This window comes from Coptis chinensis, chromosome 2, assembly GCF_015680905.1.
Source record: "Coptis chinensis isolate HL-2020 chromosome 2, ASM1568090v1, whole genome shotgun sequence".
Lineage (NCBI taxonomy): Eukaryota > Viridiplantae > Streptophyta > Magnoliopsida > Ranunculales > Ranunculaceae > Coptis > Coptis chinensis.
In genome coordinates this window covers 9,118,152-9,171,446 of record NC_141457.1, presented here as the reverse complement: position 1 = coordinate 9,171,446, position 53,295 = coordinate 9,118,152, and the positions used below count along the sequence as shown (strand labels likewise).

Genomic DNA, 53,295 nt, shown 5'->3' with positions numbered 1-53,295 from the left:
CGTTGTCATGGAGGATCCCGTTTCTTGAGGATGCCCTAATGCCATATCTATAGCACGAGTTCAACTGGGTTCAATGAAGGGTTAGTAAATTGGTTTCTTTTCATCTGTTTAAGATAATGTTTTCATTTTTATTAGATAGTTCATAGATATGCGCCTTAAATGGTTCGACAGTTAGGGAACCGTATAACAAAACAAAATCAATAAATAAATTAAAGTACCACCATCCATTCTCATCCCCTTCATTTATCATCATCCTCCCCCATCTTTCACTTCACTATTTTTGCAAGGTGAGTATTGAATTTAGGAATTTAGCAAATCAACATAATTTGCAATAACAATAAAAACATTAGGAGTTTACCAAATGGTTTTCCAACTCTGCCCACTACTGCTTGAACTCCTTTTAGCACTTTAGTGGCTTTAATATTTGGTTTACCTTATGGAACATGTTATAGCATTGTTAGCCTGCCAAAAAATTTTGTTCTTTCCTTATAGAAGTGATCATCAGACTCTGGACTGTAGTAGTCATAGCTCCATGAGGATTTTTATCCTTTATCAATAGGAAATCCTCGATATAGGAACATCCTAACTGACACTACATCTCAACTTTCTCCTCAATTATCTTTATATGTTTGCTTCCCTCTATCTTGGAGACAACACTGTTGATTAGCCAAATAATCCAAGTTTTTTCCTCCACTGTTTGTATGTTAATCGCTCAATAAAAGGTCTTATCATGTGGCAGGTGCTTCTATTGAATTGATTCTATACAATATTAGATGATTATTAGCTATATTCGAATTTTACTTCTAATTACTTTTGAACTATTGTAATATGTTGTGTAGTCCATACACACATTTTAGATTGTACCAAATGAATCACTATTGAAGAAGAAGTCTTCAAATGTAAGTTTTAAATAACAGAGCATATACTTTGAATTGAATTTGAGATGTTTTTAGAATATAACACTTTTGAGTCGTCACCACTCTCTCACAATTTCCATGACTTCGTGTGAACAATCCATGATGATGGAAAAGCAACAAACCAATAAGAGAGGGGGAAAATGTAACAAACGATGCTCAACTTTTTTGAGATGCTATTAAGTCCCCCCATCTTTAGAATTCCTAGATGTGATTTGTCATTTGGTTTTACAGTTCTTTTATTTGTGTTTTCATTGTTCATCCCGTTTTGTATTAAACCCACTCAGAATTCTTTGTTCAACTCTTTTTTGTATTTATTCGAGCTAATTTCTTTCTACTAGGTAGTTGGGTGGGTGTTGCGCATCTCCATAGCTTTCTTTCATTTAAGTGGAATTCATGTGGGGTATTTGGTATTTGGCATATAAATGCTTATTGTACGTTTATTTACTATTTTAGTGATTTACTTTTATGTCCATGACTAAAACAAGTTCACTGACCCCAATTTTTTATGGGTGTATGTTTTCAGTTGCAATGACTAAACTCATGTGATTCTTAGGCCAACTCTCATTTGGGTAATTGTTGTGAATCCCCTTGCTAGATTTTTCAACATAGGTAGCCAATCTAACAATAACTGTTATATAAATGATGAGTTGGGGTATCAAAGATTCAAAAATTAGGTCCTTTTTCCTATTACTTTGTGGCCTTCCTTTTGGTTTCCTTTGGCTGTGAGTTTGCCGATTAGCTTTATTGAGAACTCAAGAAGTTCAAAATGTTACCATAAAGATTAGCGACCTAGATTTGATACCCTCTATGTGCTGCACTCTTCCTTCCTCTATAACATTTTTTAAGTGTTTATAGTGTTAGCCCGGCCGATAAGTGCCATTATCATTATTTATTAGGGTTTCGTTTGCGTGAATTGCAGGAACAGTGCTCCTTTGATTTCTTAGTGTAGCAAAAATTCTGAAAATTTGTTGGTTATGAAATGAGATGTTTATCTGTTAACAATAATTTATAAGATTTGCTTTAATGAGATATTTACTATACTAACAAATTTAAATCCATTAGTATTTTTGCTACTGAATTTGTCTGTTGGTGGCAGTCATTGGTGTATATAGGGAACAAAATTCATTGCTAAGGATTTTATAGCAGTCGAATACTTCAAGGATAATATTGACTGGAATCAGTTACTTCTTTCACTTAGTGTGGTGCAGAATGTTATTTGCATGTGCCGGTGGGCATTGAATGACACTTATCAAACCACTAAGTTTTTATATACCATGAAAAGAGTTTCTCTGTTGGGCATGTAGCCACATAGTAATGCCATTTTATAGATTGCATATGGATAAATGTATATCTTTAGTTTTTTCCTTTTGTGATGTCTAATATTTGAAAACAAAATTCATTTAGGGTTTTTTGCAGATAGTCTTGCAAAATATATGATTAGAGTCTTCTTTAACATAGTTCATATCAAAATCACTTGCGTTCTAAAAGGTATTTTGAGCCTTATATATAAGAATCGTTTCGATACAGTCTTTACATCTTCATTGGATGCTATGATATAAAAAAGAGCTCAAATAAAAAGGATGACTCCATTTCACCTTCAAATTTATACTAGAATCACTAAATTAGTGTTACATAAAAAGGGCACAAGGCAAGATCAAGTGAAGCACCCATCATAGCAAATGCTTCTACAGCATCGCAAGCCAACTTTTCCCATTGGAAGGGGTATGTAGCCTTTTGTACGTTTGCACAAGTTTTTCAACATGTTGTCTTTTGTTATTTGCAGTCAATACGGTTCAGAAGTACTCTGTTGATCTTTCAAGTTGTGTGCATCGCTATAAAGATAAGTTTATCTTCGTCCAGTTTGAAATTTAGGTGAGATGGTTTCACTCTTGAACATCTTCTTCTTTCTCGAAACCAGTATTATTCGAATAAAAAATGTCTATTGGGATATTTTGGATCTACTTTTGATTATGTTCCTCTCTTCAATCAAATGAAATACACTTTCGTATTTACCAGCTTTTCATGCATCAAATTTGGATAACAAATTTGTCAGCATGCACTTCAAGGTAAACTATAACTACATTCCGCAACTTCTTTAATTTAAATATTACTTTAGTGCCTGACCAAATATGATGATGTTATTTTAATTTTCTGGAGCATCAACAACTATATATTTAATTCTTTTTGCTTATGAGCCTTAAGTGCTTGGAGGTATGTTTAACTTATTTGTGTCTTCTATTCAAGTGTAGAATATTTTATTATTATTATTATTAAGTTTTAAGTTTTTGTTGTTTGTGCTGGTTTCGTAAATTTATGAGAAATTTAGATCGTAAGATGGCCTATGTAGTGGAACACAACTAATATGTAAAGGGTTCGATAAACATGTAATTGATGCATAAATTGTTACTGGAAATTCTGCTGGTGCTAGAGTTTTCTTGCCCCACATTCCGCCGCACCCTTTTCAAGATGCAAGGTTACCTTTCGAGCTGACTAGGGAACAATTCCCTATAAAGCTAACTTTTGCTCTTCCAGTAAACAAATCACAAGGTCAAACAATACCAAATGTTAAAATATTGACCCGATCATGTTTTCTCCCACGACCAACTCTATGTTGCTTTATCAAGAGGAGTATCACAATCTTCGACTAAAGTTTTAGTAAAGAAATGAACATTACGGGGTCTTTTTGAAACTTACACTAAAAATGTTATCTGCAACGACATCCTCCGTTCTTGCAATGCACAATAGCCATTGGTGTGTTTTGTTCTTTGCTGCCTAATTATTGGCTTAGACATCTATATGTTATTTTAATCTTGCTTAATTCATACGTTGATTGTGTCTCTTTGGTATACAATGTAGAACTACAGTTTCCTCTACAATTTCCTTGCGCTGTGTAGAGTTTAATCCATCGAACGATGTTTAATGATGTGTAATCATTTGGTGTGCAATTTCACAAGTCAATTGCACTAATTTTAGTTATAGACAGAAATTTATATAGATTTTTTTTGAGAAAAAAAGTTAATTTATATGTTGTTCCCTTAAGTTCATTTTTGTTAAGAAGAAATTTGGATTTTTACCTGTACATGTCCATTCACATGTGTAACCAAAGGAATTGATAGTGTACTGTGTTCCTGCATCAATATTAAATACACCAATTAGGTTTTCCTGAAATCACTACATCAATATTATGTTTGACGTGTTTATGTTTGTTGGGAAGTTCTTGCATTTAAAACTGCGTAATGGATAATGTATTGTTGCAGTTTGTGATCGTTTCTTCAACTGGATGAAGATTACTTAACTTTGGAGGCTACAAGTTTTTCACCAGCAACAAGGAAGAGGAGATAATTATAACTACCTTAAATTCTACTGTATGCGTTGTACACTGTTGTTTGCAATGGTATGTGTGCGGAAAACTTACTTCCCATATTGTTGAGTGTTGGCTACACTGGTGTAAGTGTGAAGAGCCTACTACTACCCTTATTGCTTCCAATATATGTTGAAGCCTTTGCCAAGTCCTAATTTTGTTGAAGCCTTCACTTGCTACCAAGTCCTAATTTTGTTGAAACCTTTACCTGCTACCAAGTCCTAATTTAGAGCTTATGTGCCATTCAGATGATAATTGTTATAGTGGGCATAACAGCCAAGTACAGTAGAGTAGTAACTGGATCAACAATCAGTTATTCAGCTGATTATTAGTTAAATGTAACAAAAGTTAGTTATTGAGTTTGTCTATGGATAGCAACAGGTTATTCCATAGCAACATTACCTCAAATCTTAAAGGTCTATATATGAAGCTTTTGTATGACAGACTGGTGGGTGGACAAAAAAAGGAACACATTTTGGGCCATTATAACAACACCCAGCATTAGCTTAGTTAGGCGTGGGAACTGGTATTCAATGTTAAGTGGGTTGCGAACTTGCAATTGATGGCCCATGATCATCAATTGGGTTGTTATTTTCCTGTGTCACAGGTATCATACACTCAAAGTTATGTGACGGTTCCACATTGGGTTAAGGTGACTTGATTTCCACGATCAGCCTGGGGTCCCTGTTCCACCGAAAATAGTTACTCTGTTTTTGTGTTTTGTAATTTTTTTTTAGCCTTTTCCTCTGTCAACTAATCCTACTTTCAGAGCTGTTTATTTTGTTGCATTTTCCAAACTAACCCACAATTTGTTTACATCGTTCCTAGGAACCTAGGGTGTTAGGTTTATTAGAAATCTTATGAACATGTAAAGTAGCATCTTCTCTGGTAGAAAAGGCATTTATAATAGTATATTGTCTTTGTGAGCAAACTTTCCAATTTAAGATATCGTATCTGTCTTCCTATATGTTACTTCGTTCCTTTTGCTTTCAGTTTGTTGTGTCTATGTGGATCGCACAATTGTTACTCTATGCAGCCTTAACATTTTTCTTTGAAATGCAGATGACCATCAAGTTCGAGTACTAACATGGTCTAGGTCAAAAGCTCAGTTAGCTTTTTGAAACTTAATCATCAAACCTCTTTATGAAATTATGCCTAACCCTGCAAATATTGAAAAAAAAAATACTGTCTCAGAAATTTAACTTACCTATTTATATGTAAACTTATATAAACAAAATTTTTGTTTCAACTAAAGTGATAATTAAATCCTTTCATCGCGATGGGTAGGTTATACTTTGTCCTTGGTTAGGTTATACTTTGACCTTACTTTAGATTTCTCATACTTGATAGACGCCCATTAGCTGTTAATATCTGTCAGAAACTATTAAGCAAATCATTTGAACATTTCTTGTAGGAACTCTGTTTTCCCTATCTTATATGAAAAATACATGTGCTTTTGTTGTTCCTCTAGCGAGCATGAAAGTATATACGTTCTATTTCTACTATGTTTCGGTATTGGTTGTATGTGATATTTTGGTGGTGATAGAAAATGTAATAATTTGCATGATATCTAAACGATACGATTACTCATTACCGATTTGTTTTTCCCTTGCAGAAAGTGACTGAACCATTGCAATAGGATGTCAGGGCTTACTGGTTGGTTCGACATTTCTGTTTGCACCTAGAAGGCTAGAAATGAGTGTTTGTTAGGACTCCATGATCTCCACTTTGAGACGATCTTTTGCGCATTCTTGCTTCATAAATAACACCTTCTTTTACATACGCTGCACTGATGTTATACTGTTGAGGTCCCGTTGGTATCGTATTTGATTTTCATATTGTTGTTTTTGCTTTCATGTATGGAACTATGTCAACTTAAGCAGCCACCTTGAATTGATGCTACTGCAACATGCTTTAAAGGACTGCTGGTGAAAAAACATACTGATCTACAAAAGCACATGCAAGTTCTCCTGATGTATAATAACAATCAAGGATGCCTCCTCATGTGAGAGCCTATCTTTCTATTGTGTGATGCGGTGGTGTGATTACATCTCTTCAGTTTTCTTTTAGCCTTTTTTAAAAATTATTATTGCTTCTTTATTTTATTTTTAACGTCAGGTTGATTCAGTAGACAATATGTGAGCAATTTTCCAGCAACCACTTTTAGTACGACTCTGTATTTGGAAGTGGATGGGCTCACAAACAACACACAGTCTTAGTTGAAGTGTAGGAAGCTATGGAAAAAGTAGAAAACTTGTCGTCACTGATACGTGATCATTTCTTGCAAATATCTATGTACGTTTTTTTTGGTTTAAGGGTTCATGGGAATTATTTTGGATGCAGTGATAACTTTGAATGGTCCAATTCAATATATCTCTGTAAATATGATTGCTACCAATGCAATTTTGGAAACAGAAAAAGCATTGTAGATGATAATGTACTTTTGTTTCTCTGCGAATATGATTTTATTTTTTTGGCTCAAGTAAAGTGAAATTCCATCAATAAGGGATACGAGAAAGTCCGCATTACAAGTGAAAAACAAATATTTACTACTGAGTATATTTACAACTGAGTCAACATTAAAAAAAAATGCATCATCACCCTGATTTAATTTGATGCCCAGAGGGCGTGCACTATACTAGTATACATAACTGATACATAGCATACCTCATGCCCTCATTGCAATTAAAAGCGATCTAGTGATTTGTTTGTATGCGTGGAGGTTTAGAAGACATATAAAAGTTGAGCACAACTTCAAGCACTCGAGGCCCACAACTAAGACAAATTAACTATTTAACTGGTGATGTTATAGACAATTTAAATAACACTACCATAGCTGCCTATGTTAACACTGTAAGCATTGCATACCTACTCACGTTAGAAGGGTTGGATAGCAAAAGCTAAAAACAACCAATGCCAATACCCTAGCCTAACATCTAAGCATCTAAACACTCATTTTTTGGTTTTACTGTAATTGTTATTGTTTCTAGCATAAGTTTGAAAGATATAAATGGAGTGTTTCTAGCATTTGATATTAACCGCTTGAGTTGGGAGAAAGTCATATTTTATTCCGTTAACTAAATCCATTTAATCCATGTGAAAGTGATACTGTAATAGTAGGCCTGCAATTTGATGAAAAAGAGTAACTAGTTAAATAACAAGTTGGCAGAAGTGGATAACTGTTTTTGTTTGCATCCAATTTTGTGTACTTTCTAGTTATTAAGCTTATGTGATTGTGTATAAACATGATATTTGGTTATGTAAATTTTCAGGTTAGATCGCACGATTCTTTTCAATTTTAATTATGCCCCAAATTATTGTCTTGTTTTTTTACGTGGTTTTCCAAAATCAGTTTTACTGAGAATCCGAAGTGGTTTAGTTTCGTAACACCTTAAGTCTTTGCTTATTATTAAAGAGTTGCACGAATCTGATTTTATTCAATTTGTTTGTTTTTTTTTGGTTAATCATCATATATTATATATTTATAAGGCAAAATGTATAGAAAATCTCTCATTGCTCGGGGGTTCCTGAACTAACGTGCTGATCTCCTCGGGTTGTACTGCGTTCACCTACTCGTGTGCTACAAACTGCTTTGAATACCCTCTTTCAATAAGATCATGTAGTTTATTTTTCAGGGTCCTACAGGCTCTGGTATTGTGACCCTTATTTTTATGGAACTTGCAGTAGATCATCTGGTCTCTGGTACCCAGGAAGCCTGGTTTGAGTGGAGCTGGCCACTTAAGATAACTCTGGTTATTGATCGAGTCTAGGACCTCGTATAACATTTTGTTTAGAGGGGCAAAGTTTCTATCCACTAAGGGAAGAGCTTCTTCAACTCCTTCCATCCGTGGCTTCTTTTGTGGTTTTCCATCTACATTACTGGCCATATTTTAGTACTGCCCTCTGGATATTCATCCATTGGATGTGAATTCAGCCCGTTGGGGACCACGATGACGGTCTCTCTTTGGCTTTTGAGGTGAAGAGTTGTCGTTCGCCTCACGTAGGCCCATAGGGGTTGTCCGATTAGTCTTTTTTGCTTCCTAACATCTGTTCAGGACATCCTCTTCCCACCCTGCATGAGTTTCAACCATGTCTAGGAGTTCCTCCAAATTACGAGGTGGTTTTCGGGAGAGGGACCCGAATAAGGCGCTGTTTTCATCCAACCCTTGTTTGAAAGCTATTATAGCAGTCTGTTCATCACAAGACTCTATCTGGATTGAAATTTCCATGAATCGTTGCATGTAAGACCTTAATGCCTCTCCGTATTTTTTCTTAATGTTGAACAATGCATCGATCCGTTTTGGTTGGTGCTTGTTGCACGAGTATATGTCTATGAAGGTCCTGAATAGTTCTTCTGAGGACATGATATGTCTCTCAGGTAACCTGTGGTACCACTGGAGCGTAGATCCAGACAAGGAAGCTTTGAACTCTTGACATATGACATGGTCATACCTTTCATATTGTCCCATAGTGGCACGATATCTGAATATGTGATCCACCGGATCTGACTTGCCACTGAAGACAGTGAACTTCGGTTGTCTGTAACCGTGGGGATATGGCTTTCTCATTACTCGTGATGCAAAAGGAGATCTACCTGCCCCCATTATGGCGGATTGAACAAGAGAGTCTTGTATTTTTCTCCCCTTGCCTATCATCCGATGCATCTGACGGATTAGGTCATTCTTCTCAGTTTTCCATGCACTTTCTTTGGTAGAAAGTTTCTTGTTCTGGGTTCTTTTTCGGTGTCGGGGGTCGACATCACGATCCTGGTCAGTTGACTCTGGGTCTAATGTTGTATCATCATCCTCATCCGAGTTACTGTATTCTGACTCTGTTGGTTTGCATCGAACTGGTTCCCCACGCCTTGGGTTCCTAACACGACCGCCTTCTGGAAGGCCATCATCATCGAGATTGATGAGTGGCTCCTTCCTTGTGTCAAATTGATACAAATGCCTCAGCAGTTGTAACTCTCGCTCAAGGTTGCTTCTTTCTTCTTTGTTCGATTCTGCATCACCGACTCGCTGAACGCACTCGGGTAACGACATTCTCACCATTTTAACGTTCCTCTTGAGCATTATTCCTAAGGACTACACCGGAAGCAACTGGTCCGTCGGTGCTGGTCACTGGTCCTTAGAGGGGATTATTCGCATCATGGTGACCGACATTCTCCCTCCCCCGGGCATCTGCGGTGCTCTTCTTCTCGACAAATGACAATCGTGTGTGGTAGAACCACCCTTTGTTTTTTTTGCTCCTGCCATCACAATGGTAAGAGTTTTTAAACTAAATCAGTCGTTCAAAATGAATGTTTACTTGCTTTCGTTCCCCACAGACGGCGCCACAAGATGTACGGGATTTCCTGAGTATCCCCTGATCCTCATCTATGCCTTGTGATTGAGGAGCCATGTTCTTGAAAGAGAAGGGAAGAGATGATACAGAGTTCAGGGTTGAACCGCCTGGTGGCTGCCTACGTATCTCCTTGTTTATTTGGGAGAATCAAAACCTATTTTGCATAGTTCCTAAGAGCGAATTCATATGGTTTATATAAGAAGAGCTTTGAGAGTCCTAGGGTTAGGGCTGTCCTCACCGCTTGTGAGTTCCCTTCCATCTTTGGACTCTACCTTCTTATTAGGAATCATCTCCTTATGTAAGTCTAAATCTAGACCATATCTTATTAGAGGTAGGTTTCCAGCTTGTTGATCATAATGTCCCATCATACATGGGAAGATTATATCTAAAAGGTAACTCTTAAAGATATGCCATCACGATTCCTTCCTTATCATCAAATATAGCCCTCTTCAGTTTTCTTATGTTCAGGAACTGTCTATATCAGTTTCTAATGACTTGGATAACTATTATGCTTAGAGGTGGTTAGTCACGTGCCTGACACATACCTACTAAACACTCGTGCTAAACACGAGATCACTTATTCACAGAACTGATCTGGTGGTACGGTCCTCGTCTCATTCTGGACATCTATAGTCCTGGGTTATTTCCCATACACGTGTCATCTATCCAATGACGAGAAATCCCCCTTACACCGTCCTTGAGGTAAGACTTGTATGTATCCATCCAGTTTGGTGTGGTGGTTTGAATAACACAAACTGTTGTAACAGTGGGTGCTTGGATGCTAGGTTTGTCCTGGAACTCTATAGGGATGAAACGAGACTCATTGTTGCCCAACATTGAGGCAACATATGCCAAAGCATCTACGTGTCGATTTTCCAATTGAGGCAACTGATAAAACTGAATATTCTCGAACTTGCTCTGAAAACCCCTTACCAGTTCCAGGTATTTAGCCATTCGTTCATCCTTGGCCTTGTAACCCCCCTCAACTTGAAACACAATCAGCTGTGAGTCACTAAAGACTGTGAAGTTAGTTAAGCCCAGGTCGAGAGCCATTGTGAGGCTAGCAAGTGTCGCCTCATACTCTGCTTCATTGTTAGAGGCAATCCAACCTAACCGGATGGATTTCTCCAGTCGCATGTTGTCAGGAGTAACTAACATAGCTCCAACTCCTGCGCCTCTGTCATTTGAAGATCCATCCACAAACAATCGCCATCCAGAGCACGACTCACAAGGGTCTGGACAGGTATTTGGGGATTCATATTGTTGGTGATCATCTGAACTGGGGATTGTTGAGTCGTACCCAATGTAGGTCATTGGGAAATCTCCCAAGAATTCTGCTAGTGCCTGACCCTTCTCTTAGATTCGTGGAACGTAGATAATATCATACTCTGATAGTTGCACGGACCATTTAGCTAACCTTCCTAACCTGTTCGGCCTTTCCAGAACTTATCGTAACTGGTATTCTGTGATTACCCTGATAGTGTGGGACTGGAAGTATGGTCGTTTTCTCTGTCGCAAAAACAAGGGCCAAAGCGACTCTTTCGAGTTTAAGGTACCTTGTTTCTGCCGGTAGGAGCGATCAACTCAAGAAATAGATAGGCTTTTCAACCTTCTTTTTGTCCACACGTATCAGTATAGAACTGATACCGTAGTTAGATGAAGAGAGATAAAGACCCAACATTTCTCCCTCAGCTAGTTTGGAAAGGATTGGTGGTTCTCCCAGGTACATTTTAAGTTGATCAAATTCTTTTTGCCATTCTGTTGTCCATGCAAATGAGGTATTTTTTCACAGTAATTGAAATAGAGGTTTGCACTTGTCTGAACTCTTGGAGATGAACCTGTTCAGAGCTACTAACTTGACTGTAACTTTTTGAACCTCTTTCATGTTTTTAGGTGAAGGAATTTCTATGAGCGCCTGGATCTGATCTGGGTTTGCCTCGATTTCTCGCTTAGTAACCAGATACCCTAAAAACTTCCCTGATGAGACAGCGAAAGCACATTTCGCCGAATTGAGTTTCATGCGGTACTTTTGGAGAATGTCAAATGCACTTTTTAGGTGGGAGAGATGATCTCCTCGTCTTAGGATTTTGATTAATAGATCGTCTACATATACCTCCACAATGTCGCCTATCAATCCCTCAAACATCTTATTTACCAAACGTTAGTGCGTGGCTCCCGCATTTTTCAATCTGAACGGCATGACCTGATAATAGTATATATCATCCTCGGTTGTGAAACTAGCATGCTTGTGGTCTTCCTCATGCAATGGGATCTGGTTGTAGCCAGACGACCCATCTGTGAAAGATAACAATTCATGTCCAGCCGTTGCATCCACCAATTTGTCAATCCGTGGCAGAAGGTAACTGTCTTTTGGACATGCACGGTTCAAATCTGTGAAGTCGATACAGATTCTCCATGACCCATTCTTCTTACGTACTGGCACAATATTAGAAATCCAGGTGGGGAAATTGAATTCCCTGACAAAATTAGCTGCCTTTAGCTTTTCAACTTCGGCTTTTACTGCTTTGGATCTATCAACACCTATTTTTCTCGGTTTCTGTTTGACTACTATTACATCACTGCGGACAATGAGCCGGTGGCATGCCACATGGGGGTCAATTCCTGACATTTCTTCGAATGACCAAGCAAACACGTCTTTGTGTTCTCGGAGGAAGTGTATTAGAGCCTAGTGTTCTTCAGAACTCAATAAGGTGCCGATGAAAGTGGTTTTGGGCGAGCTCCCTCCCACAATTTCCACTTCCTCTAACGGCTCCAGTGAGGGGGGATCCTCCCTCTCTCTTGGGACTAGGTCCAGGAGAGGGGGATCCAACTGTAATTGTTATTTGGCAGGTTGCCCCACCTCCATTGGTTTAAAAGGGAGTGGAGACTGCTTTGTCGCCAGAGCGTAGCATATTTTGGTAGCTACCTGATCTCCTTTGACTGTCTCAATTTTCCCATTATGTGGGAATTTCAGACATTGGTGATAGGTGCTAGGAACAACGCGAAGTCTGTGTAGCCAGGTCCTGCCCAAAATCATATGATAGGGTGTGTTAGCTTTTACCACAACAAAATTTATGATGAGGGTTACCGGACCAGTAGATACGGGCAGCTGGACCTCCCCAACTGTTAGAGCTTTGTCTCCGCTGAATCCATACAGGTTGGAGTTGGTGGCGACCATCTCAGAGTCAGGAATCTGCAGTTTTTTTAATGCGTCATAGTATAACACATCTGTTGAACTTCCTGGATAAACTAATATGCGATGCAAATCGTAATCTCCAAAAGGAAGTGTAAGAACCAATGCATCCTCATGTGGACTCTGGATGCTGAGACAGTCGACCTCATTGAAAAGGATGAGTAGATCTTTGTGGGGTAACGCATTGACTTGAGCACAATCCGTAGTCAATTCGTTATTCATGATCCTCATTTGCTTGGCGATGTGCATTTGGTATCGCGCACTTTTTTCTGTGACTTGCCCACTTCGCTTGCTTGCCTTTCTTGAAATCATGTTTATTTGAAGTCGGCCATTGAGTGGTCCAGTACCTAGGGGATCCTAAACTGACGTGATGATCTCCTCAGGTTGCACTGCGTTCGCCTGCTCATGTGCTATGAACTGCTTCAAATACCCCTTTTCAATCAGATCTTGTAGTTCAATTTTCAGGATCTTACAGGCCTTGGTACTGTGACCCTTACTATTATGGAACTTGCAGTAGGTCTTCTGGTCTCTGGTACCCAGGGAGCCTAGCTTGAGTGGAGCTGGCCATTTGAGGTAGCTCTAGTTCTTGATCAAGTCCATGACCTCGTCTGACATTTTGTTCAGAGAGGCGAAGTTTCTGTCCATCGAGGGAAGAACTTCTTCAACTTCTTCCATCCGTGGCTTCTTTTGTGGTTTTATATCTCCATTGCTGGCTACATTTGGGTACTGCCCTATGGGCATTCAGCCCTTTGATGGGGATTCAGCCATTTGGCAACCACAATGACGATCTCTCTTTGACTTTTGAGGTGAAGAGTTCCCGTTCCCCTTTCGTGGGACAACAGGGCTTGTCCGATTAGTTTTCTTTGCTTCTTGATGTTTGTTCATGACATCCTCCTCCCACCCTGCATGAGTTTTGACCCTGTCTAGGAGTTCCTCCAAATCCCGGGGTGGTTTCCTGGAAAGAGACCAGAATAAGGCGTTGTTTTCATTCAACCCTTGTTTGGAAGCTATTATAACAGTCTGTTCATCACAGGACTCTATCTGGATTGAAATTTCCATAAACCGTTACATGTAGGACCTCAATGCCTCTCCGTACTTCTTCTTGATGTTGAACAGTGCATCGATCCATTTTGGTTGGTGATTGTTGCACGAGTACCTGTCTATGAAGGTCCTAAACAGTTCCTCTGAGGACTTGATCTACCGCTCAGGTAACCTGTGATACCACTGGAGCGTGGATCCAGACAGGGAAGCATTAAACTCTTGACACATGACGTCGTCATACCTTTCATATTGTCCCATGGTGGCACGATACCTGAATACGTGATCCACCAAATTTGACTTGCCACTGAAGATACTGAACTTCGGTTGTCTATAACCGCTAGGATAGGGCTTTTTCATTACTCGTGATGCGAAAGGAGATCTGCCTGCCCCCATTATAGCAGATTGAACAAGGGAGTCTTGCATTTTTCTTCCTTTACCGGTCATCCTATGCATCTGACGGATCAGGTCATTTTTTTCAGTCTCCTAAGCGCTTTCTTTGGTAGTAAGTCTCTTATTCTGGATTCTTTTTCGGTGTCGGGGGTTGACATCACGTTCCTGGTTAATTGACTCTAATTCTGATGCCATATCAAAGTTCTCATCCAAATTACTATACTCTGATTCTGATGGTTCGCACCGAACTAGATCCTCACGCCTTGGGTTCCTAGCTCGACCGCCCTCTAGAAGGTCGTCTCCATCGAGATCGATGAGCGGCTCCTTCCCTGTATGAGATTGATATAAATGCCTTAGCAGCTGTACCTCTCGCTCAAGGTTGCTTTTTTGTTATTCCAGAGCCTGTACCGCCTGGCTTGCCTGAACAGACTCTAGGTTGGTAAGAAAAGCATTCTCACCATTTTGGTGCTCTCCTTGAGCGTCATTTCCAGGTCCTACACTGGGAGCAACTAGCCCATCGGTGCTAGTTACCTATCCTTGAAAGGGATTACTCACATCATGGTGAATTAGTGATCGACATTCTCCCCACAACAGTAAGAGTTTTTAAACTAAATCAGTCGTTCGAAATGAATATTTACCTGCTATCGTCCCCACAGGCGGCGCCAAAAGATGTAAGAGATTTTCTGAGTATCCTTTGATCTTTCTATGTGTCTTGTGATTAGGAACCTCTTTCTTAACAAAGAATGGATGAGATGATTTAGAGTTCAGGGTTGAACTGCCTGGCGGTTGCTTACGTATCTCCTTATTTATTTAGAAGAATCAAACCCTATTTTGCATAGTTCCTAAGAGTGAATTCCTGTGGTTTATATAGGAAGAGATTTCAAAGTCCTAGGGTTAGTGTTAATCTCACCGCTTACGAGTTCCCTTCCATCTTTGGACTCTGCCTTCTTATTAGGAATCCTCTCCTTATGGAAGTCTGAATCTAGATCATATCTTATTAGAGGTAGGTTTCCTTGTTGACCATAATATCCCATTGTATATGGAAAGATTATATCTAAAAGATAACTCTTAAAGATATGTCATTATAATTCCTTCCTTATCATCAAAGATTGCCCTCTTCAGTTTCCTTCTGTTAAGGAACTGTCTGAATCAATTCCTAACGACTTGGAGAACTGTTATGCTTAGAGGTGATTAGTTACGTGCCTGGCACATGCTTATGAAACACTCGTGATAACACACGAGATCACTTATTCATAGAACTAATCCGATGGCTCTCTTCTCATTCTAGATATCTATAGTCCTAGGTCATTTCCCTCCCACATGTCATTTAGTTAGTGACGGGAAATCCCCCCTGCACCTACCATACGTGACCGTAAACCTTTTGGGCCACCACCCAAGCCAAACCAGTTTAAGTTTGTATCCGATCTTATTGATCCCAGGGTATGGAACTTGGATATTATAAACGTGTTATTCATCTCCGCAGTGGCAGACGAAATTCTTAAGATCCCATTCAGTCAGACTGTTCATGACGATACTATTAGATGGTTAGGAGAGAAGAATGGTGAACTCACAGTAAAATTCACATTTTTCTTAGTAGTGATTACCAAGAAAATTCACATTTTTCTTGGAATTACATTCGGCACCTCGACACTGCTCAACGGGTAAAGCTCTTCTTATGGAAAGCAGTAAAAAATGCCTTGTCGACAAAGGAAAATTTGAGTTACCGGAATATAGTCTAGTCATCTACCTGTCCAAGATGTAATAACCAGGTGGAGTCAACCTCCCATGCTCTCTCCATTGTACTATGCGCAAGCGTATTTGGTATGATTCTAGCCTTGGCCTATGAACTGAAAATTGGAACCCGAGTGATAATCTCAGCTCCGTCTTGAGTAGTAGTCTTATCAATTGCCGTAATAATAAGCACGATATCATTGACATGCTTAGCTCTGTAGCTACAACCATGTACTCTATATGGATTGATCGGAATGACCTTACCTTCAACAACAAGCAAACTCCTATCATCACTATTCTCTTCAGGGCAAACACTTACATCACCAAGAACAACCAACCACTTATCAAGAGTACCAATTGGCCCAGCATAGGCTCAGATTGGTGTTACATATCTACATATGCATCTTAGGTGGACAATTATACCGAAACAGGCCTTGGTTTTGCTTTATGGAACTGTATTGGTATATGCATTGGTGCAGGACATGATAAGGTTGGAGATGGGGACGCAGTAGAGGCTGAAGCCAGAGCTATCCTTGAAGGACTACAATTAGCACAACGGTTGCAAATCAAGAAAGTAGCAATATTGTCAGACTGTCAAACCCTTGTTGCTGTCTTGGAGAGAGGAACAATGCTTTCTTGGGGAGCAACGTCTATAGCTCATGATATATATTTCTTATGTTGTGTATAGGGCAATGTGGAGACAACGTTACCTACAACAAATAGATCAATCCTACACAAGGATCGATCCTTCTCAATAGACAAGACTTTAACACCCTCCAAGTAATATCCCAACACTTCTCAATATCAAATAACAAGCATATAAAGTAAAACAATTAATATAAAAGAAGAACAAACCACAAGACGAGATATATCGTGGTTCGGCAATTTGCCTACGTCCACACTGCGAGTTCCAAGCTTTACTAGATGTCCGGAGTAATATATTACAAGTCTCTCAATTCACTCATAAAGAATGAACACTCAACTCACAAAGAATTGCTCACTTATAATCTCTCTCTTTCTTGGTTTTGGAAAAGTTAGGTTTCTACAGAAAAAACCTATATTTATACTATTTCATAAAACTTTCGAAATAAGTCAAATTCGTGCTGAAATACGGTGGGGCGCGACCCGCGCTCTCGGCAAGGCAAAGTCGAGCGCAGGGTGCGCTGAAGAGCCTGGAGTTCGACCAAGACATGAGCACGACTCGCGCCCTTGTCCAGGCAAAAAGGAGCGCAGGGTGCGCTCAAGCCTAAATAGAGAAAACTTTGTCTTTTTCTCTACATCTTATTATCTAAATTAGTTGAGTGTAAACTTTACTACGTTAGTACGACCCTGAACTTTGACGCCTATAGTTTAGCTTTTAGAGGTAGACGGGCCCCTCCGTACTTTTATTTGGACCCTGTTTCAGCACGGTTCTTAGTTGAGTTATCATTGAGTCTCTAATTTTGTAATCGTAGGGAGTCGGCCCTTTTTTGGGGCTAACTCCCTTTTGCTCACAAAAACAAAAACAAAGCTACAATGACTGTAAAATTTTACACAGAAGTACTCATGAGTCATGAGTAATTCTACGCTGACACATTATTTTGACACAATCAACCAACACACTGAGGTGGCTGGTGACGTGTCATGTCCACCTAAGAAAAGTCAAACTTAACAATTTTGGATTTCTTATTTTTTCTATTTTCTTTGTTTTAATCCAAAAACCCTTCGTATCTTCTTCTCTTTTTATTTCTCAAACACAACTCAGACCCCACGCACTCTCTCTAACTATTAATTTGCACCAATCAAAAAACGCACTTTCTCCTTATTTGCAATTGTTTACTTCTTGTTTTTAGGAATGGAGTCAAGAATTTCTGAATTTGATGATATAAGTATGAGAATGTATGAGAAGGGCATCAGTGATAGAGAATTGGAAGAAACAATTGGTGTTGATGTGGGTATGGAGAATGAATTTGTTCAAGACGAAAAAGTGGGAGATCCGGAAATAGGAATGGTGTTTGATACTGTCGAAGGATTGTTTGAATATTACACTAAATATGGTTCTGAGAATGGGTTTCCAGTAAAGAAAAGGTCTTCGTCGAAGGGAGATAATGGGGTGGTTAGATGGGTGCTTTTTGCATGTTCTCGATCAGGCAAGATAGAGAGCACTTCAAGAAATGCTTTTAAATTGCATCCAGTTACCAAAACTCAATGCAATGCAAAGCTTAGAGCTGCTTTAGATTCTAATGGAAAGTGGAAGGTGACATCTGTAGTACTTGATCATAATCATGGTTTGAGTCCAGGAAAATCACGATATTTCATAAGAAATCGTAAATTGAACCGACGTGTTAAAAGAAAACTTGAGATAAATGATCAAGCGTGTATTCGGCCAAACAAAAGCTATTCTTCTTTGGTGGTGGAAGCGGGTGGACTTGATAAACTGTCGTATTTAGGTAAAGATTGTCGCAATTATGTCAAGAAATCCAGATGGTTAAGGCTTGGCAATGGGGATGCTGCAGCTGTTCAGAACTACTTCGCAAAAATGCAAGCAGATAATTCTAATTTCTACTTCCTAATGGATTTAGATGACGATGGTAGAATAAGGAATTTATTTTGGGCAGATGCAAGGAGCAGAGCAGCATATGAGGAGTTCGGTGATGTGATCACGTTCGACACAACTTACTTAACTAATAAGTATGACATGCCGTTTGCTCCTTTTGTGGGTGTGAATCATCACGGTCAGTCAATCTTGTTGGGTTGTGCTTTAATATCTCGTGAAGACACCAATACTTTTTCTTGGGTTTTTCAGACTTGGCTTGGTTGTATGGGTGGTCGTGCTCCTAATGCAATAATTACAGACCAGGACAAAGCCATGCAAAACGCTATAGAAATTGTGTTTCCGAATGCACGACATAGGTGGTGTATATGGCACATCATGAAAAAGTTACCTCAAAAATTACAAGCTCATAAGAAGTACGAGTCAATTAAGTTTGAGATACAACAAGCTGTTTATAATTCCTTAACAACCACTGAATTCGAAGGAAGATGGAATAAGTTTATTGAGAAGTATGATCTTAAGGAAAATAAATGGTTAGATGGTTTGTATAAGGAGAGTCGTCGTTGGGTTCCTGCGTTTGTAAAAGATATTTTTTGGGCGGGAATGTCAAGTACTCAAAGAAGTGAGAGCATGAATGCATTTTTTGACGGGTACATCAATTCGAAGACTACATTGAAGCAATTTGTTGAGCAATATGAGAATGCATTACGGAGCAAGGCAAAGAAAGAAAACCAAGAAGATTTTAATTCCTTCAACTCCCGAGTCCCATGTATTACTCACTATAAAATTGAGAAACAATTTCAGGATGCTTATACAACTGCAAAATTCAAGGAATTTCAGAAGGAGTTAACCGGCAAGCTCTACTGTGACGTGTCTTCAGTTAAAAAGGAATGTGGCATTGAGTCGTATGAAATTTCCGAAGATGTTATGGTTGGAGAGGTAAATCTACAACTTACTTTTACAGTTTGCTTTAACCCAGATGACAGTGACATCAAGTGCAATTGTCGTTTGTTTGAGTTTAGAGGAATCTTATGTAAACACATTATTGTCGTATTGATTCAAAAAAATATTCAAAATATATACCTGAAAAGTACATTCTTCATCGATGGAGGAAAGATGTAAAGAGGTGTCATACAAAGGTTAAAATCAGTTACTTTGATTGGATGCAAAACCCTGAGAATGAACGTTTTGATAGGATGTGTAATGCCTTCTATGAAATAGCAGACTTGGCAACCGACAATGAAGATAAGACAAATATTGTTATGAAGTGGATTAAGGGCTTGAATAATGAACTAAAGAAAGGCGAAGGAGCATGTGCGAGTAGTCAGCCTACTACATGTGGAAGTGATCAGCTTATTGCATATGGAAGTGATCAGCCTACTGCATGTGAAACTAGTGGTAATGTTCATACTACAACTAAGGATAATGGCCTTATTCGTAGTCCTCAATCAGTTCATGGTGCAGGCCGTCCACCTTTCAAGCGGAAGACAAGCAAGGTAGAACAAGCTGTTAAAAAGTTGCAAGAAAAGAAGAAGAAAGAGGGGAAGCGGGAACAAGTCACTAAAATGAACCAAGGAAAGAAGAAGAAAGGGACGAGCGCAATTGAAAAAATAATTAATGATTTAGATTTGGAGAAGGTTAGCAAACAACCTTAATGATTTTACTTTTTTTTTTAGCTATTTGCGCATTTGTATGAATTTTACGTTATATGTAGGACCCAATTGGTGGATCGGAAGTTATGGAGTCTGGCGAGACACAAGAAAGCATTCCATTAAAGGTTTCTATTTATCATAGTTTATTGTTGTTGTTGTTTTTTTTTTAAAAGTTGTTTCAATGAATTGGATTTATATTCTTGGTACGTAGGATACGATTGGTGGAGCAGAACTTATGGAGTTTGGTGGAAGCATTTAGTAGGCATGAATGAAGAATGAGAGTTAGTCGAGTAAACTGTATGGAAGACGTACGTGTGATAGGGAAAGAACGAGAGCAGTTTGTCTCTTTGCACTTGAGTTTGTCTATTTGCACTTGAGTTTTGTCTCTTAGCATGGCAGAGAATTTTAAGTATCAGTTTCAGAAGATAGACACAGTTTCTTTGGCCGCGGTCGTAGGCTGTTTTGTGTTTCACTGAACTCGTGTGTGAATTGTGAATCATGTTAGAGACCTTTGGTTATTTGGAAAAAGATTGTTGTTGATTCTTAACATATTTCATTCTAGGTAACCTTAGTGTTTATTCTCTTAGTCCGTCATTTCTGTTTTTACATTTGTTGCTTCCTAATCAAGGATATTGCAATGTCAGAAATTAAAATTAAAACCACACTGTCAGAAACCGTCCAAACTATATTGTACTGCAGCTTGTAATTTGTAATGTCAATAACCATGATTTCAAATTTGTATTGTACAACTTCCGAAAGGGGCAATGATAGCTCTAGCCTGTAACTTTCTATGCACTACAGTCTGTAACAACTGATCAATTTCACCAAATACAAGCATATTACGTTACTGTTCTATAACAAACCAACTTCGCCGAAAAAACAATTAGCATTACAAGTCTGGCTCGAAATTGGCAATTGAAAATTGCCTTTGAATTTTATTATATAAATGAATATTCTAATGAGAACAAAAAAACAGAAAACTAAATAACCATTGCTTCTAAATAATGGATACAAATTACAGAGAGAACTAGAACTATACATTTGAATGAAGAGGAGCACAAAGGACGATGTTTTGAAATGATTACCAACTCCCACAATACAACGGGTAGCTGTAACATAAATAGAATAATCATTTCAAAACAAAATGGCTGGGTCAATTAGCAACATCCCTGCAGCCTGTCACAAACAAGACGGGTCATCTGTCCCACATGGCCTGAAATATTGGAGGTCTATTCTTCAACCAAAGCACCATTTCCTTGTCCAGGGAAGATTTATTCACAACGTCATCTAGCATCGGACTACCAAAAACTTGAGGGGCACTCTTAAAAGACCATATTCTGTCTTTCAGCCACGGTCTTTGGGACTGCTTCTCCTGCCAGAAAAGGGTATTGTGAGCACACAGATACAGACACACACACACACACAAAAGACAACCATACTTCTGACGCTCTAAACATAAATCTGCATGTTCATAATCACAATTACAAACAAGAGTGTTATACAATGAGTGCAACAAGAAAAGGAGCTTATGCTACTTACCACAATAAAGAATTTTGAAGTTCTCCCATAAGATCATTAGAGCCTGATGGGTCGTGACCATGTATTTTGGACCTAAGGTCATTTAACAAGGATTCCTCTGTATGAGAAACCATGCACTCAAGAAGTTCCTCAACAAGTGAAATATACCTCTTCAGGATTCAGTTTCTTCAGTGGGGGTGGAGCTTTTTTTGGGTTATGGTATATACATCTCATTACGTATCTCACCTGAAATATACAAATACAAATCAGATCATGGATCCAATAAGAATGAAACTACCGCTCTGTTGCATCATTATCTATCAATATAGTCAATTAATGGTTTCTGGAACACCATTTAACAAGAATATTGGTGCGTGAAAAGTATTCACAATTAATAGCTGTGCCTCCTTATCCAGCGATTACGGTTGGAAAGAGAACTTGCACAACCTATCCAAAAATTTAAAAGGTAAAAAAGATACCAGTTTATGGCTAAGAAACCTTTTCTACCAAAGGTTGAGGAGATGATGGCTGGCTGAACTTGATGTTTTAATTAAAGAAGATATATACTCATTATAATTTCTGTTAAGCTAAGTGAATATAGGGTAAATATACCCAAATCAAAATAATCTTCTTCAGATACATAGTTCAACTCACAAGATTCTAGCATCAGCCAATGCCGGTCCATCATTCCATGACACTCCATAAGGACCTGGTGGGAAAAAAATAAGTGGCTATTACACTCAGAATTCACTTGACCATTTTGAAAACAGAATACTTTTCGAGCTCCTTCAGTGCAGAATGGTGATTAAAGAAAAAATAAATAAAAATGAATAAGCTAAAACATAGTATTATCCTTTCAATTAAGCAAATTATACAAACTCAGTATCCACAACACCATATGGGAAATTTTGATGAAAACCACTCATATTGTACCTTTTGATAAGCCCCTTCTCCAGTCAAATTCAAATAGCTACCGCAACAGATTTGACTTCCACATAAACAAACAGAAGCTTCATACTCTTCCTTACTCTGCAATAAAAAAAATAGTGATATCATCAAATGGGGAGACCATATTCTTCAGACATGATGAGTCATGACGAGATACAAACGGGATGTTCTTTGTCGACACTACATCAACCTATTTGGGTTTGATTTTGGGGTGGAAATTTTGGGAGAATGAATTTGGGTTATTCCAATTTTTTATTTCCAATAGTAGCGGAGGAGAGAGAGAGAGGCGAGAAGGTAAGGGTTTTTTTATCGCAGAAACGAAAAGAAAAATGGTATGTTTGACTTTTGCTACGTGGACATGACACGTCACCAGCCACCTCAGTGTGTTGGTTGACTGTGTCGATATCCTCTGTAAGTGTAGTATTACTGCATGAGGCATTGGGAATTTTCTAATAAAACTGTCACAACTCATATCGTAAGCAAGGACACCGATCAAAATATATTTCGACATACCGTCCGAGAAATTATCGCCGATATATATATACGTGATTTAAATAGTCTGCTCCAATAAAAATAGACTTGTCCAAATTCTCCATTAATAATAAGATCGATTCATTATTATAAAAAATAAAAATTTGTGAAATGATAACAAGGTCTATGCTAGTTGAACAACTGAGAGATTATCAAGTCCGGTCTCAGCATAAGTGGGCTAAACTTATTTTCTTCTCCCCCAAACCTCATATCACGTCCAGGTGCTTTATTACTAATCTGTCTCTATTCATTTATCCATTTATTACTTATGTTTTTAAGGATCAGTATTTGCACCATGTTGCATGGGAAAAGAGTTTATAATAGACTCACAGGTGGAACTTATTTGTATTGATGAAAACAAGGTGCTCTCTAAAGAAACCGTTATGGTTGATTGGTGCAAACAAATGGTTAGCCTGAACAAGAGTATGGAATTTTAAAAAGGAAATTGGAGTAAACTCCTGTGAATATAATCTTTGTACCATTTTACTGTAACTCAATGGCTTCATACAGGGTTCATCTGTACCAAAATAATAATTTTAATCCTACTGAGACTTGTTAGGACTACTCCTTAAATAAACAAATAAAAAACACCTTAAGACTCAGACATTACTACTGATCCCTTGTCGAAATTAAGAGTTTATTGATATTTATATCACCAAATAAACCATATTACTCCTCCTCGTGTTCAACTTCCTTCACTCTGAGAAATTCGTTTGAAATTTTATACCCTGCATGTACACTGCTGATCCCTTTTCTTTTATGTTATGTATAAGACAGATTACTTTCTTCTTTTTCCGGTCATAAAACTCATACTGATAAAATGCATATGGACATTGTGCAGCGGTGATGCTGTTGTGGCATTCTCATGGGCATTGCTGTTTTTGGTGCTTGTAATTTCGTCATTGCCTGCACTCTACTTCACTCACTTTTGGCTCTCTGCCCTTGTCCTATGCCTCGGGATTCTTGTCCTTATATGCCTGAGAAACTCTAGACAAAAATGGCTAGCAAGGAAAAGGCTGGTGTTACCTCTGTCCATGTGAACATCTAGAATCTTGACATATACTTTCAGTTTCATTCACTGACTAACTTTGGGCAAAACAGTATTTATACTTTTCATCAATTCAGAGCTTACATGAGAATGCCTAGAAGCAAAGAACTGAAGGCTACACATGATCAAAAAGGGCGGTACGTATTTTTTTGTTATTTGGAGCTGATTCTCATATGTAATTTCAAATGCTGTGTGCATCCACCAAGTACCTTTTTATTTGATGTAAATGTCACTACATTTAAACTAGTTCTATCTCCACTAACCGCATGGAGGAAAACAGTCATTGTAACTTTGCATAGCAAAATGATAATCATGTATCTGACCCCAGTATTGTGGAATATGGTAGCGGTGATGATCACATTGATTAATTGGACAGGGACAGTGAGTCGGTGATCAGAAATTCGAATCTGATTTTTCAGTTTGCAAATATCCTAGGTTCTTTTAATGTTTGTAGTTGTGTTAAGTGAATGTGAAAGTATATGATGCCTTCTTACTGCTCTTAGTATAACAATGCGTATCTAGAGACATTTGTCGTATTGAGAACTGAGATAATAGCCTCCCTTTTTTCGCTCTTAAAAATTAGGGAGGCGTATGATTTATCATGTTGCATTCTCACAATGGTCTGTGCATACTTCTGAGTGGTTTGATCTAGGCATCTAGTATATATTGTTGTACACTTGTACCTATCATTGTCTTTTTTTCTTTCTTTTGTTCGATGAATCAGTATATATTGTTGTCTGATATAAGGAGTTCCATTTGTGTAACTTAACTTTTTATACCCTTGAATAATTTACCTTTTTGTGTGTGAACATATATAGTAAGATTTTCTGCACGCACATTTTTAAACTTTTTTGCACCTGTTGTAGTGCGGAGCCATATATTTTCATACGTGAAACACTCCTTAGCACGGCTGAAGAGGTATTATGGATCTAGGTGTAGTTGCAAAACCTTGAAGAAAATTTCAGATATAGGAGATGAACGAATAATGGATCCCATTTACACAGTCTGGTATCTGAAATAGATTACAATTAGGAGATAAGGATATGGAAATTCGAATAATTATTGATTTCGCCGTCGTTAAGGAGTGTTTCCTTTCTTCAGCACTTGAAGTGGACTGACTTATGACAACTTTTTGTTCCTATGAAATAAAAAACAATCACACTCCATTTTTTAAAAATAGTTTAGGAGTTTGTCTACAATTCTACAACATAAGAGTTGTTATATGTACAATGTCTCTGGTAAACTCATCAAGGAGTCCGTTGAGCAGATGCTTCTCTACATCCTTTATGACTTCCTCTTTTTCAAGATATGCAAACATTGGTTCACCCCATCCCAAGTCCCACATACAGTTCACATCTGGTTTACCATTCTGAATATCTTTCTGGAGCATGTCATGTAGGCTGTTAGCACCCTCATCTTCGTTGCTTTCATGGTCAGTGCAGAACTTCAGTGTTTCCAGGTCTTCATGCAACTCCTTGACCAAGTCATCCAAGGACCTTATCCTTACAGAACAAAGAGAAATGTTAGTCCAAGGGCGGAAGGTGAATTCTTGCCTTCTGCCTTTTTTCTTCATCATTTCGTATCCACTGTCTAAAATTAGATTAGTGCCTTCCTGTGGGTATATGCTACCACTGGAATGGAGGATTCCTTCAGGAATGTCAAATCCAAAGAGTGTCTCGGCTGCATTAAGGAATAATTGACTATTAACTAGTATTTCCTTGAGGTGTTTTTCTTTTTGACTAAGTTTCGCCGAGGCTTCAAATTTCATAATTCCGTGCTGATCCTGTTGTAAGGATTTAGAGATGCCTACTGCTCTACCTTCATCGAAGCCTGTACACATAGTGGACACAAATTATTAAGTCCTTGCATGTTTTTTGGTGTCTGTGTTTCCTCAATATAAAATATAGTATTGCTGTGCCAAAACCTGAGTGCTGAATACTGTTATGTTGTGTGTTGAAAAATAAATAAAATTGGTGTTGAGATGTTTAGGATAGTCCCACCTGAAATATTTGATGCCTTGCAGTATAGTGTAAAATTTCTTGGGCCTCTCCACTCACCACCAATTGGCTTTGAGTTGGATGCTCCTAAAGCTTACGATGGGTTTTGAGTTGTTGGGTGCCCCAATTTTAACATGGTATCGGAGCAGGCCATTGTATTTGGACCAAAGGGTCCTTGTACTCCATGTCACCCAAGTATGCCACACCAGGGGGGGGGGTGTGTTGTTAGTCCCACTTGAGATGTTTAAAGCCTTGTAGTATTGTATTAAAGTTCTTGGGCCTCTCTACGCATCACCAATTGGTTTTGAGTTGGATGCCCATATGTATAAGTGTTTAATGATTAGTAAAGTGATAATAATCTAGGTTTTTAGCGTGGCCATAGGGTTTCAATGTTATTTGGAGCTGATAACAAGAAAGAGTGTTTGTCTTCCACTTTTTTTTTTGGAGAGACCCAGTTGTGTGGTTTTGTGGCCGGAGATTGTTGGATTGCAAAATATGAACCATACTGTATGGCTTAGTGTGAGATAAGATTTTGATGAACAATGTCTGCAGAATAGGAGGTTGTGTTTACCTTTGATTGGAGTTGTTATGATGTTAGATGACATTTGATCCTCATTGTGAGGAGTTGTTGAGGGCCCCAGAGAATAAGAAATGTTTGTGATGTTGTCTTCAATCTGCATAATGGATGCAGAATATTAGAAATGGAAATCGAGCACCACTTGTGATCTAAAAGTTTCAGGATGCATATCTATAAATTTATGCTTCTATGATATTCGTGCTTTATTGATATGAAAGGAAAGGGACTTACAGTGGCATTAGGGGAGTAAGTTTCCAATTCATTCATCCTTGGTTGTTCTTCTTGAGTGAGGGTGCTCAAAATTGGAGCGTATCCGACATCTTTCTGCAAGTCTCGTGCTGATTTGAACACTTGGATACTTTCTTGTGCTTCTTTGGATCTATTCATGCTCACCTCTACTTCTTCTGAACTTTTGCTTCTACTGTGTCTGCTCTCTTTTGGTTCTTCCTCATCGGTAATCTGATCCTTTGGGGGCTTAGCCATGTAGCACGGAGAGTTATTAGCTCTGATCACGACTTCCTCTATTTCTATAGGGTTCAGACTTTTATGCACTTCCAAATTGCCTACTTTCTGTGCTAATGGAACATGCACAGGATTTTTAGACAAAACTGGTATAATAAGAGCTGTAATGATCTGTACATTAGTTGCTGTTTCTCTTGTAGAGGGCCTCAGTTCTGCTGGATCTTCATTTGGTGCTATTTTGATTTTGGATTTGCCACCAGTAGAATTTTCTATTCTGGTAAGATCTTCTTGATGGCTGCCCTCTTGAGATATCCTGGATCGCATTGCAGTTAATGCTTCTGTCACATATTTTTCATGGGGAATGACATGATTCATAAGTGGCAGCTTCTTTTCTAAACTTTTAGAATCATTGGAAGGTATTGAGGAATGGTTTGGCATCATGCTACTTCTCTGTGTCTTTTTCATCTGCAGTTTGTTTTGCAGTTTTTGCTGTTCTCTTTCCTTTTTCTGAAGCTTTGCATCTTGAGATTTAGATTTTTGAAACATATTTTCTGGATGAGAAGAATTTTCTTGAATATGTTGCCGTGCTTTTACCTTTTTCTTCTGAAGTGTGTCTTTCTTTCTTCCTGCATTTTCTTGTTTAGCATTTGCAGTTTCTGGGCGTTTATATGTTTGTGACTGTGGTGCCAGTGATGCCTTCTGCATTTCATCCTTCAAAACCACTTTGTTGGCTTCTGATCGTACTTTGTTCATTTGTTCCTTGGGAGTTGGATTCTCTTGCCTTCTCTTATTTTCCTGTTTGTCCATCAGAATTCCAGTGTTTGGATGCAGCTGAGCCATGCATATCTCCTGCGTACTGATTTTGATGACCGACTTCTTTGAACTTGACAAGAGGTTGGTGCCTTCTTTATTTTTGTGGTCCTTCAGATGTACTTTTCCTTGTGGACTGAAGGGATCTTGAGTTAACCTGATTTGATCTGCATACACCACAAGACTAGTTTCCGGAGTTAAAGATAATTTGTCAGCTTGCATCATCTTCTTTTGTGTTGCGGTTATGCTAAGCTGTTTATTGTCCTTGGTACTCCCTTGCCATCTATTTTGTAAGTCGTTTCTTGGTCTTGCTCCTTGCTTGACATGCTGTTCTTTCTGTACTCCAATGTTCGAGTGTTTGTTTGCTGGGAGCTCTTCAAGTCCCATCAGTTTGGCTATAATATTTGGAATTCTACCCCTTTCTGGCTGAGAGTCTGAAGAACTTGAGTGGTTCTTGGAGTTAGAAAATGTAGTGACAGTCCTCGAATCTGCACCACAACTAGCAGAACGGCTGTGCGAAATTAACTTTGTGGCAGATGAAGCTTGTTGTTCAGAACTGAGGTGAGTAGTTTCTGTATGGTATAGAGCCAGCTGTCTCTGGTTTACGCTATTTTTGGTTACCCCTCCCACAAACTCAAGGGAGTTTCTCGAGGGTCTATCGAAAGAGAACCTGGGCCGGTCCATCTGCCTCTGATAGCTTTCTTCAATTTCATCCTCATCGTCTTCAACCTCAAGTAACTTAATCTTCTGCTTTCTTTGAGGGCCAACCATAAACTCTGAAGCTTCTTGCAGGTCCACAAGCATTTTTAGGGACTCTTCCAAATCCATTGCTCCTCTTAAAAGTTCTTTCCCAATATCAGTCGAGTATAGATCAAAATTAATTCCGTTATAGCAGGCCTTGAGGATTTGGTTCAACTTTTGAGCACCTTTGGAGATCTCCTTAATGTGGAGATTTGAGAGAGTGGGAACTCGAGCATTTGGATGCAGATGCCGACTAGTCTCTATATTGAGTCTATTATCTATCAGTCCAAAATCCATCGATCTCCTACCAAAATGATTTGGGAAATCGACCAAAGTGTTGCTGCCAGAATGCCTTTTCCTTGGCTCTCCACCATTCTTAAGAGCAAAAGCAAGGGCCATGGAAAAATCAGCTATATGTTCGTAGTTTTGAGCCCTGCCAACTGGGACAAGTTCTTTGGATGACTCTCCCATATCAAATGACCGATTGCTGGCACTGAACCGTTTCTGCATGTCCCGCATTGTGGAACCAATCTGAAACATTTACAAACCAACTGATTAGGTTGTGCGAGTTATACTTTCAGCGGCTCAAATAAGATCAAGAAGAAAAGTATAGATAACACAGAAGCTATAATTTGTATAAAATTCTCACAGTATCTCTTTGATTCATCTCTTTCAATTCTCCATAAGGATGCTTAAAATCTCGATATTTATCTGTCAATTGGATCACCATAAGCAAGTAGCCAGTCAGTGATTAGAGTCAAATACAGGCCAACCAGATGGTCATACGTGCTTGTTATGGCTTTAAGTCCTGAATGTGCCTGGCCAAAGTATTTTAGTGTGGAATAAATGAAATCATGCTTAATATGCAACTCAAAAAACTTTACAAAACTACAATCCTATGGAAATTTACTTCCATGCTATGTATCTGTATATATGATTACCAATAGCGATTAACGGTGACTAAACTGTTGTTTGGGAATGCTTAAAACCCGTGAACACTCGGTTATTTTTCACGTTTTAACCAGAGAAAGATGGTCATGAGTTGCGTTGTGCTGTTGCCATTTAGCCAATTCCCTAGGTTTTTTTCCTTGTAAAATTAATTACTAGGACAGTTTCTTTTGAACTTACCGGCTGGCCTCTGGTTTGAGCGGCTTGAGTTTTGAGTTTTAGTCATCCATTCCTTCCGCAGGCGAAGATCGTCCAACAGCTTCTGCGCAAAATCGAGTTTATTTGCCATTATCAAGTTCACGTACAACAATACACACTGCTCTCAATCCAAAGTCATTATGTCGCTGCAATTCATCCAAATTCAAAATGGCCGAAATACCTCTCAGTATATGATTCTCTTGCCTTCTTGGTTTCTAGTTTTAGGAGCTAGAAAATGATATCCATCTGTCTAGTTTAAATGGTTCTTTCAATGTGGTATAAGGTGGGTAGTCTTGTCTGGAGGAACACAAGTGAATGAGAATGTTCTTTATTTCCTGAATGGGTGACGTGAAAGTTAACTCTATCTGGCAGACTGTTGCATGAGTGCCAGATACATTCCATTGTAAGCAAAGTCGGTGAATTTCAAGGACTTCATTTTCAAGCCGTCTTAAACCAGTTATTTTCTTCCTACTTCTGATAGAAATTTTATATCTACGTCATCAAAATATTCTTTTGATTGAGATGTTTACTTACTCAATTTAGTTCTAATTTCATTAAATCAGGGAGTAAAAACAAGTCTAAAAATGTCATGATCTGTGTAAGGGACATCCTATCTCTCAGGCACGTGATGAGCAAGCAGTCCATACACAACGACTCCGCCAGTACGACTCGACTCCAAGGATACAAACACTCGCTTACTCGTCAAGATTAGTCTAACATCAACGACTCGTCACCCAATTTCATCTCGTGACGTTATCACCTGCCACCTTCATCATTGTTATTATTAGTATCAGACTTCTGCCACTGCAACACTCAAGTCATTACCATCATTACATCCCTAACCACGCCCTCATCATCATTACATCCTTAGTCACACTCTTTCTATGACAGCTCAAACAACATAATACCTGGAGCTACTACACACGTGCAACCTGTAATGACGTGTCGCTCATCCAAGTAGCACACTTGTCCATACTACTATACGTGTCCTAGCTACCAACTACTTGCTCACAATACCTATAAAAGCCACCTCCAGAACTACGTTGGTTTGATTCCAGCACACTTGATTTTAACACATTTGATCCTAGTCTCACTCCAAAATTTTGGATACGTAGACATCTTATTCGTGAAGAGCAGCCATTACCATACACCAAAATCATCTCTTTTCTTCATCTAAATTAGAACTAAGTCATAAACACTTGGTGTAATGTCCTGTTAATCAATAGCTGAGATTCAAAGGGCTTGGTAAGTCCGTAGTCAAAGTCCTTACCAAAGAAATTGCAAATTCTCTCAATACATCTTTTCTAACGTGGGTATAGTGTTGAATGTCAGAAGAAATTCTTCTTATGGAGTGTAGGACAAGATTTTGCCTAAAAAATCTAAATTGTCCACTAGACACGTTTCTATAATCACAAAAGTATAATGTACCTTCTGCTCCACACATGAGGAGTCGATCGATTGATCAGTTGCTCTTAAGTGTTCTTGGACCTAGATTATGTGTTTCTCAGATCTGTCTTGGGCGTTAACATTTCAGATGTTAAATTGTACTACCAATTGGTTTAGAGTATCTCCAATGGGGTGTAAAATTGCACCTTCAAATAGGCTCCACGTAGATGCCATTAGGTTTCTATTAGGTTTCTATAAGGCTCACTCCAAACTAATGTATAGATAGGATATAACCCCTCTTGATAGTTCCCAAATGAGATATGTTACAAATTTGGATTTTAAAATTGAATGAGTTATTTTAGCTGCTGTTTATTCCATATTTCATGCTACTAGTGTAGAACAAGCTGAATGTTTGGCCACACAGACTGGAGCTAGATAACAAGAATGTTATAGCTGCTATCACTGAAGACCAGACTTCTTCAGACTTGAGATGCTTTCCTTTACTTGATTCAATTAGAAGTCTTGCTTCAAGGATTATTGTTCTGGGTTGTAAATGGATTCTGATATCTTTCACTGGGGAGGCCCATATGTTCTGCCCAACACAATGAATTGGCTAAATGGGCTTTTGATAATGTTTATAACAGGCCTGAACACTGCCTGTAATCCATACTCCATAAAAAGTTTCTATTACGTTTCAACGGGTCGACTTGCTGGGATCCAGTAACTAAACGGGCTTACCCAAAATTAACAGGCTCATCAGTTACCGGTTACCTCCACGGCTCCACACGAGGTCATGAAGTTGAACCCCGCTTGACCCGATTTATTGGCACAGTTGAGTTCTGTTACTGCCAGACCCCATTTGTGTTGGGCAGACTCCGAGTTGGGCCGGGGTCTGCCTATTGTGTTGGGCACAACCTGCAACAATACACCCCCCAACCAAAACACGCGAGAAACTGAGAAACCGGCAATCACCCTTCGTCTCCAATAAACCCCTCGATTTCGATTTTTCTGCTCGATCAAAAACTCAAAACTCAAAACCCGAGAACCGCTCGATTTTGATTACTGCTCAAAACCTTGATTTCGATTACCGCTCGATTAAACTCTAGATTTCTTTGTTTCGATTAAAAGAGGCAACCTTGATACTGTTTCTCCGTCTCGATACCCTTCGTCTCCAAATTCTTACACACTTACTGTGATTTTTGGTATTTTGTATGTTTGGAGAATATGCGTGTTTGAAAATATGGAAGTTAAGAAAAACCAATCCGAACTTCGCCAAATTTCAGTTCAAACAACATAGCCACACCGGTAAAGAGGCCAAAAAACAAAACTTTATGTTTTTTCCAAGTTCAAATCCCAAACGATATGACAACACCGTTTAGGACTTAGTCCAAACGGTGTAGCCATATCGTTAAGGACTTACTCCAAACGGTGTGACTACAAACGTAAGTTTTTTTTTCTAAATTCAAATCCCAAACGACATGGACACATCGTTTTTAGATTTCGATCAGGATGGTGTGACCAGCACCGTTTGGTACATAAGACAACTAACAACCTAAGCCAGGGTCGTTTAAGTCTAGGGTGTTCGAATTTTCTCATTTAGCTATATATTCAACACTGTACACATGCATATTTAGCCATAGTGTTTAGTGTTAGTGTTAGGATATAGTTTTTTTTATGGTTTAAAGTTTAGGATGGTGGAAGAGAAAAGAATAAAAAAGAAGAAAAGAGAGGACTGAAAATGTTGCAACAAGTGAAATTCACGTTAGTTTAGGAGTTGTCCAACACAAAACAACTTTTAGAGGCCAACATCACATTTGTAATAATTGTTCTTGTTTTTGGGTCAGCCTAACACAATATGGGTCCTGCAGTAACGAATACCGCACAGTTTCACACGTTACAGGTTACACCGTCTCTTATGGTCCAACCGACTATTTCCCTCCAATTACAAAAAAACCCGCCAGGCCTCCACGTGTCACTCATCCCTACGTCAAAACAATCCATCATCAAACCAAGGAAACTAATCAATCGACGTGGTCAAATAATATCCGTCGATTATCTTCCACGTGTCACTCATCCCCATCTTATAACCGTTTCATTCCATTTCAAATTGCATAAATTTGTAAACTACCTTTCATACTCCATCTCGTTTTTTCGACTTTAACTCCAGATCAGTTTTTCCTTTCTTATTCAATTTCGATTAGCTTCCTCAATTCTCTATATATATTGATATCAATCTCATCCTCTGCAAACCCTTCTTGTCAGGATTAAATCTCTATGCTTCACGAACTTTGTGTTTTGAGATTGGTGATCAGATTATGATGAAGGCTTAACTTGGTTTGATAATTTCAACCAATCAAGAGTTTCAAACTTATATTGCTTTGGGTTTTAACCACCAGAAGAACAGTCGAACAGATACTTCTTGATTAACTTTGATTTTCTTTTTTCTTTTGCAGGTTTGATTATTCAGGTCTAATATATTTTGATGAGAGATTGGAAGGATATATAGATTTCGTACAATATTGGTTTTGGAGCATGGGGGCCTTTAAGGTGAAGACAATGTATCGATCTATCTATGTTATCATCTCTATGGCCTTTGCCAAGTTGGGTGCGCTCGCTTGGCAGGTCAAAAAACCATAATAAAATTTTATCGTTTTCGGCGGACGGAGGAGGTCGCACCGGAATTAGCTGGGGACCTGCCTCTGGTGTGTGTGCTTCACGGTTCCTTTATATTGCTCATATATAATTGCCAATGCATTACGCTGAACTAACACCAACCAGCACAAGGTATACGATTGGAACTCTCACCGTGCAAGGTACATAATTAACTTTATCAATTCTGTTTATTTGAAATCTGCCTAAATATATTAGTGTAATACATAGGGGTGGAACTCGGGCGGGTGAGTCCAACCTGAGCCCAGGACTAAGGGTGGAATTTGAATTGAGGGCTCGGAGCTCGGCTCGAGCTTGCTCGTTTAACTATATGAGCCGAGCTCGAGCTCAAATTAAAGCTCGTGTAACAAATGAGCTTGATGAAGCTCGGCTCGTTTAGCTCAAATAACATATTTATAGTGTAAAATAACTGAGCGGTTCGGGCTCGGCTCGTTTAAGCTCGGCTTGAGCTCGCTCATTTAACTATATGAACCGAGCTCGAGCTCAATTTAAAGCTCGTGTAATTAGCGAGCTGAACTTGAGCATGGTAAAGCTCAGCTTGTTTAGCTCGAATTCTACCCTTACCCAGGACCAAGCCCTAGTCGGTCCTTAAACTTTCAACCCAAGCCTTATCCTGACCAATTTGGGTTGGGTCGGGTTATGTTAGGTTGGTCAAGCTTCTCCGTTTTTTTTTTTTTTGGAATCAAGAGGTAAAAAAAACCGAAATTGAAATCTATCAAAGGGAAACTAACTTTGTTGATTACATTACTCTCTCTAAAATAGAGATTCTCAACCTTATTTTTTACAAGAATAGAAGGATTGAAATATATACGTGCACACGGGTTTGGATTTTTCAATTTTTTGATATTCTAACCCGAGCCCAACCCAAAATCGAGTAGGGTTTTGATTTTATAAAACCAAACCCGGACCATGGATCTGACATGTTAGCCCAAGACCAACAAAAGTTGGGTTTTAGTCTATTGGGCTTGGGCTAACCCGACCCAAGTTCCACCCCTAGTAACATTCACATCCAAATTTCATCTACATTTAATACTAGGGTAAAAATTTTAATTATGCATCTTAAAATTTGTTCTCAAAATAATGTCTTGTAAAAGAACAACTCCACTAAATAACTGTAGATCTTAAAACATCGTATTGACAAACATGAGATTACTGAAGTTGTTTTGTGGTTATGCGCACAAATTACCCGCTGTATATGTCCAAGGCAAGTCTGTTAAGAGATGCTTACTGCATGAATTTCCTAGGAGAAAGTCTTTTAAGTGTCAATCATTTGCACGAATGGCAAATCCATACTTCATGAATTTCCTAGGCAAAATTGTTGTGTCAATAATTTGCACATATGGCAAATCCATACTTGTTAGGTGATACCTATGGCATAAACGATCATCCATGATATTCAATTGCAAAACCATTGTGTGAGAGTATTTGCTAAGTTGAATTTGTGAATTGGTCTCCATGATTTACTACTCTAAAGTTTTAACTTCAAATTACGGCTTTCAATTAGACGACATCTGCTATATTGACCATGCTTTTTCTATAATAATATTCGGTTAATTCCGTATGCTTGAGGGTTTGTGTACATCTGTGTAGGTACTGTTATTATATCTTGGTTTATTTTGGTAGGTTATTTTTTATTCTACTGGAATTCGGTCAGTAGTGTCATGTATATAGTTGTAGTGGATTTGTTGTTATTTTCTTGTTTATGGAGAAAAATTTGTAAAGACTATGACGGACCAGTGCCTTCCTTGCAATTTTGTGTTGTTATGTACCGAGATGCTTGCTATGTGGAGTTGATATGCTCTGTTTGGTTCGATGTATTTACATGCAATTGCACCTATTTCCATGTAACTGCCCACAAAACAGTGTTTGGTAGCAAAATGCAAATAGGCGGTTGATGCAACAAGTTGCAATTATATGCACTATATGAGTAGTTTCCATGACATTCACTTGCAATCAAAAAAGTTGTGTAAATAGATGCAAACAAAAGAGAGGTGGTTTCTCTTATATAAGATGTGAAAAAAAGAAGTGGGATAATGTAACCAACTTTACATCTTTTTGCTTTGGGTTTACCAAGCACAAGTAAGTTGGATGCAATGCAATACGATGCAATACAATCACATGCCATTTGCAGCTATTTGTCATTTGCAACTCGGTGCACCGAACTAAACAGAGCAGATAGAATCCTATGACATCATCCCGGCGCTTGTGCTACATGGAGGTCTGACACCTTCCTATTTTTCTTATAGTTTCCCAGTTCTGATATGAATATATTTTTACAAGGCGGAGCACCTTGTTAAGTGTAGTTATTTGATTGAAGACTTGAGAGTTAAGAAGCAGTTGTATAGGCATAGACAACTGATCAGATAGATAAAGGCTTTACTTGCTATTTGTCCTTCTGTGAGCTTTACCATGGCATTTTGGGCATTATCGCACTGAAGGTAATAATTCTCATTTTTAATTCATATACCTGTTACAGCTGACTTCCCTTTTGAATTGAATTCTTGTTTTATGTACTTCTACCTATATCACACCTTGCGTTCTTACATGATTTGATATAGAAAGAGGATTTTTTATTGTAATCGTTATAATTAGTCAACCATGATTACTATTTTATTTTAGTAGGGATATTTTGTTGTGTATGGTTTGTTTATATTTCTTCCTTGTGACAATTTTGTGCTTGCTTTTAATATTTATTATAAACTTTGTGTCTGACAGATGATTTGAGATACATTGGAGCAGCTTTTATTTTATCCAAGTCAACAGGTGAAGCTTGTGGTGTTTTGCATCTTGGCTTAAGGAAATATTCTCAAAACATTTCCAGTATATGCTTGTACTTGTGGATTGGAGCTGTCATTAAATGAGAATATGGTTTAGCCTTTTGGGTTATTTTTGTGTGTGGAGTTACAGGTTTTGTCATTTGAAGATTTGTTGAGATTGTCGTTTTACTGCTAAAGGTTGGAAATTTGGACCAGAAAGTGTTGTTTCATGAAGGAATTGGATGAGATATTGGAAGGATTTCTGTTCTAGAGCAAAGCACTGTCATGGATTTATTTGATAATGGCTTTTGAAGACGGTGAAAGGAGCCTTAGTGTGGGTGAGAATGCAAGTTGGTTTAATTTGATGTAAAAGAGATTGGTGCAAGGACCCTTAAGGTGAAGGCAATGTATCAAGATTGCTTTGTCATTTATGACCTTTGCCAAGTTGGGTGCGCTCGCTTGGCAGGTCAAAAACCATAATATAACTTTATTATTTGGTTTCCGGAGGAGGTCGCACCAGATTTAGCTGGGGACCTTCCTCTGGTGTGTGTGTGTGCAATGTGTTGTGTCTTTCAGTTCGCCCTACCTTAATAATATCAACTTCCAATGTATTCGGAGCGATGAATAACACCACCAAGCACATGGCGTACAATTGGAACTCTCACCAGATATTCTGCAAGGCGTATACCAAGTTGAAAGGTACATAATTGACTTTACCTATTCCCCTTTTTTGAAATGTGCCAAATATGTTGTGCTGTAATAGCTTCAAATTCAAATCTCATCCACATTTAAACCCAAGGGTAAACTTGTTATAAGAATGAGGCATATCCTGAAGTGAAAAATGATTTTCTAGTTGTTTCTGCGAATTGTTTTTGCTCGTGTCTTGTGAAGGAACAATTGAACTCCCACTACATACTTGCAGATTATAAAATATTAAAGAGAAACATGAACAATCTTGCGAGAAATGATTTGCAAAATTGTTAGCAGTTAATTGTGTGCACGATTATGCATAAACTGTCATTATTGCGGCGCTATATTTGCCAAGTTGAATTTGTAAATTGATACTCGTGGCTTAAAATTGGTCCATTATTTCTTGTCAAGTTTTACCCTCAAATTGCAACAGTCAATTAGACGGTATCTGATATCTGGAACTTTATTTTTCATAATAATCGTCGGCATATAGCAAGGTCAAATCTTATTTTGCATTATTTCTGTATGCTTACCTGGTTTATGTTGGTTGATTATTTTGTTTCTATTGTAGTACGGTCAGAACTTTTATGTATATAGTTGTTGTGAGGATGCAAGTTATCTATGTAATAACAACTTGCAATCTCTTTTATGTATATAGTTGTGAGAATTTGTTGTTTGTTCATCTTGTTTCTGGAGAATGAGTTGTAAAGACCATGACAGACCTGTATCTTCCTTGAAGTTATGTGCTGTTATGCAATGAGACACGGTTGACAGGCAGAGCAGTTTGTTAAGTGTAACTATTGGATGGAAGACTTGAGAAAGCAGCTGTTTAGGAAAGGCGAAACCGCGCAGGTTGTTGAAGGCTTTACTGGATATTACCGGGACTCTTCTGGGGATTGTTGTGCTGCAGGTAACAATTCTGATTTTCAGTTTATATTCGGTTACAGTTGACTTTCTTTGTGGATTGCATTCTTGTTTTATGTGCATCTACGTGTATAACACCTTGCTTTGTTACAGGAATTTTCTTTTGTTGTTATTATCCTCGAAATATCTATTATTTGTCAATCATGATCTAATATGCTGTACTAAAGGTGGGAATGTTTTCTTGTGTCTGATCTGTTTATATTTCCTTGTGGCAATTATGTGCTGACTTTTTTATACTTATTGCATTCGTTGTGTCTGACAGATCATTTGATATAACATTGGTGCAGGTTTTATTAGTGATGATTGAATTTGGGATGTCAGCTGAAGATGGCGGTGTGACATCCCCACTTGAGGCAAATAAAATATCACCGTACACGTTTAGGAAACACATTTGCAACATTTCTAATTTGCCTTACTCATTGGCTGGAGCTATCAGTAAATGAGATCATGGTTTGAATTCATTATTTTGACAAAATTGGGGAGTATGTATTTGATGATGTATAAGGTCTTATATTCTGGTATGAAGGTGTCATAATCTCCAAAATTACTCGCAAGAAACACTTGAGGGTAATCTCGTAATCTTGCAATGTGGAAATGGTTGTTAGTGGACTTTTTAACTTTGTACAAAACTTTTCAACTTTGTACCCGACTAGTCTGTCATTTGACCCTTCCATATTAGGTCTCCTGGCATGGCAGGTCTGACCATTATTTGGTCGGTCTCACACTCACGGGATTGCCCAGGAACTGCCTTCTGTTTTACACTGATTTTTATGAAGATTCTAAAAGATATTAACTTAATAGGGCTTCTAGAGTACGCATGCAGCACTATAGATGTGGTGCGCAGTCTTCTCAGCCACATGTAGAGTGAGGGTAAAACCGGAATATTGGCAAATAAGTTGTCCCAAACAGATTAACGAAACGAAAAATTTCAGCTTTAGCGCTAGTTTTGTTTAGTGTTTTTACTCATTTTCAAATTCCTAATTCCAATCATTGAGTGTTATTGCCACATTAACCTACCGTCTGCTCGCAAAAGGTACTCTCTCTCTCTCTCCCTCTATCTCTTTTTAACCCAAATTCTTCTTGAATCAGTTGATTTTTTTAGTTTTGTGACAATTAGTTAAACTTACTGTTTCAGGAGATTTCTTTTAGAAACTATGACTTTGATTCGAGACTGTTTGGTTTAAGATTTCATTTTGGTTTAAGCATTAGTTGGTTGTTGGGATTGTGGGTTTTAAGTATTAGTTGGTTGTTGGGATTGGGGGTTTGTTTATGTTATGTGTGCATAATCTAAAATCATAGGTCTAATGTCTATAGTCTTGTTTAGTCAGTTGGTTAGTTTTCTTCATTTTAGGTATTATCTCGTAAGTAGGTTAGTGGTTACTTATTAAGTAGCTAGTGCTATAAATGGTAGTGTATCTCATCTACTACAAATGGAGAGAAGTATATTATTGTAGTTTGCACTTGTGTGGATTAGGAGGTCAAAGACTCCTCAATAAGCCTTAATGTTATGTGTTTTTGATACAATCACTTCTAGATTGTATAAATTTTCAGTGGATATTTTGTAGTAGATATTGGGTTGCGCGTTGATATAGAAACCCTATATATTTGATTGATTGTTGGCCTTTGGTTTTAATAATAGCGATCCTAGAGTGCGCTGGATTCAAGACTTTGTGGGGGCAGTACACACGCACCTTTTGCTGATAAGAGGACCTAGAGATTCGAGAGTACAGGTACAGCCTGCGTACTCTAGATTTTGCATTTTAATAATAGTTGTTTATTTTTTTTTTGGTTAATATTACTCATCATAGTTTTGCGTTTTTCCAAAATCTAGAAGCTCTATTGATCTATATTGTTTTCATCAAGAAAAAGTAGAAATGATTAAAAGTTACGTATAATTTTTTTTTTTTTTTTTTTTTTTTTTTTTTTTTTTTTTTTTTTCTATCTTTTATCACTAAATCACTGTTGAGTATTAGTGAATATAACTCGAACATTACTTCTTCCAGTTCCTCAAATGAGTATGTCAAGTTGTGTATTTACTTAGAAGCAGTCATGATCTAGACCAATTCATAGTCTTATCTAGTTATCTCCTTGTTTTGGCATTCAGTAGGACAAAACAACGATTTAAACAAGTAGTGATAACTTAGTATTATCTACTAGAAAAACCGGAAGAATGAGTTAACAAGTTGTCAAACAAGTTAACAAAAAAACAAGAAAAAAAAAATCCACTTTAGTGCTACTTTCGTTCTCCCTTTGGTCAAACAGAAAATCCAATCGTTCACTTCAATTTTGACGGCATTCTCTGATCAATTTCACCTTGTGTATAGTAGAAGCTCTATAAAAATATCATCATCTCTTTCTTTCTTTTCTTTACACTCTCTTGTCTCAAATCCCTAATTCCAATCATCGAGTTTTAAGAGGGGTTCAGCACAACAGGTATTAGATTTTTCTTATTTCTTATTGGTTTCAAGTTAGTTAGTTTTAAATCGACAGGCCTAATTTTTTATTTCATTTGTTTTCAGTATTTCAATATAGTATATAGTATTTATTTAGTATATAGTATTTATTTGGGTTTCTTCTGGAGATCCGTGTATTTGATGTTTATATGCAAATTAATGCCATAATCTCGGTATAAACACAAGTTATAGTATAAATGGATCTGGACACATTGAGAAGAAAGCAGTATCAATCAAGGTACATGGGTTATTGGACTGCTTGTATGCATAGGTTAATGCACTAACTATGAGTGGATATAGAAAGAAATGTTTAAGTTTATGGGATGTCAATTGGAAACCTGTGTGCATGCTACATTTGTACTCTCCTCTTGGCCAATGGTAGACGCCTAGACGAAGGGGGATGGAGTCGTGGGATGACATTTCTGACAGAGAACAGTGTTCTCAGATGATTTGTAATTGAAATTAGGAATGTAATGCATGTTAGTAATTGAAATTGTCCCGGCAATATTTGAATTAGCAAACTAACTTTGTATTAAAGGTTGAGTTGTTACGCCTTGATTTTTCAGTTACTTTTATTAGCATTTCTAGCATGTGCTGGCTGTACCGGTACGCAGGGCTAAGAGAGCCTAGATCCAGTACCTTGCCATGCAACACACCCTCACCTTTTGCTACCCATAAACCGATGTAATCTAGATTTTGTCTACTTTTATATTATTAGCAAACTAATATTATATGCATGTTTAGTAATAATTTTTGTTCGTTCTTTCTCGGTTTATACTTTTATTCATCCTTCTTGTCATATTAGTTGATTTTACTTATCCTTAAATAATTTTGTTAGTTTTGTCTCAGTTCATAATTTTATTCATGATTGTTGTCATATTAGTTGATTACGTGTACAATAGTTGGTTTGGTCTCGTAAATACATATGAAGGTTGTTTGTCATTGTTAATCTGTTTCTATATCAGCTGGCATAAACATCCTGGATAAAGTTGGTCACGATCTCTTTGTGCCATTTGTTTAATAAAGTTTTTTTTTTCTTCAGTTTTTCCACTACTACTTTCCTCTACCCACAACACCAACGTACCACTTCCGGTTGTTTGCTTTTCCGCTCTCAGGTGTTAATTTCAATAATTGATTTTGATATTAGCGAGTTAGATTTATTTATTTAATTTTACTTGTCGTCTTGACGCGTCATGTTTACACGTATCAAGAAGCAACGACAATCCAGGTCGGCAATACTACAACTGTCCCAATTGGGTGAGCCATTTTTGTTTGTTGTTACTAATTTGAGTTATTGAAGAATTATATATTGGATTCTAACTGGTGATTTTAACATGTAATTTGGGTTATTTTAGAAGCATGAGATGCTTAAATCTTCAAATAAATCCCAAAAATCAAGTTGTGATTTTTTCCTATGGGCTGACGAAACCGTGTTATGTCCGTGTGGAGGTGGTCTTTGTAAGGTATTTGGTGTGACTGGGAATGGAAAAAACAAAAAACGGTGATATTGTATTTGCCCGAGATCAGTTGTGTATGACAGAATTGTAAGGAATAAATTGTGTATCATTTTATTTTTGTTTCTTATTAAACATGTTTATCTAATTGGGTTGTAAGCTTTCAACATTTAACTACAGGATCAATCAAAAGGTTGTGGGTTTGTCTATTGGGTTGATAGTATCACACCAATCTCAGAACAAGGTTCTAGTTATACTTCTGAAAGACGTGAACAAGGGTCCAGTTCTACATCCGAAAGGCGTCACGATTCGAGAAGTTTATCGATTATGCATCTGAGAACACCTTGGTCTGGCGAACTTTGTGTTACACAGGAAAGTGCTAGTGCATGCCGCGACCTGTTACTACAACTTCGTGATTTAGAATTGGACAAGTAATTAACTATTTGTTGCATAATGTAATTAACTATACGTATTTGGTGAAATGTTTGTCATTGGATGACAATGACTTGTTGGAATTGTGTACCTTCGGATTACTGAATTGTTGGAATTATTTGTCTTTGGAATGCCATGATTTGTTGGATTTATGTCTTTGAATTACCATGTCTCTGGATTTGTATGACAGGAAGCCTAGTTTAGAGACGGCTACCCAAGTAGATACATTGATCTTTCTCACATGTTGCATACAACAAATGACAGGTATGTGTGACACATTGTTTGTATCATCCTTACTTTGGCAGACCAAAGTGCTTGACCCCATCAAGTTTGACATGTTAAGCTAGAATCAAGTTTGATGGGGTTAAATATCAAACTAGCTACTAGCTTAGTATCAAGTTTAGAGTATTTAGTTCATGTTTGACATTGTTAAATAATTGTTAAATATCTGATATATCTCGATTTTTTGGGGTACACGATATATTGCTCGAATTTGATATTTTGGTCCTTGCCCCAAACTCCAAAGTTCCAAACAAAGGTAGCATAAACTAAATTTAATATTCAGTATAGTACAACATCTTATTTTATTCGAAAAAATAAATAAACCAATTTGACATCTATTTAGAGTTTGATTAGATTTAGAAGTCTAGTTTCATTCCTTATTAATCAAGTATGGCTTGGATATCTATATATACTAGCCAAATGCACGTGCTCTGCACGTTGGTGAGAAATGAAATCTATTGGAGAGCATATAATCTGGTTTGACATTAGTACGTACATCTTTACATTTATGACTTATGAATGATTAAACCACTTCTCTCATACAATTGGGCGTGGTTAATAAGAGCGTACATAGCTCAATCGAACCCCTTGAAGACCAAAACAAAAGTTCCTAGATTGTTGTCCCCCCTCTTCTAACCACAATTTATTTGAGCAACTACACGTACATTTGTGTCTAGGTATCACAAACAACCACGCTCCTCCCTAAGGTGACAAAGTAATAATTACAACAAATATCAGGCTCATCAAAAATAATTAAAGGATGAGACAACTTGATTCACTTACAATTAGCTTCAACAAAAGTCATACAACAACAATGAACTTAATTAAAAGACCACACACATATTTAAAAAATAGGTAATTCATAAAGTGACATAGATAACTAATGACTCCAGAATTCAAATATTTTGCTCACCCCTGATTATGGTTGGTGGTTTAACTGGTTTGATAAACTAAACTTTCATCAGAAAGCTCATGGCATTACATGCAAATCTTGGAAGACAATGTTCAACTTCAAGGAAAAAGAAGAGCAATGAGGATTCGGAGCAAGCCGAAGAAAGTAGTAGTTTGTATTCTTACATTTATATGTAAGTAGGTCAAACAGGTTCAAATGCAAGATGATTAAAACTCCGTCGATATGTCTTTAACCTGCCAAAAACAAATCTCTTCCACTATGTTCACTATAATATAAGTTTGAATTGAAACCCCTACTTAACGTTGGCAAATATAGTCATGAGAAAAAGAGAAAATATAATAACAAAAGCTTCTACAAAATAAGCAATACTTAAAGAGTGGGTACTTGGTTGAGATCCTTGGCTGCAACAGTGCAACTACATAACTATATAGGACCTGCAAGACAAAAGATCTTGAGATTTGGAAGCTTGTCAAATATGTATTCAACTATTCATGTACGTAAGTCTATATTGCAATTTTTAATAGTTCATACTAATTAGATACCTAAACAATAATAAGTATTTAATGGATACATATAACTATATAAGACTACACATAACGAAAGAATGAGTTAATGGTAATTTTATATAAATGTGCACAAAAGATACATCATGTACTCAAACACTAAAGTTAAACTCAATTGGCAAAAAGGGGGAGCAATCGCTTTATGGCTACAACTCCCCTCCACCATATATTTCAAGAGTGCACATTGCGGAGTGTTGTTAGTCACAACTAGATTTCACAAATCTTAGCAAAAGTGCCAATAAGAATGAGTTGTACGTAGCTTCAATTATTTCAAAAATAAAAAGAAAAAGAAATAAAAAAAAAAATATGTACATGATTGCATTCTTTTATCTACAGCGCGTGCAAATACATTGTACATCAGCTTATGTTTAAAGATGCAATCCCGAGTTCCACTATTGACTGCTCCATATAGGTTGCTCTTCTACAATCCGGAAGGCCTATTTTCCCGTTAACCTATTTAGCCTCCCATTAAGAAATGGATCCCCAGAAAAAGAAAAAAGAAAAAGAAAAAATCAAAATCAAAAAATAAAAAATGATATGTACTCCCAAAGAGGTGATGAAAACTCAAAATCGAGATGGATGATACCTTTTTCCAAAAATCCTTAACCCAACCCATCAAGCAGCAAAGAAGCAGCAAAGGTAAGTTTCTTTTGAATTTATATGGTGTTTAGGTGGCATAAATATGGAAGCAAGCTTTTACCAATCAATTACCCAGGTCGAAGCTACGACAACGTAGACGTGGTTCCTCAGGGGAGTGCCACACGTGGCCAGACCACTATGTAGACAATGAAAAATATAGCTTAGGAATGGAAAAATGTACAATTAATTTGACATGAGCAAACATATTCAGCAATTGATATATCACAAAGGGAACAAACCTAGGCCTACGAAGAAAGTGTAGTGAAGATCATTCATACAACCAATAATCCTAAAGTTTTTAAAATATAAAATGCACAAACAAATCAAAGAAACAAAATTAAAAATAATAAGCTAATAGACCAAAAAGTACTATAGAACACCGAAAGATAAATTGGCATGCTTTCTGCAATTGGCATCCCGATGCATATGTTTCTTTTAAAAGCAAGAACATATTGGTAAAACTGATATATAATACCATTGCTATAATAATTTTCTTCATAGTGGATTAAATAAGATACGGGTAGAAAATAATGAAATGTGATCTTACTAGCATAGGCTGGTGCTTACTGGACAACATGGGGCAAATCAAAGTTAATACCCTTTATCAAAAGATAGTTAGCAGTTATCATGCTAACTGCCAGTCCCAATTCCACCACCAATATCAGTTACCTCTTTCATGTTTTCAAAACCTTTATATTTACCGATGAAGATTTCATTCATCATTAGGGATGCAGCGTGAAACATTGGAGAGCTGAAGACTTGATTGAACCTTGGGTCTACACTTGAGTATTGGAAAAGGGGCATCCCATGGGCCTTGGTAAACGGAGAACCTCCATTAAAGAATAACATCTTTCAAGTTGTACCTGAAATATATTGGATGTTGGAACTAAGAAATCATCAACAACACTATGGACAGTTCTCTATATAAAATCTCAATATAATATGGGGTTAAAAGCTTCTTAGCAATGATATTGACAACATTCACACTTGCTCTCCTCACAAGAGGACTGTAAAGAAACATTACTCTAAATGATTATCAACCTCCACAATTTTCAAGTCCAAATACACTCAGTATTAAGTGCTCATTCTAATAACAACACAGAAGAAATAAAATTAATGTCATAGAGAAAAGTTTAATGAGGACCTAGTCAAATAGAATATCAACTACCCACACCCACAAGGCCATAAGCACCTAGTCCGTCCACCACATAAGAAGTCCATATCCAATAGGAAGATAAAACCTTTGACAGTCTTGAAAATACTTTCAATCACAATATTCCTTAACAACATATGTTTCTTAAGTTTGTAAAATACATATAGAGACAGACCCACACAAAGACATTGATGGTGTCGACATGGTGCAAAAATTAGATCACGAAGATGCTTTCTTAATTTGTAGAGAAAAGGTATTAACTCACTTTATCAAACACTTGTCAAAAGTATTTTCTTATCCATAAACAGTATATGTCATTACATATTTACAGATATACCACTTAGACAACATCGTCTCTCATTACGCCCTCACAATATATCACTCGGGATAAGGACCATGAGCAGAGGACATACCTCAATCTCACTTCTTGACATTATAGCCTTAAAGGTAGTTACCAATTCACCATTTAGTCCAACCAGAAAAAATTATTGAAGCCAAATAGGAAAAAAGAGCAAACAATTTCAGCTAGAGCTAGAAATATAAGCCCATGAAGCCCAATAAAAAAAGCTCTTAGAATAACATTAATTTCTTCAAACACTCCACACATAGAGCCTTTACCTTGATAATATGGTAAAAGTATTAACGATAAAAAATATTTATATTTAGGCCAGTGTCAAGCGCACCCCCTCCCCCTCTCCCCTCCTTTAATAATACGATGCTGGTTTATCCCACAAAATAAACCAGAGGAGTAGTATGGTTTTACCTTAGCTGTCTCATATGACACAATTTTATTTGTTGTAAGGTCAAACTTGTTTCCATCAAAAAGCTTGTTCACATTTTTGCTTGTGTAGCGATCAATATCAAGGATAAGACTGCTTACAATGATACCGTGAGTTCCACGGTAATAGTTGCTAGTGATTGTCTAGAAACATTCTTACCCTATAGTTCCCCACTACATAGAAAGAGCACACGATTTAGGGCATGAGAAATTGAGCCAAAAAGGTAAAATTCTCAGCTACCAGGAAAATTGATCTGGAATTTGTATGAAGTAGTTGATGAGATCAATCAGATAGATCATAACAACGTTTTCAGTACATCAAGAATTCAAGATACATGTTAAGGATTAAAAAGAAATAGTAATCTTCATGCACAACATACGTTTCACAATTTTATAGGTCCATTGTAATTCGGCTCAATAGAGACATGACTTCAACATGCCACAATTGTTTGATGTCCACTGTGTTGTAACCACATTAGAAAGATTCCGAACAGTTCTAATCCCAAAGTGGAGGTTTAAAATGTGCAGGAAAGAAACATTCCTTAGCTAGGCGGCTTAATTAATTACCCTCAGTCCCCTTGCTGAAATTTGTAAGAGGAATTAACAACAGTACGTTCTACCTTCAAATAACAAAAAGAAACCAACCAATCCTTTTACAATTAAGTAAAAATGAGGAAAGCCAGAAGCATTAAAAAAAAATGTAATACCGACCAAGTACCTTTCAATTTGTATAGCTCTTGTTATGTAATCTATCAACCTCTAGGTTGAACCCTTCAAGGTCTCAAACTTGATAAATTGTATAACTAACTTAGCACCCAAATCCATTCACACGAAAGTTATAAGGCAGGACTAATGGACATTATAGATTGATCTCAACTTGGTAAACGAAGTACCCAAAAATCGAAAGTCATTTTCAAGCAATTACCCAAATCGTAAGCTAATCAAATGATTTTAATAATCATCAACTAAAAAAATAAAAATAACTGACTTGTTCTGAAACTTGATTAATTAATACAATAGGAAGAAGAAATAAATATAGAGGAAAGCTTTAGATGACCTACAAATTAAAACTTTCAAATGAGGTAAAAAAAAAACACCCTCGTCAGCTAAAGAAACATTCCAATAATCAAGGTGTTAGACCTTTTTTATGTTAGAACCTTGATGGATATGCTAATCATTTAAGAAATCTTTCTTATGGAATTTTCTCTGTGTACATTTAGATTAGCTTAGCTAAATGTTTGAAAGTCTTAAACAAATCTTTTAGAACACCGTTGAAAGACCACAAACCCATTTGTTATACTCATTGAAATAAAGATTAAGAGGACATATCATTAATCATATCAAAGTAGTACTTATATTAATACTTATATTGATGTTAAAAAAAGTAATAAGCTACAAACAAACAAAACATTTACATAAAGCAAAGCAATGATAGGAGTGACACTTCATTTTGTCTATTTGCATGCATCTTACCAAGGCATCCCAAAGTAACTTGTTCAGCTTGTATACATGTAACAAAATGGAATTAAGTACAGAGAACCAACAATTAAATCCAAAGGCAAAAAAACTAATGTACAACAAATCAACAATCTACTCTATTATGCAATCTATGTAATGAAACAATGAAAAATTGAATATAATGACCAAAACAATAACAAAAAAGCTTATGCTAGTTTTGTGTCGACTACAACACTACCATCTACACGCAATCAAAAACCCTTTTCATATGACAATTAGAAATTCTATTCTAAGATCTCTCGTTGTTTATTTTCATGTCATTTGTTTTTTCTGTCAAGTTCCTCTTCTTACTTTTGCAGAAATAAAATGTTACAATGACTAACGGAAAATAATTATAAGAATCTAAGTTGATAAACAATTTTGAGAAGAAAAAACCTAAGCTTATAATGTAGTTAGAAGGACATGAACATGACAAAATTATGCAAATCAAATTGAAATATAGATACTACATAAATTTGACAATCATCAAGTTTCAACAATGTACAACAATTCAAATACAATTTATAAGCCAAGAACCAGCATATTAAAGGACCAATCAACTTACTCGTACATTGCAAGCAACACCGCTCCATATATACTATGCGATAGTGCTACCCATGTCCACTCCTTAGCGCTACTATCCACCAAAAGAAACTGAAGTAAGATACATTCTTATTCCAAATAAACCCCAAAAAACATGAATGGATGTATTTGTTGTAAAGAACTATATCTTTACGTACCATTTCCATGAATTGATATTCTCCACGTTTTCTCAATGATTTTTTAGTCCTTTTCTTTTCTTTTATTTTTTTTTCCATAACCAATGGGCATGTCCATGCCGATCTAGTGAAGAAAGAAAGCAACAATAACTAAGGTGTAGCTTATCAAAAAAATAAAGAAGATTATGCAAACCTAGTTGCTAGTTGCCAGTGAGGAATCCTACTGGAAATTGAGAGAGAAGTTGCAAAGAAGAGTACTGTCAAGGCGAAGCCTAGTTGTCTCCATATCCTCTATGATCTTAACTGCATGCCATATATTTCCTAACTTGCAAAGACCACTGATAAGTGAGCTACACAACAACATTCAACTCTAGATCCTTCCCACACATCTCATGAAGAATATCGTTTGCAGTTTCCAACTCCCGCCACGCTTACAAAGACTATCGGGCAGTGTAGTGTATGTGACAACATTAGGGGTCAATCCCATATGAATCATATAGTTGTGAAGATCAAAAACCTATTTTAGCTCACCCACTTTGCAGTAACCATGAATAAGTGTGGTATATGTAACTCAATTTTAAGCAAAGATGGCTTACGAGCAGTATTTGAAATGGATTATATGCCTCATTAGGATGGGTTGGTGATGGGTAATAAGTCTTAAGGGTACTGCTATCATGCCATGGTCCATATAATTGACCATCATGTCCAATAGTTTGATGCTAGCATTGGCATCAAATTGGGTAAATCTAACGAGACATGATTATTGGACTGTGCATTATTAAAACATACATACATACATACATATTAAGTATAGACGTGTACGTATAATATAATAAATGCAATGGTACATGATAGCCGTAAAAATAATAGAATCATAAATATTAATGTTAACAACACTAATACGTAATCCTACCATTCTTACGTTTTAATCAATTCTTCTTACTCTCAAAACATAATCATACAATATAATGAGTAAGGATTCATCTACTCTTAACTCTTAAGACTTAAACAAATTCAACTAATCAAACCCAAAAAGGAACAATGGTGAGAGTAATGATTTGATGTGAAATTTCTATACTACCATTCCCAACACAAGAACGATAATAACAATAAGACATAATTAAATTAAACTGAAATTAAAACTAATTTAGAACTAAGATTGTGAATAACTAATTATGAATTTAAGACAACTAAATCTAAATAAGAATTTGAGTAATAATCTAAATTGAAATGAAGAACTAATACTTTATTCTAAAAACTAAAATATGATTCTAAACTAACTAATTGAATGAATGTAAAAAACTAGATCTAGATCTAAAAACTAATCTAGATCTATCTTTTTCTAACCCTAAACTCCATTAACATTAGCTTCCTAACCTAACTGCCATTAACAAAGAGTCAAGCTTTTATTTTTATACTTTTAGATCCAAAAATCGTGCATGGGCTTGGAGCCATGTTTTGGGCCGGAAAATCGGGCCCAAAACCCAATTTCTTTAGTCCAAAATGGGCTCTTCAGCTGTAGTTGGCTTCGACAGATGTTTCATCCACTTTTGCTCCTCTGATTGGGCTAAGGCTTGGACCATTGGAAAGCTCTTTTTGAGCCGGTCGTTTTGACATAAGGTAGGCCCAATTCCGAGGTCTGAGTCCAAAGATATGGTCTTCGAAAGTTCTGCTGACTTTGTGCCTTTGTTTTACGCCGCGTGGACTTTGACTTTTCAGCTTTTGACCGGGCTTTACAAAGGCTTTGTCTTCTTGAAAATTGGCCTTCAATCACAGAACTCCTTAGCAACCGACCTTTGCTCCTTTATCTCGCTAAAGTGGCACATTTCTGCATATAATGGACTTTGAAGCCTGAAATGCATAAAAACACGTAATCAATATTAACTCTTACTTATTATTCACATAATTGGTCTAAAAGTATGATTGTTAAGGGGTTAAAACTACAGTTTTGGGCTCTTATCAAACCACCCCCAAACAGCATTTTGCTTGTCCTCAAGCAAAGATGAGAAATTAGAATAAGTGACCAAAAATAGAGTTCTATCTCTACTCGTTTTAGTTGAGTCGCGATTGCATTGACCATATGCAACAAGGCCTTAAACCACTAGGAATTCCCTAGTGGACGAGTTATAGCCTCGTGAGAGTTTTCCAGTGAAGGGTACTCACAAACTTCATCTATACTACAACGACTAAGAAATAAAACTATTGTTTCCTTATTTATGTCTCAATTATCTATACATCTTACTAGCAATGAATATAGAATAATCATGTCGAAACCTAAGCTAATATATGCATAATAATCAATAATCTACGAATAAACATATATACAATGAGTAATGCTATGAAATGCGAATGTGTTCGTTTCAAACTTTGGAATAACGTCCTTAAGTAGGTTCTCACATAAAAGTCAAGACAAAAATCACTTTCGATTTTTCCACTCAAGTTTTGCTACTCCATTAATGCGAGTAGGCATACTTTACCTTACAATCTCAATGACACACAAGGAAGCGAAGTTGATCAAACACATCGCCACTTACTATCCCACTAGCCTATTCCTAATTGAGCTAGAGGTCTTTATTAGGTGTCATGGGGATTAGGAGATGGTTTAAGAAGGAAGGAAATGGATATTCAAAAGGGACAAGTCTGAGATAATAGAGTCTTCATATTATGTAACTAGAGAAAACCTTATTATTTACTTTTGCTTCTACACTTTGTTTCCATCCTTAGCCATATATTTTTTTTTCTTTGGCTTTTGACTCCTTTTATTCTATTTTTTTGGAGTTTTTATTTTATTTCTATTTCTATTTTTCTTTTCTTTGGATGGAAACTTCTTTTCTTTATTTTCTGAAGCAATTAACTAACTTTTGTTTACACAGGTTTTTCTCTTCTTCTTTCTTCCTTATTCTATTCTCAGACTTATCTAAATTGGGTAGGTTGATTTTTTTTTTTGTTTTGTTTTGTAACATGGTAAAGGATTTGTGGTTTATGAAAGGGCTAATGAAAGGCTCAGTGGGGCGACTAGCGGAAAATATACTTAGGTCGGAGTTTCTAGCTATATCGATCCAAAAAGGGCCTAAATTCTCTCTTAGGACATGGTATAATGGTCAAGCAAGTGGATGTGTGATTTCTCTATTCGGAATATACTTCTCCCTTGTGTCATTTCTCAAATGTTTTACTCATATAAGGCTTTAAGCTATATTCTCACAGGATTTGTAGAATAAGTACTCTAGCCTAGATTTCAAAAACTTACTGCCAAACAATCATAGATACTCATGTAATATATTTATAGATAGATGCAAAGATTATTACCTACATATTAACCTAAGTTTCTAAAAACTATTCTAATGCAAAAGCTACGTGAGACTTCTAGATTATTAAGAGCATAGAGAAAGAAACAATACAAATATTCCTAAGTGTATAGCATAAACTTTTTATTTTTATTTTTATTATTTTTAAGACAAATAATACGTAATATACAACCTAATATGTGCTTAACATTTACATCGTGTTTCTATACCACCCCCAAACAATTTGGGAGAAGGGGGTTCATGAAACAATTCAATAGCACAATTAAATTATGTAACTAACTAATTTTTATAATTTTTAACATTTTATAAATAAAATTGTGTAATTTACATCCTAAAAGTGTCTAATTTTTGCAATGTTTCTATCCGACCCTCAAATAATTGAACGTTTTGTCCTCAAAGTGTAAATAGATAAGGAAAGAATTTACCATAGAAACGTGGCAAAAATTGGTAGTACCTGTAACAGAAATATTGTAAAGATGATATGATAATATGAAGCACAATTAAACCTGTAAGTGCGTACTAACTAACACAAACTCTAATCGAGTAAACATGACAGGCTTAGGGGTGGCAACATGATTTGAAATGAATACCAAAATCGCCACCCCAAACAAAATTGGAAAACTCTCTTTTTAAGTTTGAAAATTTTGTTTGGCCTATCTCGAAAGTTGGTATTGTACGAAAATTTGGGTCTTTTAAAGTCAGATTCCCTAGACTTACTAATATATGTTTATGTTTTTAT

The 53,295-nt window shown here is 37.0% G+C and overlaps 3 protein-coding genes, 4 long non-coding RNA genes and 1 pseudogene across 12 annotated transcripts; 6 read left to right on the top strand and 2 right to left on the bottom strand.

The window, feature by feature from the left end:
- The first annotated feature begins 17,619 nt into the window (after nucleotides 1–17,619).
- Nucleotides 17,620–19,672, top strand: LOC147514741 (protein FAR-RED IMPAIRED RESPONSE 1-like; annotated as a pseudogene).
- LOC147514740 (uncharacterized) lies at nucleotides 19,672–20,592 on the top strand. Its single transcript, XM_086594401.1, has 3 exons — nucleotides 19,672–20,149; nucleotides 20,227–20,289; nucleotides 20,376–20,592. The coding sequence occupies exons 1-3, from the start codon at nucleotides 19,676–19,678 to the stop codon at nucleotides 20,421–20,423; spliced, it is 585 nt and encodes a 194-aa protein (XP_086450527.1). The 5' UTR covers nucleotides 19,672–19,675; the 3' UTR covers nucleotides 20,424–20,592.
- A 470-nt stretch (nucleotides 20,593–21,062) lies between these two features.
- On the bottom strand, nucleotides 21,063–22,916 carry LOC147514739 (uncharacterized). Of its 2 annotated transcripts, XR_015213277.1 has the most exons (5): nucleotides 22,792–22,916; nucleotides 22,616–22,711; nucleotides 22,337–22,391; nucleotides 21,704–21,928; nucleotides 21,063–21,536 (listed from the first exon to the last, which is right to left on the bottom strand). It is a non-coding gene; the product is annotated as an uncharacterized LOC147514739 (long non-coding RNA). The 2 variants fall into 2 exon arrangements; XR_015213276.1 differs by having other exon boundaries at nucleotides 22,616–22,910.
- A 292-nt stretch (nucleotides 22,917–23,208) lies between these two features.
- Nucleotides 23,209–24,547, top strand: LOC147514738 (uncharacterized). The gene is made up of 2 exons (XM_086584949.1): nucleotides 23,209–23,382; nucleotides 24,003–24,547. Exons 1-2 carry the CDS (start codon nucleotides 23,273–23,275, stop codon nucleotides 24,199–24,201), a joined length of 309 nt encoding a protein of 102 aa, XP_086441075.1. The 5' UTR covers nucleotides 23,209–23,272; the 3' UTR covers nucleotides 24,202–24,547.
- Nucleotides 24,548–25,087: 540 nt separating this feature from the next.
- Nucleotides 25,088–30,360, bottom strand: LOC147514737 (uncharacterized). 2 transcript variants are annotated; one of them, XM_086584937.1, is made up of 5 exons: nucleotides 29,925–30,360; nucleotides 29,446–29,507; nucleotides 27,015–29,327; nucleotides 26,778–26,880; nucleotides 25,088–26,039 (listed from the first exon to the last, which is right to left on the bottom strand). In XM_086584937.1, the coding sequence occupies exons 1-5, from the start codon at nucleotides 30,031–30,033 to the stop codon at nucleotides 25,411–25,413; spliced, it is 3,216 nt and encodes a 1,071-aa protein (XP_086441063.1). In that variant the 5' UTR covers nucleotides 30,034–30,360; the 3' UTR covers nucleotides 25,088–25,410. The 2 variants fall into 2 exon arrangements, with proteins under 2 accessions (XP_086441063.1, XP_086441070.1); XM_086584944.1 differs by lacking the exon at nucleotides 29,446–29,507 and having other exon boundaries at nucleotides 29,925–30,260.
- A 3,167-nt stretch (nucleotides 30,361–33,527) lies between these two features.
- Nucleotides 33,528–33,982, top strand: LOC147514736 (uncharacterized). Its single transcript, XR_015209546.1, has 2 exons — nucleotides 33,528–33,662; nucleotides 33,782–33,982. It is a non-coding gene; the product is annotated as an uncharacterized LOC147514736 (long non-coding RNA).
- Nucleotides 33,983–34,000: 18 nt separating this feature from the next.
- Nucleotides 34,001–38,979, top strand: LOC147514735 (uncharacterized). 2 transcript variants are annotated; one of them, XR_015209528.1, is made up of 7 exons: nucleotides 34,001–34,141; nucleotides 36,245–36,436; nucleotides 36,714–36,761; nucleotides 36,906–37,453; nucleotides 38,184–38,354; nucleotides 38,462–38,535; nucleotides 38,656–38,979. It is a non-coding gene; the product is annotated as an uncharacterized LOC147514735 (long non-coding RNA). The 2 variants fall into 2 exon arrangements; XR_015209522.1 differs by lacking the exons at nucleotides 34,001–34,141; nucleotides 38,462–38,535 and adding an exon at nucleotides 35,902–36,216 and having other exon boundaries at nucleotides 36,302–36,436.
- A 286-nt stretch (nucleotides 38,980–39,265) lies between these two features.
- Nucleotides 39,266–42,859, top strand: LOC147514734 (uncharacterized). 3 transcript variants are annotated; one of them, XR_015209540.1, is made up of 6 exons: nucleotides 39,266–39,401; nucleotides 40,008–40,098; nucleotides 41,864–41,936; nucleotides 42,033–42,078; nucleotides 42,177–42,365; nucleotides 42,456–42,859. It is a non-coding gene; the product is annotated as an uncharacterized LOC147514734 (long non-coding RNA). The 3 variants fall into 3 exon arrangements; XR_015209539.1 differs by lacking the exon at nucleotides 39,266–39,401 and having other exon boundaries at nucleotides 39,610–40,098; XR_015209534.1 differs by lacking the exons at nucleotides 39,266–39,401; nucleotides 40,008–40,098; nucleotides 41,864–41,936 and having other exon boundaries at nucleotides 41,939–42,078.
- Nucleotides 42,860–53,295: the final 10,436 nt, after the last annotated feature.

Coding starts and splice junctions, on each gene's coding strand:
- LOC147514737 (XM_086584937.1), bottom strand. CDS start 30,033: ATGGCAAATAAACTCGATTTTGCGCAGAAGCTGTTGGACGATCTTCGC. Junction 26,881..27,014: donor CTTACTCCCCTAATGCCACT/GTAAGTCCCTTT, acceptor TCCATTATGCAG/ATTGAAGACAACATCACAAA. Junction 26,040..26,777: donor CATAACAACTCCAATCAAAG/GTAAACACAACC, acceptor CTATGTGTACAG/GCTTCGATGAAGGTAGAGCA.
- LOC147514738 (XM_086584949.1), top strand. CDS start 23,273: ATGATAACAAGGTCTATGCTAGTTGAACAACTGAGAGATTATCAAGTC. Junction 23,383..24,002: donor AAACCTCATATCACGTCCAG/GTGCTTTATTAC, acceptor GACATTGTGCAG/CGGTGATGCTGTTGTGGCAT.
- LOC147514740 (XM_086594401.1), top strand. CDS start 19,676: ATGCAAAACCCTGAGAATGAACGTTTTGATAGGATGTGTAATGCCTTC. Junction 20,150..20,226: donor ATGATTTAGATTTGGAGAAG/GTTAGCAAACAA, acceptor CGTTATATGTAG/GACCCAATTGGTGGATCGGA. Junction 20,290..20,375: donor AAGAAAGCATTCCATTAAAG/GTTTCTATTTAT, acceptor CTTGGTACGTAG/GATACGATTGGTGGAGCAGA.